Here is a 60,948-nt window from a genome sequence, read left to right on the forward strand (position 1 = left end):
TTGCTTATCCATGTTCTCCAGAGATGCTGCCTGACCCGCTGAGTCACTCCAGCATTTTGTGTTCTTTTGTGTAAACCAGCATTTGCAGTTCCTTGTTTCTGCATTCTACCTCTTAGGGTTCTGGACATCTCACCCAGCAGAAGCATCAATCCTGCAGCTACGATTTCAACCCTTGTGAATACGTTAGATGTTTCAATGAGATTAACTCTTATCCTTCCTAACTCCTGATAGGACCTCATCCCAGGAGACTTTAGACCTTAGACTTAAGAGACACATTGCAGAAACAGGCCCTTCTGCCCACCACGTCTGCACCGACCAGCGATCCCCGTACACAAGCACTATCCTAAACACTAGGGACAATTTACAATTTTACCAAAGCCAATAAAACTACAAACCTATACATCTTTGGCTCACCAGCACTCTAAGTAATTAGAGCTATCAAATCCTGTACCCTTCCTAATTGCTGCTGAAGCTACATGGTCATTTTCAGTGATTCGTCGCTAAGGAATCCTAGGTTTTCCTGAGCAACAACATTTTTCTACCCAAGTTTATGACCTCACATTGCTTTGCGTTATATCCTAGATGCAGTAATGCTCTTTGTTAATATGTCTATTGCTTTCCAATGTTCATTGAAATCAATTGTTTTGTAGATTCTGCTCAAGGTCTAACCTGCACAGGATCCGAGGGATGGTTCCTATTTTAATCAGTAAATCTCAGTAAGAAGTTCAACTTTATATCACCTACAGTCCAGGCCAATATTTTTATTTAATGATGCAATTTAAAAAAATGTGTTTTCCATTATTCATTTTGGTCTACATCATCTCAGTTCAATTTTTCTTTTCCTTTTTAAAAATTTCCTTGTCCATTCGCTACTGAGTTCATAAGCGATTTTTAAGAGTTAAGGCAATTTACAGTTGCTTTTCCTGCCTTTGATTCCAGCTCCTCTTTAAAGGGAACTGCTCTCTTTGCATATGCAGGTAAAATATTACATGGACTGGAGATTGATGATTGATTGAAAGATGCATCATGGAAACAGGCCCTTCACTCTGACCATCGATCACCATTCACACCATAGATGCTGCCTCACCTGCTGAGTTTCTCCAGTAATTTTGTCTACCTTTGATTTTCCAGCATTCTTCCATGCAGTTCCTTCTTAACCATTCACACAAGTTCTCTTATCCCATTTTTCATATTCACCCCTTTTACACATTGGGGCAATTTGCAGTAGCCAATTAACCTACAAACTTTCATGTCTTTCGGATGGATGTGGGACGAACCACTTAGTCTCAGGGAGAATGTAGAAATTCCACACAAACAGCACCCGAGTTCAGGATCGAACCGGTTCTCTGGCGTTATAAGCTAACAGCTCGACTAGCTTTGCCACTGTGCTGCCAATATGGAAGACAAATAAATATTGGGAATTCTTAGTTGATCAGACAGCATTCGTGAAGAGATAAACAGTGATCCCAAGCCTGTCTGTACAGATGATTTCTGAACTATTTCTTCATTCTCTTGTTGGCTGACAGGAGGTTACTGTGCAAATGTTTATCATAAGTCACAAAGATGCATCAACAAGAAATTAATGCAATTGAAGATTAGATAAGATTATGTTCATCCCTGGGTCAGAAAAACTAGACACAGCAAGTTACCCACCCAAATAAAAATTACATGTGGCCTTTTGCCAACATCGTTGGTGATTGGAATTGTTCTTTAGTCTTCATTATTTACTTTAACAGAACAGTGAGGGACATACAAGAAATTAAGCAAAGCTGCACTTAGCTGGTTTGTGTTCGATATTGGTCACCCAACTATAGAAAATATGGCATTAAGCTACAAAGAGTGCAGAAAATATTTACAAGGAAATTGCCAGAATTTAAGAGATTGTGTTACTGGAAGATATTTTAGTCCTTTTTTCCAGGGGTTGGGGAATCAAGAGCGAGAGGGCATATGTTTAGGGTGACAGGGAAATATTTAACGTGCACCTGAGGGACAACTCTTCCACGGTGGTATACGAAACAAGCTGAAAAGGAAGTGTTTGAGGCAGGTACAATTATCTGCCATCATATCATATTAAAAGGCATTTGGACAGATATATGGATAGGAAAGGTTTAATGGGATTAAGACTAATGGCATTGGGCAAATGCAGGCAAACTGATGATATAGGCAACTTGGTTGGCATGTAATAGTTGGACCAAAGAGCCCGCATCCATACCGTATGATTGAGCCAAGCTTGGTCCAATTAAGGTATATCGATATACATATGGAATATAAAATAAAAATAGAATCATACGTAGACTAGATAATTTTGGATCTCAAGTCAATTTAATCTCCCATGATGAACGTCATGTGGACAGTTGTTAAATGAGAAGTTTTGCTCCACATGTTGTATTTGAAGTCAGTGGGGAAAACTATAACAAAACGATAATTTAACATAAATCAAGTTTATATGTCGCCAAACATTATTTCTAGAGGTCACATTGCAAAAAATATTGGATTCCTTAATTTAACATACTCGTTCTATGTGATGCACATAAGTTGCACACAAAGCCATTTATAGTCATAGAGACATACAGCTCAGAAACAGGCCCCTCAGCCCAACTTGTCCATGCTTACCAACATGCTCCATCCAAACCCATCCCATTTGCCCGTGCCTAGTCCATGTCCCTCAAAACATTAGGTAGAGAAAACTGTTGGAGAAACTCAGTGGGTGCAGCAGCATCTATGGAGCGAAGGAAATAGGCAACGTTTCAGGCAGAAACCCTTCTTCAAACAGGATTCAGACAATCCCTCAAAACATTTATTGTTCCTTTACCTATTTAATGGTATTTTAAATGTACCTACCCCAACTAATTTAGGATACTGATCTTAGATGATCAGCCATGATCATATTGAATGACAGTGCTGGCTCGAAGGGCCGAATGGCCTAATCCTGTACCTATTTTTTCATCTTTCTATGTTTCCTCTGATTGCTCTTACCGTATCGCCCCCACCTTTTTCTAGGTGGGAAAAGTTGCCCCTCAGTTCAGTTTCTTATTAAATCATTCCCCTCTCGCCTTAAACTTCAAGTTATCCTTTGGCTTCTGGTCAGGGTTTGTTCGAGATGCTGGTGCACGAAAATAAAACCGAACGTGTGAACTTTAATTTCCTACATGGGGTAGAGGGGGCGAAAGTCAGAAAGGCAGCGGATTGGCCGGTGGGCTGGGGATAATCACACCCTTGCGCGCTTTATCAAGCCTCTGACTCGCATGCCGACAAGACACAGGCGGCGAGAGTCACCGCAGCGCCGAGGAGAAGCTCTCGACCGACCTAGCTCCTGGTCGCAAGAAGCCCCTTCCAAGCCGGAGCCAGCGAGACTGAAGTCACTTTCACACAGTGACTTCACTGCAGAGGGAAGTGGGCAACTCTGGACTGGCCACTCGGCATACACTGTCAAATAAGGTATTCGAGTTTTCTTTGAAAGCAGCAATTTTACAATCAAAGGGTTTTTTTTAAAGTTGCTTTAACGTATATGAATGTTATATAAAAGTGCAGCTTGACATGTTAGCATTATTCGCGGGCATGGGTGAGTGATGTTAATCGATGGTTGTTTATGTTTTTGTTTTGCATCCAGAAGTTACTGTGTGAGCGCCGGGAACAATGGGTGCATTGGACAGCCTGAGAGAGTTTAGTTTCTTGCGCTGGTTGAGGGAGGGCCGGCAGTCTCGGAAACTGATCCTTCTCATCGTCTTCATCGCGCTGATGTTGGACAACATGCTGTTGACCGTGGTGGGTAAGTCGAGGGCACCGGTGGCCAAACGGCAGGGCGCGGAGTGTCCCTGGGATACAGGAGAGCCCGGAGCTTATCAGGACCATATCGGCCCCTACCCTCATCCCCACTCTGACAGAGGCTGCGGAAGACACGTTCTCCCTCGAATTTTTGGAAGCTGATGTTGAAATCACTCCCTTCTATTTTGTTTGTCACCAACAAAACTGCTCTGTAGAGTAACACACGATATGATTTCGTCTAATCTAGTGACGGATAACTTTTAAATCGTGTTTAATGCAAAACAATAATTAAGATGAACGATTACGAACACGGTTGTGTTAGACGGGAAAATACCAAGGACCGCAATTTCCGACCATTTGTCCCCTTTGCATCTATGTAGCTTCGTAACTGTAGCTGGGGTCGTTGGAAAGTATTTTGCACCGGACTCTGTAATATCACACTCACTGCTAAAAAATAAAGCCAGAGGGTTTCCGCCTCATTCACTGACTGTTTATCTTCTTCAGGCAGAAATAGGTCTGGGTTTAATTTATCAGGTGAATGGCACTTTGGGTTTCTGAATTGAAACGACCTTGCCATCACTAGGTGCGCCCTACATTATTAGCGAATGCCAGTGTTAATGGGAGCCACAATGAAGGACTTCAATGGTACCCGGCAATGAGGCAGCGTAGATCTCGACACTATCACTGAACCTCGAACATTTCTACTGCAAACAAGTTTATAGATTTATTCTATTGTGTTTCGTTTGGGAAAGACTGCGGATTTTTGTTTGATTCAGATTCAAACATTGTAATTGGTCTGTGATATGAATCGGACTAAATCAAGTGTAATTTCACTGGGATTGTATACACCAAGGGATTGTAATTATGGATTGTGGGCACTGCAAATACTAATTATTACCGGATAAAGACTGTATAAACTCACATGTTCCGATTGGCTGTAGTGTGTGGACCGGAATTCGTTTTCGGATGACAGAAAATATTGGAGTTATAATGAATGTAGTCGGAATATTACAATTCCGAATGAAAGTCTTTGAAACTGTTCTGTTTGCCTCTTTGAAATATGTCCAAGTAGTTCTGAAGCCTTTACCCTCCTCCCCCACTCTATTTCTCTGCAAGTCACATTTATCAGCTATTTCATTACTTTGAATATTGTTGAAGTTCGCATGGAATCGATTTTTGCCCAGCACTCCATCAGAAAGTGCGTTCCGGATCACAGTGGGAAACAATCACGTTTTATTTTGCAGTTTCGCCGATGACTTTTAAACCAAGAGAATGTTGTGATAATCTTCGAGAGAGGAAACGGAAAGTTGAATGGGATTGCATCAGAGTGGAGGGGGGATTTAATGTAATTGTAATTGTTCCCCTTGGATCAGAGTAGAACAGAGATAAACGTAGCAGGTGTGTTCAAAATTATATGGGATGTTAAATCAAGCAAGTCAGCATTGATATCTCTTTACCCAACACCATATGTGTTGTTGAAAACTGCTATTGGGGTTCTTTCTGATCTACTCAGTTCTAAAGGGGGCAATTCCAATCTCTTCAAGTCCCCTTCTCATCCCTGGAGTAATTTATCTTTCTTTTCAGAGGGTATCAACCTTCTGAATGACTATTTTCACAATGTCAACACTGCAATGGCCATCACCTGTTCTAAATTGTCACCAACTTATGAAGTGCAATTTGTTGCTGTCAACAGACACAGTAGTCAATGATTATAAACCATATTGCTGTGTAAAGTAGACACTGTAAGAAGAGTAAGTTGTTGCGCATATTGCGACTGCAACTCAGTAATTGATACAGCATGAAAAGTGTCTTTCATTACAAAACATTGTAAGAAATAACCTATATCTGAATGTTGACTTGGTATGGAGTATAATATATTGCTGGTCATAGACTCCGCGACATGTCCATTTTAGATGCTGAATGGTAGCACGGACTGAGAAACATAACCAGATACAGATTACGTGTAGGAAGGAGCTGCAGATGCTGGTTTACTCTGAAGATAGATACAAATTGCTGAAGTAAACTAGCGGGTCAGGCAGCATCTCTGGAGAAAAGGAATCGGTGACATTTCAGGTCGAGGCCCTTCTTCAGACCGTCTCATCCTGAAACGTCACCTGTTCCTTTTCTCCAGAGATGCTGCCTGACCTGCTGAGTTACTCCAGCATTTTGTGTCTATCTTCAGATACAGATTTTATGCATCAAAAGAGACCTAATATTGCTGTCAGTAACAATAACATCAAATACAAGGACTCTACCTGTTTCTGATTCTAGTAACTGATGGTGCTGGAAATTGTAGATGACTATGGATATTGTTGGGATGGTAGCTCAATTTAGGCATGTAGAAACTGTAGCTGGAAATCCATGCAATTCTATAATCTGAGTATAGACATTTTAATAATTGTAGCAATGCTAATTATAGAAACTGAACCATGATGTTGATTAATATTTCTTGGGATCATGGTGCTAATTATGGTCACTTCGATCATTGTAATGTAAAACGTAAGCAATAAATGATTGATTAGATGCTGCAGCAATTCTAACGTAACATTCTAACTTTTGCCACAGAAGGTGGTGGAGGCCAAGTCAGTAGGTATATTTAAGGCAGAGATAGATAGATTTTTGATTAGTATGGGTGTCCGAGGTTATAGGGACAAAGCAGGAGAATAGGGTTAGGAGGGAGAGATAGATCAGCCATGATTGAATGGTGGGGTAGACTTGATGGGCCGAATGGCCTAATTCTACTCCTATCACATGATTTTATGAATAATTTTAGTTAATACAGGGATTGATATCAAAACAAACTGCAGAATCTTTGCATTGATGATTATTTCAACTATTGCTACTCACTGAAGTTGATTGTAGAGATCTGTTGCCGTGTTGCATGGGGAAACTTACTTGTTGCTGATTTTAGACACCGCAGGAATGACGGTGTGGATTACAAAACTCTTGCAGGAAACAAGTTAATCTAAGACATGTAACTTGTCAAATAAACTGTCGGAACCGTAAATTATTTTTCCACACAGACATTCTCAGAATTGCAACTTATGATTGTAGAAACTGCAGGAAAATTAATAAATTATAACATTTGTAAGAACAAACTTTAATTGTAGACAATGTAAGGACCATTATTCATTTCTGATTATAGATACCCAAGAAACTGATTGTTATTTATATGCACAGTGCCTTGTCGACATTATAGATACTATAAGTATGTGACGTTGCTGATTATACACCCTGTAGCAACTGTCATTTATACAGGAGTCCATTAGAAACATAGAAAATAGGTGCAGGAGTAGGCCATTCGGCCCTTCAAGCCTGCACCGCCATTCAATATGATCATGGCTGATCATCCAACTCAGTATCCTGTACCTGCCTTCTCCCCATACCCCCTGATCCCTTTAGCCACAAGGGCCACATCTAACTCCCTCTTAAATATAGCCAATGAACTGGCCTCAACTACCTTCTGTGGCGGAGAATTCCAGAGATTCACCACTCTCTGTGTGAAAAATGTTTTTTTCATCTCGGTCCTAAAAGATTTCCCCCTTATCCTTAAACTGTGACCCCTTGTTCTGGACTTCCCCAACATCGGGAACAATCTTCCTGCATCTAGCCTGTCCAACCCCTTAAGAATTTTGTAAGTTTCTATAAGATCTCCCCCCCCCCTCAATCTTCTAAATTCTAGTGAGTACAAGCCAAGTCTATCCAGTCTTTCTTCATATGAAAGTCCTGACATCCCAGGAATCAGTCTGGTGAACCTTCTCTGTACTCCTTCTATGGCAAGAATGTCTTTCCTCAGATTAGGAGACCAAAACTGTACGCAATACTCCAGGTGTGGTCTCACCAAGACCCTGTACAACTGCAATAGAACCTCCCTGCTCCTATACTCAAATCCTTTTGCTATGAATGCTAACATACCATTTGCTTTCTTCACTGCCTGCTGCACCTGCATGCCTACTTTCAATGACTGGTGTACCATGGCACCCAGGTCTCGTTGCATCTCCCCTTTTCCTAATCAGCCACCATTCAGGTAATAGTCTACTTTCCTGTTTTTGCCACCAAAGTGGATAGCCTCACATTTATCCACATTATACCGCATTTGCCCATTCACCCAGGCTATCCAAGTCACCTTGCAGCCTCCTAGCATCCTCCTCACAGCTAATACTGTCCCCCAGGTTCGTGTCATCCGCAAACTTGGAGATGTTGCATTGAATTCCCTCGTCCAAATCATTAATATATATTGTAAATAGCTGGGGTCCCAGCACTGAGCCTTGCGGTACCCCACTAGTCACTGCCTGCCATTGTGAAAAGTACCCGTTTACTCCTACTCTTTGCTTCCTGTTTGCCAGCCAGTTCTCTATCCACATCAATACTGAACCCCCAATACCGTGTGCTTTAAGTTTGTATACTAATCTCTTATGTGGGACCTTGTTGAAAGCCTTCTGGAAGTCCAGATATAACACATCCACTGGTTCTCCCTTATCCACTCGAGTATCCCTAGTTACATCCTCAAAATTCTATAAGATTCGTCGGACATGATTTACCTTTCATAATTCCATGCTGACTTTGCCCAATGATTTCACCACTTTCCAAATGTGCTACTACCCATCTTTAATGACCGACTAGCATTTTCCCCACTACAGATGTTAAACTAACTGGTCTGTAATTCCCTGTTTTCTCTCTCCCTCCCTTTTTAAAAAGTGGGGTTACATTAGCTACCCTCCAATCCTAAGGAACTACTCCAGAATCTAAAGAGTTTTGAAAAATTATCACTAATGTATCCACTATTTCTGGGGCTACTTCCTTAAGCACTCTGGGTTGCAGTCTATCTGCCCCAGGGGATTTATCGGCCTTTAATCCATTCAATTTACCTAACACCACTTCCCGACTAACCTGGATTTCACTCAGCTCCTCCATCTCATTTGACCACCGGTCCCCTGCTATTTCAGGCAAATTATTTATGTCCTCCTTAGTGAAGACAGAACCAAAGTAGTTATTCAATTGGTCTGCCATGTCTTTGTTCCCCATGATCAATTCACCTGTTTCTGACTGCAAGGGACCTACATTTGTTTTAACTCATCTTTTTCTCTTCACATATCTATAAAAAACTTTTGCAGTCAGTTTTTATGTTCCCTGCCAGTTTTCTTTCATAATCTATTTTCCTTTTCCTAATTAAGCCTTTGTCCTCCTCTGCTGGACTGAATTTCTCCCAGTCCTCTGGTAGGCTGCTTTTCTGGCTAATTTGTATGCTTCATCTTTTGTTTTGATACTATCCCTGATTTCCCTTGTTATCCACAGATGCCCTACCTTCCCTGATTTATTATTTTGCCAAACTGGGATGAACAATTGTTGTAGTTCATCCATGCAGTCTTTACGTGCCTTCCATTGCATATCTACCGTCAACCCTTTAAGAATCAATTGCCAGTCTATCTTGGCCAATTCACGTCTCATACACTCAAAGTTACCTTTCTTTAAGTTCAGGACCCTTGTTTCTGAATTAACAATGTCACTCTCCATCCTAATGAAGAACTCAACCATATTATGGCCAATCTTGCCCAAGGGGCCACGCACAACAAGACTGCTAACTAACCCTTCCTCATTACTCAATACCCAGTCTAGAATAGCCTGCTCTCTCGTTGGTTCCTCTACATGTTGGTTTAGATGTCGCGTATACATTCCAAGAAATCCTCTTCCTCAGCACCCTTGCCAATTTGATCCACCAAATCTATATGTAGATTGAAATCACCCATTATAACTGTTTTACCTTTGTTGCACGCATTTCTAATTTCCCGTTTGATGCCATCCCCAACTCCACTACTACTGTTAGGTGGCCTGTACACAACTCCCACTAGCGTTTTCTGCCTACACAGTAAGATCTTCCGATGCATTGTAGCTTAACAGATTCTGTAGAAACTGTAAACTGCAACAGATTAAAGGCACCATAGGAATATTTACTAATCATTGATTTATAGGAATAGTATTTTTTTTTTTGGCAACTATACACTATAAATTGTGGAATTCTTTGCCACAGAAGCATGTGGAGGCCAAGTCAGTGGATATATTTAAGGCAGAGATGATTAGTACAGGTGTCAGAGGTTATGGGGATAATCTGTATGGAGTTTGTATATTCTCCCTGTGACCATGTGGGTTTTCTTTGAGATCTTCGGTTTCCTCCCACACTCAAAAATCTTTTGTAGATTAATTGGCTTGGTAACTGTAAATTAAAAAATTCTTCCTAATGTGTGTAGGATAGTGTTAATATGCAGGGATTGCTGGTCGGTACGGACCCAGTGAGCCGAAGGGCCTGTTTCCACACACACTGTATTTCTAAAGTAAACTAAAAGGCAGGAGAATGAGGTTAGCAGGGAGAGATAGATCAGCCATGATTGAATGGCAGAGTAGACTTGATAGGCTGAATGGCCTAATATCGCTCCTATCATTTATGATCTTATGTTAAGATTTGTACATTGTTGCCAATTTAAGTAATTGATGAGAACATGCTTGGGGTATTGTGTGTTGTTCTAGTTGCCCAGTTACTGGAAGGATGTCTTTAAGCTGGAAAGGATGCAGAAGAGATTCACCAGTACATTATCTGGGCTTGCGGTCTTGACTTCTAGGGAAAGGTTGGAGACACTGGGACTTCTCTCTTCGGAACATAGGAGGTTAAAGTTTTAGATTTTTTAATTTTAGAGATGCAACGTGGAAACAGGTCCTTCGATCCACTGAGGCCACAACGACCAGTGATTTCCCCGTACACTAGCACTATCCTGCACACTAGGGACAATTTACAGAAGCCAATAACCTGCAAATTTGCACGTCTTTGGAATGTGGGGGGAAACCAGAGCACCCAGAGAAAACCTACGCACTCACGGGGAGAAGGTACAAACTCTGTACAGACAGCACCCATTGTCAGGATAGAACCTAGGTCTCTGGTGCTGTAAGGTAGTAAATCTACCTCTGCACCACTGTGCTGCCCGGAGCTGCAGCATGACTTCATTGATCATGAGGGGAATGGATAAAGTGAATGCTTAGAGTCTTTTTCCCAGGGTAGAGCATTCTAAAACCAGGGGGTATGGGTTTAAGGTGAGAGGAGAGTTTAAGAAGGAGCAGAGGGGTAATGTTTTCACTCTGAGGATGGTCCATATCTGGAATGAGCTGCTAGAGGAGGCCATGGAAGCAGCTACTATTATGACTTTTAAAAGACATATGGACAGATATATGGATCGGAAGAGTTTGGAAGATTATGGCCAAATGCAGGCAAATGGAATCGGCCCAAAACTCTATAACTCTAAGTAAGCTCTATAACTCTAAGTAAGAAGCATGGCTTGCTGGTATCAATGGTGCTTTTATAGTCACATGTGCAAAGTGCAAAGGTACAGTGAAAGTCATTCCTCGCAAACAATCCAGTAGAGTATTGCCATACACATCCCGATTAGCAAATTGTACAGAAGTAGTCTACTGAGTCCCCCATGCAAGAGGCGCCATGTTTTGATGTTATTGTCAAAGTCCAGCTCACGCACTATTCCCCGTCCAATAAGAACTGTAGAATGCTGCTGCGTCAAATAGACAGTAACATCTTGTAGTTTATTCATGCAACAGGAGCAGCAATTTGTTGCTAATTATTAACACCATAGCAACTCTAACTTGAGTCCAATTATGGAAATTATAGCAACTGTAGCATTTTGCCAGGCATAAGCACTACTGGAAATGTAACATTACAGATTATTGACATTTTATGAACTGGAAATTGTTGCCAATTCTACAAGGCATAGCAACTGCACATCTTTGCTAATAATAGGTACTGTATGAAGTAAAACATTAGCTGATTCAAGACTGTAGAACCTGTGGGTGTTTGCCAGTTAATGGCACCATGGGAACTGAACGTATTGCTGCTTGATTGTATAAACCATGCCGATTATAAATTATAAATCTGAAGAAGGGCTTTGGCTCGAAACGTTGCCTTTTTCCTTCGCTCCATAGATGCTGCTGCACCCGCTGAGTTTCTCTAGCTTTTTTGTGTACCTTCGATTTTCCAGCATCTGTAGTTACTTCTTAAACGGATTATAAACCCTATAGTTTGCTGCTGATCTTTGACACAGCAGCCACTATAGGTTTGACAATAGGTTGTTGATTATATACTTTTCATAAACTGTTATCTGTTACTGATTAACTGTAATATTGTCCATAATAGAAATTGCGTTATTATAGACAATGTATGATTTGTAATGTTGCAATAATAGACACATTAACTTGATGCTGATTTTAGCATTTTAACAACTGTAAACCATTGGGAATTATAGACATTATAGAGATAACAAATATTTAACAATTTTAGAGACTATAGGAGATTACAACTGCTGATTATAAAATATGAATTTTAATCTGTTGCCAATTTTGGACACATTTGCAAAAGGAAATTACTGGAAATTATAGGCACAGTAGGAACAATTCTGGGTCTCATATGAGCTGTAACTCGTTGCTGATTATCAACCTTTAGAAACTGTATCTTGTTATTGATTACAGATACATTATGAACTGCGGTGTGGTGCCGGTTAACAACACTGTAGGAAATGTAACTTTGTACAGAGTACTGTATCAACATTGTTTGAACTCTAACTTGTTCCCAATTGCAGAAAATGTAGCAATGTAACTTGTTAGTAATTATAGACATTGTAAGAACAATACTGTTGCTGATAATTAGCAGATGTGAATTTGCTACCAATAATACAATATTTAGCAAAACAAACTTTTTAGAACTAGTCTCTGTGATTTATTGTCGAGTATAGACATTGTAAATTGTTGCAGATTAAACACATTGTAGAAAGAATTACTTGTCATTGATTTATAGGAATAGTCATTTGTTGTCACATATACATATGCAAGGATTTGTACATCATTGCAAATTCAAGCTATTGGGGAGTGTATTTAGAGTACAGCACATAGTCCTGGTCGCCAAGCTATAGAAATAATGTCACTGTTGGAAAGTGTGAAGAAGGTATTTACAAGGGTACTTGAGTTTACAAGCTTGAGTTATAGGGAGCTGTTAGATAGGTTGAGACTATATTACCTTGGAGGATAGGAGACTGAGGGATGGCCTTCTAGGAAGTGGCTTTTTGAAAATGATATGGGTTGTGAAAACCTAATAGTAAATAGACTGCACTATTTGTCTCGTGGCTAATTACTGACACTGTACAAACTGTATATTGTTCTTCTTGAAGAAGATTCAATACAGAGGCAACTTCCTGCTGATTATATGAAGCATAGACTTGCTTGTTTAAGCACCATATGAACTGTTGCCACCAAAGGATACTATAGGAACATCTCTACTGCAGATTAGGGATAAAACAGTAGCTGCAACTTTGATCATTAACACAGTTTCCTATTAGATGAACTATGAAGTTTAACATGCTACTGAATTCTACATAATTAACATTTAGAGGGCTATGGGCCAAATGCAGGCCCTTAGCCCATATAACAAGTATAACTAGCCCAGAATGCTAACATGGCTGGCATGGACAAGGTGGACCAACGGGCCTGTTTCTGGGCTGTATAGCTCAATTACTCCATAACATCTGTAACAAGTGTAAATTATTGGCAATCAAAGACACTGGAGGAGCCATAATACATTACTGAATATATCATTATAGTAGAAACTAATTTGTGATCATCAACACTATAGGAATTGTAACCTGCCACTAATTATAGATAAGTCATAAATTATTGCCGTGTTGGCAAGAACACTTCAGGCTCGATCACGTTGAGCACCGGCTCCCCTCAAGGCTGTGTGCTCAGCCCGCTGTTGTTCACACTGCTCACACATGACTGTGCTGCCAGATTCAGGGACAATAAGATCATAAAATTCGCAGATGACACAACAGTGGTGGGACTCATCAGCAGAGATGATGAATCAATGTACAGGGAGGAAGTGAAACAATTAGTGGACTGGTGCGGCAACAACAATTTAGCATTAAACGTCGACAAAACAAAGGAGATGATTGTCAACTTCAGGAGGTCGCAGCCAAAACACACACCCCTCAACATCAGTGGCACCACGGTGGAGAGAGTGGAGAGCATAAAGTTCCTCGGAGTGCAAATTACAGACAGCCTCACCTGGTCCAGGAACAACACTGGGATTGTCAAACGGGCCCATCAGCGACTGCACTACCCGAGGCAACTCAAACAGGCCTCACTCCCACCAACATCCTCAGGACTTTCTACAGGGGCATGGTGGAGTCTGTACTCACGTACTGCATGAATACGTGGTACTCCAACTGCAACTGCTCAGACAGGAAGTCTCTGCAGAGGGTAGTGAGGGGAGCAGAGAGGATCATTGGTGTCTCCCTACCCTCGGTACAAGAAATGTTCCAGAGCCGCTGTCTGAAAAAAGGTCTGAGAATAGCTAAGGACAAACTGCACCCCCTCCACACACACCTGGATCTCCTGCCATCAGGCAAGAGATACCGTAGCATCAAAGCCCGGACTACCAAACTGCTAAACAGCTTCCTGCCACAGGCTGAGGCTGCTAAACAGTCACTCTACCTGATTCTGCTGCTTTGCACTGACAATTTAATAACTCTGGCACTGGCCACTCAAATCAGCTGCCCTTGACATTTTAATGACTGTTTTTACTGTATTTTATTGTTGCTGTTTTACCTGCTTTTAACTATTTAAGCTGTTTCATCAGGGACTGAATTGTTTTTATTGTTATTATGTGTGAAATGTTTAAGTTTTATGTGCGATGCTCTGGTATTCCCTGGGAAACGTCTTCTCATTTTGCACTGTACAACTGTTGCTTGCAAGATGACAATAAAGGTTGATTGATTATTGCTGACTTTACACACTGTAAGAAATGTAATTTCATGTCATTGTGACATATAATGGACTCCAACTTGCTGATGAAGGACATGGTGGGAAGTGTAACATGTTGCCTACAATCCACACTGTCGGAACATGTTGCTGAATACAGACACTAAGTACTCTGCCATGTTGCTGTTTTCATGTACAGCTGTGTCTGTAAATGATTGATAGCTATCCATTCACAGAATCACATATCACAGAAACAGGCCTTTTGGTCCAGATTGTCCTTGTTCATCATAGTCTGTGTGGGACTCATAGATGCTGTTGGGGCAGTAAGATTTTGCCAATGATCATCAATGCGTGAACTGAAACTTTTGTGTGATCTGAAAGTGTATGCAGTTTATGGACTTTAATTATTGCTGATTATTGACACTGTAGCAATTGTGGCGTTGCAATTATGACTACAGGTCAGCAGTAGCAGTGGATAGAAATAGAAGCAATATTTTTTTTGATCAATGACCTTTCATCAGGATATTAACTCTGTTATTATCCCTACAGATGTTGCCCAATCTGTTGCATATTTCCCACATTATATGTCCTTATCCCAGATTTCCAACACAGTTCGTTCTTCCAATGAAATAGCTACACTTCTAAGAAACTTCATGTGAAAAAAAAAACACAATAAAGCAATTGTTAGGGGAAAGGGGGGTTAGGGGTTTCAAGCTCACCATAAAAGTGTTTCCCTCCGTCAAAACTAAAGATCTTTTCAATAGCTACAATTTAAATCTTGTTACTGCAAGCTAAAACACTGAAGGCTGCATTTTAAAGAAGGAACTGCAGATGCTGGAATATCGAAGGTAGTCAGAAATGCTGGAGAAACTCAGCGGGTGAGGCAGCATCTATGGAGCGAAGGAAATAGGCGGAGTTTCGGGTTGAGACCCTTCTTCAGACTACATGCATAAGGCTGCGTGTTACATTCTTTAATAGAGTATTATTACGAAATGTCAATAAAAGTGATCATTAGCAATTTCAATGACTACCCATAGCTTAGAAGACAAGGGTGTTTGATATTATGGGGACCTTTGTGGTGTTTTATCATTAATGTTTTATTATTATTAATGTTTAGTGTTTTCTGAGTCATTCGTAACTGTCACTGTATGTCATGTTGTTACTTGTGGGCGGATGTGAATACTTGGCCAATAAACGTACTTACTTACTTTACCTTGACTGTTTTTTCCCCAAAGACAGCTTTTTTTCTGCTTGTCAATTTCAAACCAATTGCAATAGAACCAATTTGGCCCACGTAATATAAATGGCATTTGATAATTTATCAATTGTGTTATATCTGTCATTTTATGAAAATGCTTGTTATACAGAACTGCCTTGTATCTCCAATTTTTGTGATCAATTACAGTAAGCACTGTAATTTGTGGCCAATCTGATTATTTATGTTGCAGAAATTAGATTTTGATTCTGATTATAGGCAGAGTATGAATTACTTGTATCATTGTTGACACAATATGATGTGTAAATTATTAGTATTCATACACAATGAGGGAACTGTAACTTGTTGCCAGCTAAACTCTGAAACAAGTGCAACCTTGAGTTAAAAATGCGGTAGGAATTATAACATGTAACTGAATATAGGTACATATAGGGTTAAATAGGTGAATATAAGGCAGGCAAACAAGGGCAAGTGGGACTGGTTGTAGATGGGAAATTTTGGTCGGTGTGAGCAAGTTAGGCAAAGGGTGACTTTCGCACTGTAACTGAATTCCACACTGAATGACTCTGACTATATGAAGTCTCAACTGTGGTAATTACGGGGGACCGTCGTGAGGGGAGAGGGGAGGAACAATGGAGGACCCAGCGTGCGGGGACCGCCGTGAGGGAGGTGGGGGGGGGGGGGGGGGGGGCTATGGACAATGGGGACCCCGGTGTGGGGGAACTGTTGGGGGGGGGGGCCAAAAGGGGGAGCTGCCGTTCTTTGTAACTTTGTCAGTGCTGTAGGTGGCTGCCATTTGTATACATTGTGTATGCAAGCAATGAATCTCATTGAGCCTAGTCACATGTGACAATAAAGTATTCCTATTCCTTCCTTCCTAATATTAGCAACTTTTTTATCCAATTGCAGACACTGTTGAAACTGTGCCATTACCTATTGGAGACATTTATTGCAAATTGGAAATATGTTAGAAATATTAACTTACTCATTGTGTCCACTATAAGGGCTGTACTGATTGTTTTTCGTCATCTGTGACAAGTTGCCAATTAGAGACTAAGAACAGTAACTTGTGGCCTATTATAGACATGCTATGAAGTGGTAAACATACTAAATATGGATGCTTTGTCTGTACTATTCTGCCAACTGTAAACAGTGTAGGAACTGTAACCTGTTAATAATGGATACTGCATGAATGATAATTAGTTCGGATTTAGACAGTGGAGGAACTGGAATATATTGTTGATTGTAGGCACTGTAGCAACTGTAAGATGTTGCCATTTATAGACCTATACAAAATCTAACTTCTTCCCAATTTAGGACCCTATATACAGCGTTTGAAATTATATACAGTGTATAACCTCCATCCTGGCACTGATCAGAGTCACTGCACCAATTCTCCCTTTTTGCCAATGGCAAAAACAGTAGCATAAGTAACTTTTGTTTGTCAATTATGGACAACATAAGAACTGAAATTTGCTCCTTCCCGACAATGAACTGTTACTTTATTTGTTTTGAAATGTAACATTTTGTATTTATGGATACTATGTGAACTATAGCATTTGTGATACTGAGCCTCATGGAAATGTAACAAAAATAGAAAGTTTTGGCAACACCATGCAGCAAGAAACCAGGGTAATACTTCAGGACAATGTCTTTCCTAAGATGCAAAACTACTATCAAAACCATGTAAACTGGAAATAGTCAGTAATTATAGACATCATGTGAATGGTACAGTTGGTGATCATTGACTCTAACTTGTTGGCAATTGGACATCTACATAGCAAAGACTTTCCTGTTGCTGAATATAAACACCCTATGAACTGTAATTGATGACCAACTTTAAACACTATGAACTGCATCTTTGATTATAATTAACATAAATATAATTCACTAGACTAAGTGGGACCCGTTGGGTCCCAGCATCACATGGGAGGGCTGGTCCCCTAACGCAATATTCCACCTCTCCACCAATTCCAATATTGGTGGCCAGTGGGGAGAGGCTTTCTCGAGCGCTAATATGGATATTGTGGGCCGAATGGATTCTTGGGCTGGCGGCTCCGTCACTCAAGCCTGTTGTGCTGGCAGCTCACTCGCTCACGGCTGGTGCGCTGGCAGTTGACTCACGGCTATTCCTTGAAATTCCATTTCAAGCAGGGTACAAGGCCACCAAATTCAAGTGCAGTTTCATACCACTTCAAGCAGGATGCAAGGCCACTAAAGACACCGAGTCGTGACCTCTCCGTCCCCCATCTTGCAGATACTGAGCCACGCCCACACTTCTGGGTTTTATTGTCCCTCCCACCAGAAGGGGTGTGGCCGGCATGGCGTGATTAACAGGAGAGAGAATCTCAACATTATTCAAATGCTAATAACTTTTATTTTTCATCGATGGGAAAAATCCTCAGCATCTGATGAGCGGAGGGGGACTCTGAGTAACATGGCCAAAAATCACAGCCGTACGTGGTCGCGTTTTTTCTAAAATCAATATAAAGCCCAAACAGGAAGTGGTCAAGATTAGACTTTTAATTATATAGAAGGCAAGGCAACTTTAATTGGGCAAGGCAACTTTAATTAGGCAAGGGAACTTTAACTAGGCAACACAGCTTTAGCATTTCCAAACCAAAGGCAACACAGCTTTAGCATTTCCAAACCAAAGGCAACATAGCTTTGGCATTTCCCAAACTATATTTTCAAACCACATTAAGGGTACTGACAGGTCAGTAAAACCACTCACAGTTTAGTAGACATGTGTTCAGTGTTATTCACAGCTCAGACTGAGAGACGTGACCCTCTTGCTACCCCATCTTGCAGAGACTGACTGAGGCACTCAACACTTCTGGGTTTTATAGTCCCTCCGGAAGGAGCGTGCCTCAGTCAGTCTCTGCAAGATGGGGGTAGCAAGGAGAGAGAATCTAAAAAATTTTCAAACATTAATAACTCTTATTTTTCATCGGTGGGAAAAAATGTCTTGTCCTGCGCAGGGGGGGGGGGGGGGGGGGGGGGGGGGGGGACTGAGTAAGATTGCCAAAAATCACGGCCGTAAGTGGCAGCGTTTTTTCTAAAATCATTATACAGAACACCAGGAAGTGGTCAAGATCAGACTTTTAGTAATATAATTAGCAATTATACACATTGGAGAAACTCTAACTTGTTACAGCTTGTGAGAAATAGGAACTGTAAACTTTTTTTGTTATTGCCGGAACTTCTTGGTGATGATAGCCTTTGTGACAACTAACTTGTTGCTGACTGGAGGCACTTTAAAAACTGTTGATAAAAGACGCAAAAATTTGCAACATTGAACTATGTCTCTTGAACTAATGTGCTACAATGCCAAGAACTAGCATATATTCTGCACTCCCCTTTGTTCTGACTATTTTAATTGAGTTTAACTTGAATGCATTTATGTATAGTTTTATCTGATCTGTTTGGATAGCATGCAAAATAAAGCTTTTTACTGTACCTCATTATATGTGACTATAATAAACTTAAACCTACAGACCCAGTAAATACTGCAATTGATTGTTGGTTATAGACAGAGAATGAATTGTTTGCTGATAATAGATACTCTTCTTCATGCGTATGGCGTGCACAGCCTAAAGTTGTAGGTCAACTTGTTCTATTTGATCTTATTTGATTGCGCACACCAGGTTGATTGCATTTGTCGAAACAGGGCTTAATCTATGGACTGTAATAGCCCTGTCCCACGGTATGAGTTCATTCCAAGAGCTCTCCCGAGTTTAAAAAAAATCAAACTCGTGGTAAGCATGGAGAATGAATGTAGTGGGTACATCGGAGCTCGGGGACGTCTCTTAGCGGCTCGTAACGCTAACGGCAGGTACTCGGGAAGACTTGTGAAGATTTTTCAACATGTTGAAAAATGTCCACGAGAGCCCCAAGTACTGACGAGTGGACATTACCGTAAATCTCCAAGTTTGAATCCGAGCAAACTCGTGAGAACTCTTGGAATGAACTCATACCGTGGGACAGGGCTTTTACTTGTTGGCAATTGTACAGACTGCAGGGAATGTATCTATTCCAGACTGTACACACTGATTGTACCAAAGGCTTTGACAATTGTATGACCTGTATGAATTTTTGGCCCTTGAATACTGCAGATTACAGACACCACCTTAATGTTAACTCGGCACTGATTAAAGATAGTGATATATCAGTAACATGTTGCTGATTATAGGTACCCTACTAATTGTCATAGATTATTAACTGTAGATGCATGTAAACTAAAATATTTGTCAATTATCAATACAGTAGGAGCTGTTATGCCAATAATGGTGGACAGTAATGAATGGTAGGTTGCCTTTTAAACAAGTCAACAATAATATATTACATGTATAAAATATGCATATTTTAGAAATGATCACTGATCGTAGATAGCCTATGAATTGATAGATTTTTGACACTGCAGGTACTGCAACTTGCTATTGAATATCGACAACCTGTGATTGTAATATATTGCTGATGTATATTCAATTGTAGTTGTGCTGTGCGATTTTGAATATGTTGCCTTCTATCAATTAAACAAGGGTTTTGGCCCAAAACATTTCCTATTTCCTTCGCTCCATAGATGCTGCCTCACCTGCTGAGTTTCTCCAGCACTTTTGTCTACCTAATATGAACTAATATTCCCAATCTCTGTAGAAGCTGTAACCTGGCTGATTATAAACACTGAGCTGTAACTTGTAACATACTTTAGACAATGATTTGTAATTTTTGCCATGTCTGAATTGTTTTTGTATTAGTAGTGCTTTTATTATTGACGTGTAGCGAGATGCAAGAAACAATTATTTTTTTGTGTGTGCTATTCTGGTAAATAATACTACACAGGAGTACTATCAAACCATACATGAGTACAATAGATAGAGAAAAAAATAATCCAAGTATAGAAGATCATGTTGCAGATGCAGAGAAAGTGCAGATGAAAAAGTGCAAGAACTGCAACAAAGTAGATTGGGTATACATCCTTAGCTTACGAGAGGTCTGTTCAAGTCTGATAACAGCAGGGAGGAAGCTGTGCTTGAATCTGATGACGTGCTTTCAAGCATTTGTATTTTCAGCCCAATAGTGAAAGGGAAATGACCAGTGTGAGTAGCCCTTGATTATGTTGGCTGCTTTCCTAAATTGGCGTTGTGCAGATAGAGTCAAGGGATTGGGAGGGGGCTGAGGAGGAAGGCTGATTTGATGAAGGACTGGGCTGCTTTGAAGGCTTGGGGTCTTGCGCAGCAGAGCTGTTGCAAAGCTATGCTTTGATGAATCCCAATACCCCAGGTGCACAACCTTTTATCCGAAAGCCTTGGGACCAGACACTTCTCGGATTTCGGAATTTTTTGGATTTCGGAATAGAAGATTTTTAGCGTAGATTAGGTAGGTAGCGCGGGCGGCTTGAAAAGTCTGGAGCCCGGGGAATCATTGTAAATCATTGCTTAAATGTTAGTCAGTTAGTTTGGAGGGATTTTATGTGGTGGGGGGGGGGGGGGGGGGGGGGGGGGGGGGGGGGGAAGGGAGAAACTTTAATTCTTAGTCCCCTATCTGGTCGGAGAGGCGGGGAGCGGGCAATGAGCGTGCAGTAAGCTCCGGAGCGCTGTGGCCGCCGGCAAATGCCTTACCAGGTCGCCATGCGAGTAAGCTCCGACCCCCGGCGCTGTGGCCGCCGGCGCTCCAAATCCAGACCCATCGCGGAGCAGCGCTGGGTCTGCGCGGGCAATGCCTTCGTGCGGTAAGCTCCGGAGCGCTGTGGCCGCCGACTCCCAACATCGCGGAGCTGGGTCTGCGGGCGTCCGGTCGCGGGCGGCGCTGGATTTGGAGCGCCGCGCAGCCAGTGGGGGGGGGGGGGGGGGGGTTTTTTTGACTATCGGCAAATTAATTTCCCTCCTGGGATAATTAAAGTTCTATCGTATCATACTCTGTCTTATCATTGTTCGAGATCCTGTTCAATACTGTGGTGGCATCTGGAAACTTGCAAATGGAGTTAGAGCAGGGTATGAACTGCAACCTGAGAGTTCTCAACACTGTTGGAACTGTATCTTGTTGATGAAAACATTGTAGCAACCACACTGTCACAGCCAATTTATGATTGATATTTTTGCGCAATTATTCCAATCACAGAATTATAACACCATTGATTCCAGGCACTGAATGAAAAGTAATTTGTTAGCAGGTATGGATCCAGAAGAACAGTCACGGTTTCACCGGTGGCATGGTGGTGTTGTGATTATCCTAGGAACCCGAGTTCAATCCTGACCTCAAGTACTGTGTGTGTACGGAGTGTGCACATTCTACCTTCGACTGTGGGGTTTCCTGAATTACTCAGGTGTTCTAACACATCCCATAGTTGGCAGGGTAATTGACTGCTGTTATTGCCACCAGTCTAGGTGGGGGGGAGGGGAATTTGAATGGGGATGATGGGCATGTGAAAGGGAACAGGAAATCAATGTGAGAATACACTCTATTAAATTATATGTACTCGATGTGTTGAATGGCCTGCTATATCGTAAGATTTATTCATTGTGACCCATTATGAACAATATGAACAACATTGTGACCCATTATGAACAATATGAATGCACAATGTTGCCAGTTGTAGTTGTTACATGAAGTAGAACATATTACTGATGGCAGGTACGGTAGTTAAGAATAGATACAGTAAAAACTGCAACATATTCCAAATATAAATAAATAAGTTAAAAAAAACACATTACTTGGCGCACTTGCCTGACCAATCAAGATCCTGCTGTATATTTTTGGTAATCATCTTTGTAATCTACAACACCATCCATGCCTAAACATTCTCAGCCAAATCGTTAATATGAACCTCAAACAGCTCCCTGAGGCACACCACTAGTCACAGGCCACCGGTCCAAAAAAACAACCTTCCATCATACCTTCCTTCCATGAAGCCAATAGTTTATCCAGTTGGCTAGCAGTCCCGGAACCCCCTGCAATCTAATTTGGTGGAATCTTGCCAGCAATTTGAGATGCCTTTATAACTATTCCATATCTCTGAATAACACACATTGTGGAAACAGCAGCACTTGACTAGTTATATAGCAATGATAACATTTTGATTATTATTACCATGGCAGGAACTGTAATGGAATTGATTATGAAATTTGTAGGAACAGTAAATTTTGGACATTTATTGGCACAATATTAACTGTAAGGGCACTGTGCGAACCTAGATACTAATATCCATAAATTCATGCTAATTTATTGACACTTCCAATTCGAACTTCTGTACAATTTTTGATGGAAGCTGATTATAGACTTACTAGCACTTATTGTCATCTAGACTAAGTGGGACCCGTTGGGTCCCTGTCACACCGGAGGCCTGGTCCCACAACGTAAACCCATTCCCCCAATGCAAGATTCCACCACTCACCCATAGCCCCCAACTCATTTCCCCTCATCCCCAGCACTCTTTACCCTTCCTCTTCACCCTCCCTCTTTTTTCTCTCTCATCCTCCCCTCCCCAATCCCTCCCTCACCTCTCCCTCCTACCCTCAGTCACTCCCCCTACCCCCTCCTATCCCTCTATCCCCCATCTCCCCCCACTCATCACCTTCCCTATCTCCCCCCAACTATTCCATCACACCTCCCCCACTGCCCTCCTCTTCCTCTATTACCCACTTCCTACCACCCCCCCTCCTCTTCCTGCAGTCCCCCTCCTCCCCTACCACTGCGAGGCCCCACCACCGCTGCAAGGCCACACCGCCGCGGTCTCGATGCCACCTGGATCGCTGTTAGAACCCTGGCCGGGGCTTCACAGGTAAAGCCCGGGTCGGACGAAATGGCTGATGACGCCCGCGGCTGGGCACCACAGAGGCCATGAAGTGGGCTCACTCACTCACCCGCCCGGCACCATGGAGGCATCCGCAGATGCAGCTACAGCCAGTGGCGGAGCATTAGCGATGCTCACTCTGCTCCTTCAGCTTTATATTCTCCTCGCCGAGCGAGGCAGGCGCTGTCCGTGACTGACAGTAGACCCAGCCAATCAGTGCAGCAATGGTGCAGGAAGGGGTGATGACAGGAGAGGAGACCAATCAGCGTGGCGGCGACTGACAGGGGAGGAGACCAATCTGCGCATGTGCAGTTCTTTAAGATTTTTAAACCTTAATAACTTTTAAAATATAGCACTGATCGGAATATAACTTGTTGCCCTTGTAGCACAGGAGAATGGTAAGTAAGGTGGCGAAAACATGTAGCGCTATTGTGTACCATTTTTGCACAAATAGAAAAAAATGCACAACCAGAAGAGCACAAGATCAGGGTTTTAGTTATGTACAGATAGATAGATATATTACCATAGGAACTGGAACATTTCACTGACAATATGCATTGTAGGGACTGTACCTTGTTGAGGACTATGCAACTGCTATGTTACAAATTGTGGATGTATTTAGAACTGCAACCTGCTGATTAGAAATAATGAAGTAACTCTCGGAATTTACTGATTATAGCACCGGAGTAGTATAACAGGTCTCTTGGAGACTAAAGGAAATGTATCTTTGCTGATTACAGACACTTGAGGGAATCTAAAATGATAAACACCAGCAGGCGGTTTTGTATTTGTAAAGGACCGGTCCGGCTCTGTAAACAAATATTGAACAGTGGAATATTTTTGAATATTATTTATACAGACTTTGGGAAGACATTTCTTGTTCTTGATAAGATACTCAAGCCAAATTTTAAAGGCCTGGAACTGTGCAAATTATTGATCCAGTTAAAGTATTGGATGGTGGAAGGAGTAAAAATGTACAATTAAGAGTAAATAAAGTAACATCTATGTTAATTGTATCTGTACTGCTGCTTTTACAACTCAATGCATTTATTAATGAGTAGGAGTCCTCATTCTTTAGGGAACAGGGGTTCCCCTCTTCCATTATAGATGAGGCTCTCATTAGGTTCTCTTCGATATCCTGCGGCTCTGTTGCTCCCCCTCACCCCATTCGTAACAAAGACAGAGGCCCCTTGTCCTCATCTTCCACCCCATCAGCTGTCGCATAGAGCACATAATCCTCCAATAAATTTGCCACTTGCAATGGGATCCCATTACTGGTCCCATCGTCTCATCTCCACCCCTTTCTGCTTTCTGCAGAGAATGTTCTCTCCACAACTCCCTCGTCAACTTGTCCCTTCGCACCCAAACCAACCCCTCCCTAGGTACTTTCCCCTGCAACTGCAGGAGATGCAACACCTGTCCCTATACCTTCCCCCTTGTCTCCATCCAAGGATCCTGATAGCCTTTTCAGGTGAGGTGGAGGTTCACTTGCACCTCCTCCAACCTCATCTACTGTATCCGCTGTTCCAGGTGTGGACTACTGTGTATTGGAAAGACCAAGCGCTGGCTGGGCGATCGTTTGTGTGAACACCTCTGCCTAAGCCGACCTGAATCCCGGTTGCTCAACACTAACTCCCCCTCCCAATCCCACACTGACCTTTCTGGCCTGGATAAGGGAGGATAAAATGATATAAGAATAAAAATCACTTCAGGAGCTTATGTGTATGTAAAAGGAAACAAATTAGTATGGCTGGAATGGACCAGGCTTTAAAACAAGCAATAAGGAAATGGCCTTGGCAATAACATTTTATATTTTCTCTGTAAAAGACAGACAATTTGGGGCAGCACAATGACACCGCAGTAAGAGTTGCTCCCTTTCAGTGCCAGAGACCTGGGTTTGATCCTGATTACGGTTGCTGTCTATACAAAATTTGTACATTCTCCTTGTGACCGCGTGGGTTCTCTCTGGATGCTCTGGTTTCTTCCCACACCCCAAAGACGTACAGGTTTGTAGGTTCATTGGCTTTGGTTTAAAAATAAAAAAAAATGACCCTAGTGTGCAGGATGGTGCTAGTGTGGGCTGAAGGGCCTGTTTCTGCATTGTATCTCCATTCTAAGACCCAGAAGCATACAATAAATATGGAGGAATTAAAGGCCAAATGAGAGTGCAGAATCTGAAATAATGCGTACTGGTATAGAGAAAATACCTGGGGACTAGTGTGACTAAAGCCAAGCCAATTCCCCTGGTTGCCCTCGAAGGACTCTATCCGAAAATTCTCACTTGTGATCATTCAAAAAAACTCTTGTTCTTCTGGAACAATCCAAGCAGACATGAAATAGGCAAACATGATATAATGATTCAAAAAGAGGTGAGTGAAAATAGGAACCTTAGATCAATTAGTCTGTTATTAATAAGGTTGCAGCCTAATGTTGAAATCAATTTGAATGGAAAATGATAGCAAGGTAATTACAAAAACATATTCTATTATTTATCTAAATAACTCTCCGCTGCACACACCAATATAAAAGTACTCCATCAACAGATATAGGGGAGGCACGGTGGCACAGCGGTAGAGTTGCTGCCTTACAGCGCCGGAGACCCGGGTCCGATCCTGACTACTGGTGCTCTCTGTTCAGAGTTTGTACATCCTCCCCGTGACTGCGTGGGTTTTCTTCGAGATCTTCGGTTTCTTCCCACACTCCAAAGACGTACAGATTTGTAGGTTAATTGGCTTGGTGGCTGCATAACTTGTTTCTAGTGTGTGCAGTATAGTGTTAATGAGCGGGATGATTGCTGGTCGGCATGGACTCTGTGGGCCGAAGGGCATGTTTCTGCGCTGTATCTCCATATTGTACCATTGGGTTAATAGTTGGGGCTCAACACCCTCCCTGTGTGCCTGGGTCCTGGACTTTCTCACCGCCAGGCCCCAGGTAGTCAAGATGGGAGGGAATACATCGAAGTCCCTCACCCTGAGCACAGGATCGCCCCAGGGTTGCCTCCTCAGCCCCCTATTGTACTCCCTGTACACACATGACTGTGTGGCTAGGTTCAGCTCCAATTCAATAATTAAGTTTGCTGATGACACTGTGGTGGTGGGCCTGATCTCAGACAATGATGAGAAGGCCTACCGGGAGGAGGTGGCTGATCTAGCACTCTGGTGCCAGGAGAACAGCCTCCTCTTGAACATCAAAAAAACAAAGGAGCTGATCATGGACTTTAGGAGGGCACATCATCCGAGGACATACACTCCATTGAGTATAAATGGGGATCCTGTGGATAGGGTGAACTGTTTTAAATATCTGGGAGTCCACATCTCTGAGGATATGACATGGTCATCACACGCCTCAGCACGGGTGAGTAAGGCAAGGCAGCGCCTTTACCACCTCAGGCAATTGAGGAAATTCAGAGTGTCTCCGAGGATCCTCCAGTGCTTCTACGCAGCGGCGGTGGAAAGCATCTTGTCCGGGAACATTACCATCTGGTTCGGGAATTGCTCTGCCAAGGACAAGAAGGCTCTGCACTATGGGAACTTCACTCACCGTTCTGCAGGAACTATACAACAGGAGGTGCAACTCCAGAGCAAACAAAATCATGAGAGACCTCTTCCACCCCTGCAACGGACTGTTCCAGCCGCTACGGTCAGGCAAACGCCTCCGTTGCCATGCAGTGAGAACGGAGAGGTTGAGAAGGAGTTTCTTCCCAGAGGCAATTCGGACTGTAAACGCCTTTCTCACCAGGGACTAACTGTACAGAACGTTTTTCCTTCTATTATTTATTATGTAAAATAATATGTGTGTTATGATTGTGTTTATAATTTGTTTGGTTGGTTTGTTGTTCCGCGAGCATTGCCACTTTCATTTCACTGCACATCTCGTATGTGTATGTGACAAATAAACTTGACTTGACTTGACTTGACTTGATAGTTACTCTCGTATAAAGGCCAGAAAAATCCAGTCAAACAAATATATTTTTATTGCAACACATATGGGGTAGCACAATGTAGAGCTACAGCCTCATTGCTCCAGCGACTCCAGTTCAATTCTGATCTCTAGTGTAGTTTGCAGGGTTTACCTGTGCTGGCATTGGTTTCTTCTGAGTACTCCTGCTTCTTCCCACATCGCAAGACATGTGAGTTGTTAGGTTAATTTTCTGTTGTCAATTGCCACAATGTGCAGGTGTGCGTAGAACCTGGGCGGATTTGATGGAACTGTTGGGAGAATAAAATTGTAATTGTGGGATTAGTATACAGTAAGTGATGGCCAACACAGACGTGATGGGAGAAAGGGCCTGTTTCGCTGCTATATTACTCGGACTGTCACAGTTAAGATTCTCAATTCTTTGAAGATATGTCCCACGTTAAAGTTATTTTGATGCATTTGTTTCTGTATATATCATGTCTAAGTACATTAGAGAATTCCTAAGCATCTAATTATTCAGCATAACCTCAATAGACGATTCATTAAATGTGATGATTGAATACAATTTGCCATATATAAAATCATCTATTTAATTTATCAAGTCATGCTGCAATGAATGTTTCTTCAATTAGAAGGCGGAGAAAGCACATGCACTCTCCATCCCACTGCACCGTTCCTCAAAAACACAATCTCCAAGAAAAATTAAAATGGTTAACATAGAAGTAAAATTTAACCTTCATAGTGTGGTCGAGCAGAAATGCCTGGGCTTCCTATTTAAAAACAATAATAATTAATCGTGCTTCTTTACTCCGAAAGATCCGCATGATTGTAAACATTTATTTTTGCTTTTAATGTCCAGGGAGTTGAATGCTACCAATAATAGTCTTTAATGGTCATTGTTTGGAACTGTTGCTGAGGTTTGTGGGTGAATTAGGTGGGATTCATTACATTTACCATTGCAAGAAAAGGCAGTGCTAAATGGAAATGGAATGCAAGATTCATGTGTATTAGGATGTTTATAGCCTGACTGGATTTCAGTAAGAGAGAAATAACATTGAGAATTGAACTTGTGTGTCTTGCAGTGCCCATCATTCCCAGTTACCTGTACGCTCTCCAACATCAATCACCAGCAGAAAACCCAGTGGCAAGTCCTGAAGTTATTTCGGCAACAAGATTTCAAAAGATATATTCCTATTACGACAACTTGACAATGGAAACTGGAAAGGATGGCGAGCGAGGAGGGAATGAAATCAATGCCACTCAGCCTGCTGTCGTCAATTCCACAACTGCACCTGGCTCCAACTCGAGCTGTTTAAAGCACAAAGACCTGCTGAATGAGAATGTAGAAGTTGGTTTGTTGTTTGCTTCCAAAGCCACTGTTCAGCTTGTAACCAATCCTTTCATTGGACCGCTGACAAACAGGTGAGCCAATGCGCACTGAGTCTTGCAATGAAGCTTTAAGAATCCCACTGACATAAGCGAATATCCATTTGAAAAAACAAACCTAAATTATCTTAAAGGGTGGATTGGAAACTGCTATTGGAGCTTAAATTCACACAGGACATGGTAGTACATGGCTGGCAGACCTGGCATATGTGGAGTGAACAACCTAGGTGCCATTTCAAGTATACACAGCCTGTATATTAGATCCTTGTGGAGTTCATTAGATGCATTCAAAAATCAACTAAGGACATACAGTAAGTACAGAAGGAACTAGGAGGACTGGGGCACTCAGCCCCCTAATGCCAATTACACAATTCAATGTGATCAAGGCTGATCTCTCCTACGCCTCAGCTCTTCTCTGTCAATTCCTCATAAGCTTCAATTCCCTTATCTTTCTATAAATTCATGTACTTCATCTTTAAGTAACACAATGAACTAGATAATTTAAAGCTTATCTGAGCATGAACAGAATAGCTGTGTTGGACGATTTGAATGAGCTGAAGATTCCAACAGAATGTAAACAAATGCCATTCTGGTTTAGTCGAATTACCTGTTTCTCTGCAATAAAGACCACAAACTTCTATCGAAGTGACCTCTGATGAAATTCTTACATTGATCAGAAGGCTGGAAGAACACAGTGGGTTAGAGCAGCATCTGTGAAGGAAAACAATGCAGCTCACCATTTTGGATTGAGACCAGCCATGATGAAGGGTCTCAACCAAAAATGTCGACTTGCACCTTTTTCCTCCACAGATGCTGCTTGATCTGCTGGGTTCTGGCATTGTTCAGTTTGTTTTCCAGATTCTAGTTTCTGCATTCTTTTTGTCATTTTACAGTGATTGCATGATTTACTTTTTAATTATGTTTATGATTACTGAAAGTCTCCCCAGTTAATGCAATCTGTCTCCACGTCCTCGCCTTACCCAATCACCATGCAACTTTTATTTTCTTATTATGGGTGGCGCCCGTAATGGCAGCCTCGCCAACGGCCTGTCGTGTCCCTTTTTTCATTATTTTAAGTATGTCTTAAATGTATGTTTCAATGTTTTTTGGTTAGTTTATGAGGGGGTAGGCGGGGAGGGGGGGGGGGGGGGGGGAATAGCGGGAAACTTTCATTCAGTCACCTACCTCGACGGAGATGCGATTTTCTCCGTTTCGCTGGCATGGCGCAGACTTACCATCTCGGAGCGGGCGATCCTTTGCCGAGGGTCACCAGAAGAAGAGCTCCGACTGCAGGGCCTGTGGACTTTAACACCGTGAAGCCCGCGGTCATCAGTAAGAAGTGGCCGACTCGTGGAGTGTTCCAATCTGTCCTGAAGCCGGAGTTTCGATCATCCCAACGAGAGGGCCTGGACATCGGACCATTGGCAACAGCAATTGCGGAGGGTTCAAGGCCCCGACCACGATGAACAAAGAGTGACTGAACTTTATTGCCTTCCATCACAGTGACGAATGTGATGCCACTGTGGTGGATGCTTATGTTAAATTTTATTTTATGTGTGTATTGTGTTTCACTTAGTATGGCTGTATGGTAACTCAAGTTTCACTGTACCTTAGCTAGTTAAGTGACAATAAATGCAAACTTGAACTCAGGAAATCTCATGTCTTAATACATTCAAATGTCGTGAGATTTAAATTAAATTTGTAGCTATAAAATTAACTATCATTGCAACCCATCACTGGGGAAAAAGTGCTTTCAATCAAGAGAATTTTATGAAGCCAACTGAGAAAATGTAAGCGGATAGATTAATCTAAAAACAAATGTTTAAATGAATGAAAGTAATTAACATGGTCGAGTTTTCTTTCCTGCCTTCTGAAAAGTTGAATTTCATATTGTAAAGGTTAAAATGTAAAACACAGAGGATTAGCATCCACATAGACACTTTACAAGTCATCACTGAATTCAAATATGTATCTAAAACGTAAATCTGCAAACCATCATTAATATTATAACACATGATGTTTGGCTTCCTATCATCTAGGTGCGCAAATGTCTTCCGAGTGAAGCAGTATATCGTATGTACTTTTCACAAACCAGTGTTCTGCGTTTGGTGTTCTTAACGTGGTCTCCTCTGCACTGGGTGAACCAAACTCAGATTGGGGTGATGACTTTGCAGAGCATCTGTCTAAAGTGCACAGAAGGCACTCTGGGCTTGGGTTGCCTGCCACTTCACTTCTCTATCCCACTCCTGCTGTGACGGCTCTCTCCGGGGCCTCCTGTACTGTGACAAACTGGCCCAACGCGAGCTTGAGGAACAGGACCTCACCTTCTGTCTGGGCACGTTGCAGCCTTCAGAACTCAGTTTGGAAATCTTTATTTTATGTAACTCGCTCTTTCCTTCTATCTGCGTCAGAATGGACCAATTCTGCCTGTAATCCATCTGTAATTTTGGCTCAGTTTTACTCTCTCTACAGTTTGGCCTGCTGGTCATCTCACACAGTTCTGCATTAGCAACACATACATAGCACAGAAAGTGAAACATAATTTGCTTCTAACTGCTACATTAACTCATTTGGTCTTGTCCTATCATAGATATTCCTGTTGTTCTATCCATCCCTCCCCACCTTCCCTGCCACTGAAAGCTAACCTGTAATTTATCTTTTCCATTACCAGTGAAAGGCCTTGGATCCAAAATATCTATTTTGTTTCTCTTTCCACAGATATTACCTGACCTGCTGGGTATTTCTGTTTTCATTTCAGGTTTTCAGCATCTGTCTTTAATGAATTTCAAAATTAATATTAATCTGTGTGGTTTTGCACAAAATAAGCATTATCATTGTCATATTTGTTTGTGTACATGAATAACTGGGAGGTGGTGTATCTGTTAGAGTGTGAAAGGGTTAGATGGGACAACAAGTACACCTGTATACATGAACATCAGTAACAATGTGAAATGCTGGGACAATTGTATGAAGAGACAATGTGTATATGATTGCATCATTGTAGTGCACTGGCTCATAGCATGTTCTTTCCTGCTTTAACACACGAGTCCTCCAGTTCCAACACTCCCTTGTCACATCCACATCACTCATTCCTTTTCTCCAGAGATGCTGCCTGACCCATTGAGTTGCTCAGCATTTTGTATCTATCTCCCTTGAAACTCACCTGGTTGTTTTCAGCACTCCCTTGAAACTTACCAGGACTTAGTGGTAGAGCTGTTGCCTCACAGTGCAAGAGATTCAATCCTGATCTGGGGCGATGTCTGAGTGGAGGTTGCACATTCTCCCTGTGAACTTGTGGTTTTCCTCGTGACTTTCTGGTTTCCTCTCACATCCCAAAGACTTGCGGGTTTGCAGATTAACAGGCCTCCAAATTGCCCCCAATATATCGGGAGTGGAAGATAAAGTGGGATAACATAAAACTAATGTGAAAGGATAATCGGTCAGCATGGATTCTGTGGGCTGAAGATCCTGGTTCCAGACTGTATCTCTAAACTAAACTAATGTTTGCTTTAAACTTAAGTCACTAGAAAATGTACCATTGTTCTTCTACATTAAATACATGTATTGGAATAGTGATAGCAATATTATCCAACGGTCTGGAATATCTGCTGCATCGACACTTGAGTCCAAGGCCTGCCAGGTTAAGAGTTTACTGTGATACCAAAAAAGAACTTGTAAGATGGGTAGAAATGTATGTATCTATGGCAGCTGCAGAGAGTGTATGTATCTGTAAGAGAGTGGGGATGTGTGATAGCATTATAGAATTAAAATGACATGACAGAAAATGTGTGCAGATATGACAGTAAGGCAGTAAGTAAAGTAACAGCAAATGTATAAGAAGGAACTGCAGATGCTGGAAAATCGAAGGTAGACAAAAGTGCTGGAGAAACTCAGCGGGTGCGGCAGCATCCATGGAGCGAAGGAAATGGGGGGGGGGGGGGGGGGGGGAGAAGCAAATGTATGTGTGCAGATATTAAAGGAAATGTCTGTTTGATAACACAAAATATGTTTCAGAGTATGTATGGATTTGAAGATTGTATAAAAGCAAGAAATAGTGCATTTGCTTACATGTATCAGTTTGCATGACTACATAGGTACTGGTTATATAATTTACTCCAGGGAATGCATGGTATGAATTCGAATAACTGAAACTGGTGAACATTCACCTATAAAGGTAAATTTATGATTTTGATCACTATTATTTTTCTACTATTACACCGAATTCCGATGATTGAAATAACAACAAATACAGAACCATGCAAGCAGTAATGTGCAACTGGCGTAAGACAGAAACAAGCTACATTGCTCCCGAGTAAAACTCAAGGTGCGGGAGGAACTTGGTGGGTCAGGCAGCAGCTGGGGAGGGAATGGACAGGCTTCAGAACTCTGCTTCAGGCGCAGCAGCAAGAATCACCGTGTGGGAGCAGTGATAGAGGAACTCGCAGACCTCCCGATGGAGAGATGAGGAGAACTTTTTCAAAGTAGTCATACTTTGATGCAATTTTTGCAGTGGGAACAGTTAAATGAGGACACAGAGACTGCAGATGCTGGAATCAGAAGCAAAACACAAGGTGCTGGAGGAACATAATGGATCAGACATCATCTGGGGAGGGAATGGGCTACTTTGAAAAAGTTCTCTCTCTGACACGTTGTGTGAGACCCTTTCTCACTGCTCCCCCTCTGTGCTTCCTGCTACACTGTTCATGATATACGGATCATATCAACAAATCACTTAAAATGCTGTCAGCTACAGAGCTTCTTTTATGCATTTTTTCCACCTAGACTGTCATTTGTATTTCGGAAATTATTCTTTACATTGTTTAAATATTAATGTATTGCTTAAATTGAATACTTTATTCTGTTTGCAGGATAGGATATCAGCTCCCAATGTTTGCAGGGTTTATCATCATGTTTATTTCAACAGTTAGTAAGTACCTAAAGTTTTTCTGAACTATCAAACTTAACGAGATGTGATGTTAGATTGGCGGGATAGTGTCCTTCTAAAATAGCCGCTCAATTGATTTGAACTTTATTTCTGAAAATGATATACAGATTAATTGAAAATACTTTAAACTGTCCTTTGTTTTTTCTTCTCTCTCTCCACAGTGTTTGCTTTCTCAAATACGTATGTGCTACTCTTCATTGCCCGAGCTCTGCAAGGTGTAGGGTCTTCTTGCTCTTCTGTGGCAGGTAGGGGCAAGTGCTAGAGTGCCAGTAAAATACCAGCAAAAATTAGCACATCATTTTGTCAGAAATCCCCACCTAAAAATGATCTGTAATTAAATATTGATTATACATTCAATATTCAATTACAGGTCATTTTAAGTGGTGATTTCTGACAAAACAGTGTGCTTTTTGAAAAAATGCAATAGGCATTATATTTTTCCAGTCCAGCACAGATAATATTCCATTAAAGTATATTGTACTTTTGTAGTGCAAGAAACTCCCAATTTTTTTCCTGGAATTTGTCTTCTCATTATTTAAGAACAGAGAAGCATCTGGATGTACAGAGTAATGCCGACTGTATGTATATGATTCAAATGAGATGTTTTATTCCATACAGAAATCATGTTGTACTTCATGTCTGTCTAAATATTAATGTTCAGCACCATGCAATGCTTTGACAATGTTGCTTTGTTTTTCTAGGAATGGGGATGCTGGCTAGCGTTTATACTGATGACGAAGAAAGGGGTAATGCTATGGGCATCGCTTTAGGAGGCATGGCTTTGGGTGTTTTGGGTCAGTGTCCTTTATAAAGTGGTCACATTTGTAGTCAATGATACATTAGAAACTTTAGGATAGCTTATTGGCTAGATTTCAGAATGCCTTTCTCACACTGTAAGCATTTCTAGAAGCCATTCTAAAGAAAAAATATGTTGATTACATCTTGAAATACACACATTATTAGTTGGTGATTAAAACTTTAAAACTTTTGAGATTACACTCTAGGCTTCGTTTAGTAAGGAAAAACAGAAAATGCTGGAAATACTCCATAGGTCAGTCGGCAGTGGGAAGAATTATATTTAGCTTTTTATATTAAAATGAATTCAGGATCTATAATACTTTGGAAATGCACAAAATGCTGGAGTAACTTTGTGGGTCAGGCAGCATCTCTGGAGAACATGGATGTGTGATATTTTCAGGTCAGGACCATTCAAGAGTAATTTCAAAAGAGTTTTTTAAAAGCAATTGGTTAAACCAAATATTCAAAAGGATAAAGCCTGGAGTCCTTTTGCTAAACAATTCAATCTTCATGTTTATTTCCTAAACATTGTGATTTGCATTTGTTTGCAAGAACCATCAAAGTCCCTTTTATACCGTACCTTTATGCCCATTTATTTTTCTTTGTACACAATGAGTGGTAATTTGGTGATATACAAACATATGGAAGAAAATCAAAGATTGACTGATATCATGGGTGCTACTTTGTACCCACATCTCTCGCCCCATTACTGCTTTGCTATGGATTCCCCTCATTACAATTATTACTGGTGGGATGTGTTGGACTAACAAATTTTGGAATATTGTATCAACTCCTATCAAATAAAGAAACATTTGTTTATATGTATATTGGAGTTAGTTTCGAAGATTATAATGTTTTTAGTGAAATGCTGATTGCATGTGGGTGATTCCAGTATCTCAAATGCACGTGGGGGGAAATTACATGCTATGAGTTCAATTAATACTTAATGATTTTTAATTATGCCTTTCAATGTCATAAGTGCTTTATAAGATTCCAATAGTCAATAAATGTAAATGAGCAACACCATGTATCTACTTAAAAAAATGATTCTATGCTCATCAAGGTAGGGAATATCACAAACATGAAATGAAAATGTTACAATTTGAGGATGTAATATTAGCATTTAGCAATAGCAAAATTAGTATAACTCTAAGAAAGAAATCAAATTAAGACCAAATTTGGGGATATTGGTTTTATATAAAACCCTTGTGACATTAGTCATACAGCATGGAAACAAGCCCTTCAGCCCAACTTGCCTGCACCAACATGTCCCATCTACACTAGTCCCACCTGCGCATGTTTGGTCCATAGCCCTCTCAACCTGTCCTATCCATGTAGTTACCTAAATGTTTCTTAAACATTGCGATAGTACCTGCTTCAACTACCTCCACTGGAAGCTCGTTCCATACACTGTTATCTTCTTAAATGGGGTTGTTCCATGACAGATCATCACAAATTTTAATTTCTGTCATAAAAGTTAATAGTGTTTTAAATTATTAATAATTATTTTATATTAAATATATTTAGAATGAAATCCTTAATTTGAAAGTTTTTTTTCGTTTACGGCTAGCTTACATGATACTTTAATAACCTTTTAATTTTTATTTTAACTATTATTTTGTATTGAATTACACTATATAAATATATATTTTTTAAAGCCCCTTTTCATACAGTAGACTCAAAACTTTTAAGCAATGTGGACTAAGCATGATATTCACCTCCAGAAAAAAAAGTAGGAAGTATTGGCCGGGGGTCCAAGAGGCTGTCTAGGCCCTCAGCAAGGTCCAGGGGGAAACATCCCCTGAAGCTCCTGCATTTTCAATAAATTGAAAGCGATTCTCAAGCTTTTTGCTGGTAGTTTACCTGACAGATGCTTAGAATGTTTCTAACACATAAGCAGTAAAATAACCCCCAAAAGAAATATATTTCATGAAATAGACAATAGGTGCAGGAGTAGGCCATTCGGCCCTTCGAGCCAGCACCCCCATTCACTGTGATAATGGCTGATCATCCACAATCAGTACCCCATTCCTGCCTTCTCCCCATATCCCTTGACTCTGTTATCTCTAAGAGCTCTATCTATCTCTCTCTTGAAAGCCTCCTTTCAGTCTGAACGAAATTATGTTGCCTGCAGTCATACACAGAACCAATAAAAACAAATCTTACACTGTAAACCTGGTTCTGGACTCTCCAGCATTAGTGATGTTCCTGCCTCTAGCGTGTCCAAACACTAATGATCTTGGATGTTCCAAAGCCTCATATAGCTAAAAAGATCGCTTCAAAAAAATATGTTACCTCCCTCTCTCTTTGCTAGATTAGATTCGATTAGATTTCCCGGAGATTCCGACCTCCAGTCTGAAGCGAAATTCCGTTGGTGCAGTGTACACAGAACGCCGAAAAACAAAACATACCGTAAACTCCAAAACAGCATCCACCACAGTGAGGTTCACCAAGCCCATCCTCACTGTGATCCCGCAGTCTCAAAGTCTTAGCCACCGCCCCTCCTTGTTCTCCCTCGGGTCCCACAGTCGATCCGCTGGAGGGCCACCGCTCCAGTCCCTCCGGGTCCCGTGGTGATGTCGCCGCCGCTGGAAAGCCACCGCCCCCGCTCCGGCCCGCCACAGCATCAGCTCCGGGCCACCGCCCCAGCTCCGGGTCCCACAGTCTCCGCTCCGGGCCACCGCCCCAGCTCCGGGTCCCGCAGTCTCTGCTCTGGGCCACCGCCCCAGCTCCGGGTCCCACAGTCTCCGCTCCGGGCCACCGCCCCAGCTCCGGGTCCCGCAGTCGCTGCTCTGGGCCACCGCCCCACCTCCGGGTCCCACAGTCTTCGCTCCAGGCCGCTGCCCCAGCTCCGGGTCCCGCAGTCTCAGCTCCGAGCCCCGCTGCATCAGCTCCAGGCCACCGCCGAAAGCCAGAACGCCGCACCAGCAAGTCGGGCCACCACTGCCAGCCTCTCGTTGGTGAGTCCTGGCTGGCTCTGCCTCCGGAGCCTCAGGGTCAGTCGCAGGCAGGAGGCCGCCAGCTCCGCCATTAGGCCTCAGCGCAGACGGAGGCAGAGAAGGGGGATACGACACGAAAAAGTCGCATTCCCCCGAAGGACGAGACAGAGAACATGTTTCACCCCCCCCCCCCCCCCCCCCCCCCCCCCCCAACACAACCCAACAAACTAAAACTTAACCAAACCACAAAAAACAACAGAAAAAAGTAAAGACAGACGGACTGCAGGCGAGCCACAGCTGTTAACAGCGCCGCCACTTCCTAGCACTGAGATGAGAGAAAACTTTTTCACACAGAGTTGTGAATTTGTGGAATTCTCTGCCACAGAAGGCAGTGGTCTTGTCTCCTTCAGCAGCACCTCGGTCTCCCTTCCTGAGCTCAGACACCCACTTCTTCTTACCTCACCTACGCTCACTTCCCCTCACTTACACACCTACACCTCGACTAAACCCTCGCTTCGACGATACCTCACTACCAAACTTCCCCTCACACCTAAACCTCACCTCGACTAAACCGTACCTGACTAAACCTCGCCCCTCAAATAAACCTCACACCTTAACCCTACCTCAATTTAACTAAACCTCGTGCCTCGACGAATCTCCTGCTCCTGCTATTTATAGCCCCCCCGGCCGTTGGCGGCGCCTCACGTGAGCGGAACGGCTACAACCAGGGGGGGGCGGGGCCGAGCGTGGAGAACAGCGCAGGTGCACCGCCCGAGAGAGCCAGTGAGAGGGGAGGGGAGGGGCACGTGCGCTGACGTTGACGTCGAGCCCGAGCCCCCCACCCCCCCCCTGCTGCCCGCCCGCAGCGGCTGCAGCCCCTCCCCATGGGAGAGGGAGAGAGGCGGCGATTAGTCGAGACGGGGATTATGTGTGAGATTATGTTTAGTCGAGGAGAGGATTAGTGAGTCGATGTTTAAGTGTGAGGTGAAGTTTAGTCGAGGTGAAAAATGAGATTAATTTCTAGGAAAACAAAAACATCGGAAATTCGAATTTAAATCGGAAGAATATCTGGACTAAAGTTGCTTCTGGGGCCCCTCCGGATTAGGGGCCCTGAAGTTTATACTTCATTAATTTCTTAGTGGATCCGCCCCTGTCCGGGACCAACATGCCGAGTCACCACCCTTGGCAATAATCTCTATTATGTTCAATAATCTCAGATAGAATTGCTGTAAGATGGCTGCTACTGTGGTGAGGAGTTGGGGGCAAGACCACGAGGTCACAGCAAATCACTCAACAGCACCTCATATTCCACTAGGGCAGTTTACAACCCAAGTAACTCATGCATTCCTTCTCTTCCCCTCCCACATTCTGGTCATCCTACCTGTTCCACTGGCCACATCCTTGTATCCCTCCTGTCATAACACCTTTCCCAGCCAACAATGGGCCATTATGGGCTCCATCCTTCCTGAAGCCGTATGTTACCGCCCCTGAATTTTTTTAACCTTTTCTCGCCTCCAGATTTATATCCCATCCCCCCCCCCCCCCCCTAAAGTTGCTTCTGGGGCCCCTCAGGATTAGGGGCCCTGAAGCCTATACCTCTTTCAGTCCGCCCCTGAAGGGCTTCCACCTGAAACACCATCTACTCCTTTTCACCAGAGATACTGCCTGAGCTGCTGAGTTACTCATTTTGTGTTTATCTTAAGACTGGCTTTTGCTGGGGGTGAGTGTTGTGGGGCCAATCTGGGTTCAAGTGTGCTAACAACAGCAGACACAATATCCTGGCAACCCTGAAGGCCAGGATTTGCAATATTATTTTACTGCCCCTTAACAGGATAATGAAGCCAGCCAGTAGGATCATTGGTGCTCCACTCCCTTTCCTGTTGGAGATCTATCAGAAGCGTAGCATCCGCAGAGCCATCTCCATTATTAAGGACCCCCTATAATCCATCACACCACTTCTTCTCTATTCTACCATCTGGGAAGAGGTACAGGAGCATCAGCTGCAAAACCAGCAGGATGCTCCACAGCTTCTTTCCACAGGCAATACGACTGGTTAACGGACTGTGTCCCCTCCCCATACATCATACACCGACACATCTAACCTCGCCCATACTTTGACAGCAAAGCCATACCTGTCAAAGCAAAGCCACTGTTCGGTCTGAATGGTTGTTTTTATTTCAAATATTAGGCCTATTTTAGATATTTGTTGTATTTATTCTGTTTTTTTATTAACTGCACTGACAGGAACTGATTGAGAAACAATTTTACGTTTCTTCTGCGTATGTAGGTACTCAGTTAAAATGACATTAAAGTAAATACTGAATACTGATTCAGGGAAAAGGTGTGTGAGCAGCGGCAGATTTATAAATGTACCAGCTGCTAATATGAAGCCCCTACTATTTCAATTAACGGGCCTCATTTAAACCCCTGCTGGCTCAGTAAACACCCATGGACAGTGAACAACTTGTTGGGAGAAGCGAGCACTTTGTTCTTGGTGAGGTCACCTAAGCACCTATGACATTGTGGGCATTGGACATTGTTTCGAACATAGTTGCACTACAATGCCAAGAAACTTATTCTGCACTTTTCCTTCACTTTACCTACTGTACGAGTTCGGCTGGATTGTATTTGACTATAGTTTTATCTGCTTTGATTGGATGGCAGTAAAACAAACCTTTTCACTGTACCTCAGTACACATGACAATAATAAAACCTAAAGTCAATACATTAAGCTGACTTTTTATTGATGTGCAACTCTTTCTCTCTACTAAGGCTGACTGACCTACTGGCTATTTCCAGCACTTTCTGTTTTTATTAGAAAATTTAGAAGAAAAAACTGCTCTGATTCATAGATTAAAAGAACATTTTTACTGAATTGGCTCTTTAGAGCACTGCCTCATGCAGAAAAGAAAATAATACCAGACATTCTGAAAAAAATCTGAAGATATCTGAATAGATATTAGAAACATGAAATAAAACTAGAACATGCTAATTTAAAACAGTTTAAAGGGGATGTGTGGGGAAGTTTGCCAGGGTTGGTGGTGGTGGTGGAGGTTGGTATGATAGTGGTGTTTAAGAGGCTTTTAGATCGCCACTTGGATACGCTGTGAATGGAAGGATGTGGATCATGTACAGGCAGATGAGATTAGTTGATCTTGGCATTTTGCTTGCAACAGACATTGTGGGCCAAAGAGTCCATTCCTGCGCTGTCCTTTTTCCATGTTCTATGCTGAAAACCCCTAGCAGGTCAGACAGTATGTGAAAAGAGAAACGTGTAATATTTCAGGTGGAAGATGATGGAGGGTGTTTTTTCTGAAATGTTAACTTTGTTTTCCTTTCCATTGACACTGCCTGACTTGCACAATAATTCTTTGTGTCGGTGTGGTGATTGATTCCTCTGTAGGTGTAAGTAATTCACATCAATGTTTCAATTTGCACCTTTACAGTGGGCCCACCATTTGGCAGTGTGATGTTCGAATTTGTGGGGAAAACAACACCATTTCTTTTCCTGGCAGCACTAGCATTGCTGGATGGAGGTAGGTGAAGGAAAAGAACGAATTAATGTTCCACTGTTTAACATGGATTTGTGCAGATTTTTCATTTTGTTCTTCTTTAGCATTACAGCTGTTTGTCCTCCAGCCTACTAAACCACAACCAGAAGTAAGCGTTATCAGGAAAAAAATGAATTCAGATTTTGTTTCTTAATTCAAACATAATAATATTTTTCTCTTTGATTTTTTTTTTCCAGAGTCAAAAGGGGAGCTCACTGTTTACACTTTTACGTGACCCTTACATATTGGTCGCTGCAGGTATTTCCAGAATAACTACAGACATGTTCTCCATCTTCTGCACCTTCTTCCCAATTATAGCAAATGAGATGAGAGCATAGACATGGTGGCGAAGGCCTTTGCAGTTAACGGCTGCCTTCTTGAGGCAGCACTTCCTACAGATCCCATCAATGGTGGGAAGGTTGATACTCGTGATGGGCCAGGCAATGGCCACCACTTTCTGCAGCCTCTTTCATTCTTGCGCATTCAAATTACTGATTCAGGCCATGATGCAAGTATTCTTTCCAATGTACGCTGATAAGACTATTTAGCATTATACCGAATCTCTTCAAACGTCTGAGGAAGTGGAAGTGTTGGTGAGCTTTCTTTGTGATTGTGTCAGTTTGCAGGGCTCAGGACAGATCATCAGGGATGTGCAAGCCCTGGAACTTGAAGGTGTTGACTCTCTATAAGGTGCATATACCCTTGTCTTTCCCTTTCTGAAGTCATCAATCGGCTCTTTTGTCTTGTTAGCGTTGAAAGACCAATTGTTGTTCAGGCACCAATCAACCAGATTCTGTACTCATCATTTCCCATTATTTCTCCAACAGTGGTGTTGTTGACAGATTTATAGGTGTTCGTGCTGTTTCTAACAACACAGCCTTGGGTATAGAGAAGAGCAAGGGACCTCAGAGGCAGTCTTGTGGACCTCTGTGCTGATGGCCAGTGAAGAAGAGATGTTGTTGCCAATTCATACTGATTGAGTTCTGCTAATGAGGCAGCCGAGGATCCAGTTGCCTAGAGATGAGCAGTGATCTAGTTCCCCGAGTTTGCCAATAGGTTTAGAAGGGATGATGGTGTTGAACACAAAGCGTAGTCAATGAACAACAGTATATGTTCCTGTTGTCCAAATGGTTCTGAGCAGTGGAGAGCCAGCATCTAATGTCAACTTGTTGTGGCGGTGGCACATTTAAGTGGGTCAGATCCTTATTATGGCAGAAGGTGAAATGCGTTATAAACAACCTCAACATTTTATAAAGTTAATTTGCTCAGGCTAGGATGACCTAAGACTAGATGTTCTCATAATTCCAAGTGATATCAGCGTACAAAAATAAATTTAAGTTTTGCATCAAAGGTTAGTAAAGCTGCCGCAAGTAAGGATTTCCTTGTTCCGGTTCATAGCCTGTACATATGATCAGTGCTTCTTTTGTGATGGTACATGGGTTACAAAGGCAGACAGGCACCTCCAAAACTTTAAACATCACAATTTCATTTTCCGGCAGCGTGACACGTATTAATGGTTCATACCAGCACCTGTTCGTCCACAAAAAAATCATTACATATGACAAATAAATTCTCTTGACTCTGCATCTCTCATCCTGCTTCATGCAAGAATTGATTACATTTTGGTAAATAGTGATGCAAGTATTGAAATGTTTGGTTTTTAATTAAACTTGTTGAAAATTGACCAGGTTTATTTGCTTAAGTGGTTTGACCTTTTAATAATAAATACTAAATGCACAAAAATAGAAACATTTTGTGTAATTGCTGTCATTGCTGGGATTCAACATCCTGACATTTCCTTTATTGGAATGGGTTACGATAAAGGGTATATTTCTCTCATGAGTCCTGTTGTATTAAATTAATATAGCATATATTACCTTCTCCTGGCCTTGTTTGAGAATTAATGATGTAGGAATTATTAATAACGATTCTGTTTTTAATAAGGAGCCATCTGCTTTGCAAACATGGGCATTGCCATGATGGAACCAGCATTGCCTATTTGGATGATGGAGACCATGTGTTCGCCAAAATGGCAACTGGGTAAATAGAAATTCATAACACTTACTGTTTTGAAACTATCGGTAATCATCAGGGAAAAAAAATAAAAATTGCTCTCGTCATCATGTGAATACATCGCTATTGCTTCTCTACTATTGGCTATTACCTGGACATTATGACTATATTCCAAAAGTTGCTTTCTAGTTGCACAATTACTCATTGGAGGAACTCTTCCTAACATACTTTCCACACTTTCACATCAAACATCCAGGGCAAATGTTTTCTAATATTGCATCTACATCTAGTATAGAGATACAACATAGAAACTGGCCCTTCAGCCCACTGAATCCATGGTGCCCATCGATCACCTGTTCACACTAGTTCCATGTTTTCACACTTTGTCACTCACTCCCTACATTATATGGACAATTAACTGACAAACCCGCATGTCTTTGGGATGTGGGAGGAAACCGGAGCAACCGGAGGAAACCCATAGTCGCAGGAAGAATGTGCAAACTTCACACACAGCAGCACAAGTTAGGATCCAACCTGGGTCTCTGGCACTGTGAGGCAGCAGCTCTACCAGCTGTACCACTGTGCTGGCAGCCCAAACCACAGAACTGTGCTTCTTATATATTGTATTGTTTACTTTTAAATATCTAAGTTAGCTTTGAGTGAATTAAACAAGAGAAACAAGTTAGTCAGGATTAGGATTAATTCTGAATTCAGTCTGAAGAAGGGTCTCGACCTGAACATCACCCATTCTCCAGAAATGCTGCCTGTCCCGCAGAGTTACTCCATCATTTTGTGTCTATTTTAGGATTAATTCTGTTCAGAACACAGCACAATTCTAAATTACTTATACCCAAAAAAAAACACCAGTTTAAAGATAGAGACTACATAGAACATAGAAAAGTACAGCAAAGGAACAACATTTATCGCTGTGGTGGAAGGCACAAAGTTCAGTCAGTCCTCCTCCATTGTTCACCCATGGTCGGGATTATGTGCAGGCAGATGAGATCAGTTTATTTAGCCCACAATATCTGTGCCAAACATGATGCCAAAATAAACGGATCTCATCAGCCCGCACATGATCCCAACCACGAGTGAACAATGGAGGAGGACTGACTGAACTTTGTGCCTTCCACCACAGTGCAGAATGCTGTGGTGGATGTTTTTGTTAAATCTTATTGTGTATTGTGTGTTCATTTTAATTGTACCGCTGCTGGCAAATTCATTTCACTGCACTTATATGTGTATGTGACGAATAAAACTGACTACTGACTATCATTGACCTCCATTCCCTGAAAAATCCATGTGTCTATCCCAAAACCCTCTTACTGTGAATGCCACTGTTGTCTGTTACATGTTCCAGGTGTAAAAAATATTGGCCTGCACATCTACTAAACATTGCCCCTCTCACCTTAAAGCTCTGCCCTCTAGTCTTTGAAAGGTTCTGACTGTCTATGCCTCTCATTATTATTATGTACTTGTACCAGGTCTCTCGTCAACCTCTGTCATCCAACAGAAAACTCAGGCGATACAGATATTATTCATTCCCTTTTGTTATTCTAGTTCAGCCTTCAACAGGAAATGAGAACTGCTCGGTCATATGGCAGCATTTCATTACCTTTTTCCGTTATCGATACATGCTTCTTGCAGTCTGTGATCTCATTACATTTGATTGACATTAACACTGATAAGCTTTGTTTTGCTTTGCAGGCGTTGCATTTGTTCCAGCAAGTGTCTCATATCTAATTGGAACTTACATCTTTGGTATCCTTGCACATAAAATAGGCAGGTAGGAAATTATCTTGTGAACCATTTATCAAGTACGGCCCTCAAAATCTATGCAATGGATTACGATGACTTTAATAATTAAAAAAAAAACCCAGATTGCTTGATACCCAGTGGTTCTTCAACTATATTTAATAAACTGGATGCCTGCTTGCTCAGGAAATGAACTCATGTGGGCTTATTTTATAAAATAAAATTGATAGGCTTGGCAGCCAGACAAAAAAAGTCCTTTAACTCAATATAGTCTGTGAATCCTGCACTGACTAGTTCTAATTTCATTCTCAGGTGGTTGTGCTCTCTGCTGGGAATGATCATCGTTGGAATAAGCTTTATTTTTGTAAGTTTACCAATAATAATGGGATCACCTTGAAGCTAAGTAGCCTGATTTAAGATTTATTTCAATCATTCTACACTAAAATTTGACATATTACGTTTCCTAAAATTTATGAATACTTTAGAAATAAACTAAGCTTCTAAAATCGATAATAGATATGTTAAGTACTTACTTGCGATAGTGGTTCATGATCTAAAAATATATTCAAACAACTAAGGCATAATTGTATTGTTTTAACTGACAAATGGATCTGATGTTGACTGTTTTGCCTGTATTTCCTAATTTCACATGCTTCATACAACATTGGAGGCCATTTGGCCCATTGTGTCACTTCCAGCAGCTCTCAGTTCAACCTTGTCAATATTATTACCTCAATTATTTCTCTGTAACCTACTCTCTCTCACATGTTCATTAACTCTATCCGAGTGATAATTTACAGTGCCTAATTAATTTACCAACCAGCATGTCTTTGGGAAGTGTGAGGAAAGCAAAGCAACTAGGGAAATACATGCAGTCACATGGTGAACATGCAAAACCCACACAGACAACATCAGAGGTCAGGATCGAACCTGGATCAATGGAGCTATGAAGAACAACATTAAATGCTGAACCATTATGCTGCCCGCTTGACAATATTTTCAATATAAATTTATATTCCTGACTAGAAAATAATGAATAGCTCATGTGTTCAATATGGACAATGCTTATTTTTGGGACATTCATAAATCTATTTTTTTAAGTATAAAATTACTGTTGCCATCATTGATGAACTAAACTCTTGTGTTCACCAAGCTTTCTTTGCCCTTTATCTCAACACCATATGTAACTTATTGGTGGACGAGCAGACAAAGGGATGTTAATCAAAAACACCCATCTGCAAACATTGGCAAGTCTTTTCTAACATTTTATGTGCTCGTTGTTTTCCAATCAAAAAATGAAAAATAAGCTGTTGGGTTTATACATAGATTCTATGCTCACTGTATGAATTAGTGAAATGTTCATACAGATATTGCAGAAAAGGCATAAAATAGCACAAAATGCTAAGGGTATTACATGTAGCTGGTATAACAAAGAATGGATGGTTACAATTCTAAAATTGATTTAAAGCTGAATGGAAGCATTTTCAAAAGAAATTGCAAATGAAGAGAAAATAATGTTTACAATATAATTAATACCTGTCTCATTAATACCAGGTGCCGTTTGCCAAAAATATTTACGGACTTATTGTACCAAACTTTGGAGTTGGTTTTGCCATAGGTGAGGAAAAGGTTATTTGCAAAGCAATGACTTCTTAACTGAAGGGAAACATATGAAACTCCATTTTGAGAGAGGTTAATGTCTACTGTTAAATTCACTCAATTTTGATTAATTCTGCGTAAATTAGATAAGGACTCATACTTTCTCTCTGGGTATAGTTCTACCCAGATGTGTGTACTGATGTGATGTCGTTTTGTGTATACATCAAACAAAATTAATGGTAAAATGCAAATATTTAATAATCAATCAAAAAACCTTGTTAATTACCAATAATAATTTAAGAAACTGGAAAGCTTGGTTAATCTATTAGCAAATTGAAAAATGGCTTTTGTCATTCTTAAAAATATAGTCCCAGCATATTGACATTATATTATGTATTTTTATGACATAAAACATTGAGGAAACAAACTCATGATGTGTTAAAAAAAAACTAGTCATGAAGTTTGTCTCATTAATCTGGATGGATGGAAACCAAGTTGCAAAAGTGTCTCAACTTTCCACCTTACCTTAAACCCGTTACACCATACTTTCTGTTCAGTGTTTGTCTCCCTTAGATTTGTGGGATTGACAAAAAAAATGTGCATTGTAACGGAACTTTAAACATATGCAATTAGATAATTGTTATGAATTATGTTAAAACACACGGCTTCAATTATTTGGAATTAACTCACAATAGCTTCAATCTTTCACCGAGTACATTTCAAAATTCTAATTGCAATTTTAATGGTTTCATTTGTAATCACCTGAATATTAATACATCTGAAGTGATAATTCATTGTTATAACTAAATTTATTTAAAACTTAAATTAAGAGGGAAATAAAGGAATTAAATATTCATATGATCAGATACAAATTGAGTAGGGAAAATACCCCAGATAAATCGTGGAGTTGTACAGAAGAGAAATGGGCCCTTTTGGCCCACATCCTCCATGCCAACCACTATGCTTTTCCTCACTATTTACATTTGCTTGCACGAGGCACCTTATCCCTCTAAACTTTTTTTAATCTATGGACCTATCAGAATGCCTTTTTTGACATTGTATCCACCTCTGCCAAATCAATTGGCAGCTAATTCCAGATATTCATCATACTCTGCATAAAAAAAACTCACCCCACTTGATCTTCTTTAAAGTTCTCCCCACTCACACTAAACCTGCTTTCCTCCAGTTCTAGAATCTCTCCCTTTGTAAAAAGACTATCCTGCCTTGGTCCCTCATACTTTTATAAACCTCTAAGATTATCCTTCACGTTCTAAAAGTTAAAGTTTAAAATTGTTGGCCTAATGTTAAATGTGTTTTTATTTCTGGATCATCGACAAAGCCACATCAGTGCCTATTGCTTGTTATGAAATGTTTCAGCACATTAATGTCAATAGATTAATAATATTTAGAATATGTTTGCATTTTTATGCAAGTACATTTAATCATACACGTTTAGAGTTTTTAAGGGTAACTTGCTCTTCCTGACCGTCACCCCTAAGTAAATATATTATTTCTTTCAGGAATGGTGGATTCCTCATTGATGCCAATTATGGGCTATCTAGTGGATCTACGGCATGTCTCTGTATATGGAAATGTTTATGCAATAGCAGATGTGGCATTTTGTATGGGCTTTGCTTTAGGTACGTTTACATCGCAGACTGCCGCAAATCAACAGATTTGATGGATTAAAACTTGTTGGGAAGACTTTTTTTAGAAATACAGCATGGAAATAGACCCTTTGGCCCATCGAGTCTACGCCAAACAGCGATCACCCCATACACTAGCACTATCCTACACACTAGGGACAATTTACAATTTACAGAAGCCATTGACTAACAAACCTGTACATCTTTGGAGGGCCGGAGGAAACCCACATGGTCACAGGCAGAATGTACAAACCGTACAGACAGCACCCATAGTCAGGATCGAACCTGAGTCACTGGCACTGTAAGGCAGCAACTCGACCACCGGGTCACTGTGCTGCCTCAGTTGATGGGTTAAAACCTGTTTGGAAGAAAGAGCTAGCAGTCATTTCACATCCCTATTGAAATACATCAGCCCAGGTTTGGTGGTATCACCATTTATTATGAATGGTAACATCATAGCAAGAATTGAGCTGGGTAATAAAATTAAAGGATTCTCCCAGAAGGCAAAGCGCAAAGTAAAAAGCATGGATTTTAATTCCCATTAGTCATTTTAATGAAAGCAAAATAAAAATTGGGACATACATATGAGATTAACTTTTAAAAACCTGTTAACAGAAAAATAGATTAGTAAAAAAAATCTTGCCCTTAAATGTTATTCTGAGGAAACCTGATTCTACACTTGTACAATTCACTTTGCGGGACTTAAGGGGACTTAAGAAATTACATCTTCCTACATAGTTAAAGATCCAGTTAATCCTGATCAAACAATGCTTAACATATTGTAATGAGTAAAATGTTGAAGTGTACTTCAAATCACTGATTATATGTGTGAAGACTACATTTGCAGGAATTTGATAGCAATGATAGGAACCTGTAGGTTGCATGTGTAACTGACCAAATGCAGATGGCAAAATCTGCTGTTAATTTAACATCAGAACAATGAAAGTAAGTACAACTGCAAATTCTGTGCACCGTTAATTGAACACCAAAGGGTTTCTGATGAAAGCAATTATCTTCTACCATCTTCAAATATTAAATGTCATATTTTAATAGATTCTACACATGATGTTCAATCATTATAGGGGAGTAATTAACAAAATAAACAATGCCATATCAGTAAAATGCAAGTCTGGGGTTAATGAGCTGTCATGTATAGTTTTTAGACAGGTGCCTGAATGCTGCATTCTGTCTTGATGTTTGATGATAAAGAAATCAATCACTGACCTAGAAACTATGAGGAGATGGCCAATGAAGCCGATTGCTATTAATGGATGACTCATTTCAGAGAAATGCTGAACTGAAGTCTAAATTTTCAGACAGGAAAGGATTTGAACACAAGAAGAATCAAGGGGTTAATGTTGACCAATAATGAAGCCACATTTGTAGGAAATGGTGAAGTGGTGACAAAAAGTGCAGAGCAAATTTGGGACTGATTGTAAGAAAGACCCAGAAACAGTGGCAGTCACCTCAGCTCCACCCATTGTTTATGCTCCACTTTCCTCCACTTCCACTCCTGGTTCTGGTTGATTACTGCGCAAACACCTCATCAGTGGTTATCTTGCGCAGGTCGGAGTGAGTAGAGTAGTGATTAAATTTTGAAGTGGGCCTTTTTGACCAAGTTCATGAGATCTAGTTGCTCAATCCCCTTTTTAAATAACTTAACATCGGGAGAAGCACGTGTGTTGGGTGATAACATATTGCAATCCCTTATCATCCTTGGGTAAAGGGAATATTGGTAGCGAAGTTTATTGAAATTTAGCGAGTTGATGATGTAGGGACCAATATTTTGTCTTGTTTCATGGCAGTTGGTGCTCTGGGATGACGGGAGATTTGATGGCTTGATTTTGTGAATCACCTTGTAAATTGCAAAAATCTGGGCCTGATTCTGCGGAGCTCTTGGGTATCCCATCCAAGAGAAGTCAGCATATTATTCACGCTTGATTTGTGCTTGTAATCATTACATACAAAGCGGGCTGCTCGGCGTTGTACTTTCTCCAGGGTGATCTTGTTGTTGTTGTTGAAAGGATCTCATACGGCTCCACAATACTCTAATTTGGGCCTGACCAAGGACTTGTAGGCATTCTCTTTGACGGATGTACTACATGCGTAAACATTTCTTTTGAGTAGGCCGAGAGTTCTATTTGCCTTGTTAGACACTTGATTAATATGTGTCGCCCATCCTGTGCTCAGATGTGTTTGATGATACCTGGCCTGGGAAATTGCAGTGATAACAGCAGATTCTCACTCTGGCTGATTTAGCACCACTTGTGGACATTTCAGACACAACTAGTAGCAGATGACAGAAACATGCCCCAATTTTACCTGGAAGTGGAGTAATTTTCTGCCATTTTTCTAGTTTGGTTTGGAAAGTACAGCATCGATCTGTTAGCAGACCAAATATCTTAGGATTATAGTCTTAAAAGAGTAATATTCCACCACTCACCTTCTTGAAAGAATATGATGAATTATGTTTGAAAACAGGATGTGATTTCACTTCTGATTACTCAAAATATAATTTTAATAATATCATATATATCTGGCACAAACAATATACACCAATGCCAAACACATTTCCTGTCAAACTGAGGGAACCATCTTCTTTTCAACCAACAATTCAAAATATTCTAAAAGCATCTCACAGACATACCTAACTTTGAGTCATTTTTTACAATTACATTTTAAGTCACATTTATACATCTAAAGAGACAAGCAACCCTATTTCATACAATTATATTAGAAGGAAATTCTGTTGAAGATCCCAAAAGCTGTTGGTGGATCACATGTCCAATTTAAGTGTCATAGACATTGAAGAGGAACTGTCCATTGTTAGGCAATGGAGATACAGCTTCTGAAGACTGGTGGTGCTATTTCAGATATGGGGCAAAGACTAGAAATGGTTTGCATGAATAAATGCAGTGCAAGCAGGTACAACTGGAAGCGCCAGCTTTCAGAGTGCACCTGGCATTAGGTTCAATTTGGAGAACTAACTGGTGCAATTTTGACAAATATGGGTGGTATAGTGACACATGAGGGAGGGGAAGAGTGCACAATTGGTAGTGCCACTGGCTCACAGTGCCAGAGATCTGGGTTCAAACATGATGCTGTCTATGGGGTGTTTTCATGTTCTCCCTGTGCGAGTTTTCTCTCGGTGCTCCAGTTTCCTCCCACATTCCAAAGACTTGTGGGTTTGTAGGTTAATTTGTCTCTGTACATTCCCCTGGTGTGTAGGAAGTGGATGTGAAGGTGAGATAACATTAAACTATTGCAAACAGGTGATCGATGGCCAGCGTAGACTTGGAAGGTCGAAGGGCTTGTTTCTGTGCTGTAACTCTAAAGTAAACTAAACTAATTGTGACTCTCGCATTTAATTGCAGACCAACTTCATTTTCCAACAAGGCAGCAATGACTTTCTCAAAAAGTCAATGCTTCCTTTAATTGTGGTTTATTTATCAGTGTTGTAATCAATAGTGGAACATTATGAAATTTCCCCTCAATAATATTTAAAATCGCACAGGCAATCAGGGTTTCTGGTAAACAAAAGCTGACTGAACGCTTGTGCAAACATCACAGGTTATAAGACAGGCATTTAGCTATCAATCTCGGCCTCAGTGTTGAGGTTTGAAGATCAAACAGTATCGACTGCTCCACAGGGAAGGAAAGGAAGTAATTACTCTGAAAATGTCTGCTGCTGTTTGCTATCTTCGCTTGGCCTGGTAAACAGAAAATAAGCAAAACACTGACTGAAAAACACCTTTGTATAAAATCCTCATTTGCAGTAAATGAGCTCCAATGCGTAGCTTAGAATTTAAGGAAGAAATTAAAAGCTGACAAGTTATATGTGATCTCCATACTGTGTGCACAATGTTAGCAGCCAATTACATTCATGTGACTTAAAACTCTGATCTAGAATACAGGAGTAACTCTGGAGTAAGATACATGCAATCAAGCATGTAAGTAGCGGAACATAAATAAGTGCAGCTTGGACAGTTTTAGCGGGAAAATGTCAGCCTGTGTCTAGCTTCTGAGATTTACGTACTAATATATATGTATTTTCATGCCACATAAGAATAATAGCTACACAACATGGTTTTCCACATATTTATATCTTCAATTGACTATGCTAGCGAGAAATAAATGTTAACATATGTGAACATATGAATTATGAGGAGGTGCCTGTGCAGCCTCTCGAGCCTGCTACACCATTTAATATGACCATAACTGATCTGATTGTAATCTTTACATTGCATTCCAGTCCATTCCACTCTAAATCTTCACACTAAACCTTGTAACTCTACACTTCTGCCAAAATCTACCCAACGGCTCTGCTTTCATCGACCTTTGAGGTAAAGAGTTCCAAATACTCGTGGCCCTCTTGGAAAAAAATATTTCACCTCATCTCTGTCCTCAATGTGCCCCTTTATTTCTAATCCTGCTTCTGAAATCTAGCAATAAAAAGGAAATATCTTCTGTTCATGTAGATTGTGTAGACTTCTCAGGATCTCAAATGCATCAATTGGGCCACTTCCCAGTCTTCTAAATAGCAGTGAATAGAAGTCTAGCCCGACCAGTATTTCCTCATGGGACAAGGTGTTCATTCCACATATTAGTCAAGTCAACATCTCTAGAACGGCTTCTTTCCAAGATGGCCGCTCCGTTGTATCTGGCTGCCCATTGTTGCCCGTCTGAACGTCTGTATGATCCACAGGCAGTCTTAGCCTATGGACACCAGGCTCTCCTGAAGATCAGAGCCTCAGTCGTCAACTTCTTAGTCCGAGCCTCTGGACAAAACTTCCTCCAGCGATCGCCCCTCGCTCAACACATGGTAGGTGTGCGGGCCCGGCCTTACAGTTATCGCCGTACGAACCAAGCCAGGAGACGGAGTAAACGGGCGGGCGCCCTGGAAAAGCTGAACAATCTCACCCATGCTCGCTAAAAATCAGCCAACCTCGCCCAGCACTGCAAAGTTGGACCTGGTCGGCCCTACCTCTCCATCCACCGGTGGTCCCTTGTGCTCAGGTATGCCTCTCTCCGGTCGATTATTCCGATCCCCGGTCTGTCGGCCCGCGGGCTCCCAGCTAGGCCAGCTGTGAAGCGCAGCGGCGTGGTCTCCCTGAACCTCTGCCCGCTGGCATGGGAGCCGTTAACGGACCACAACTCACCTGCTGTCCCTGCTAAAGTTGCCTTGATCAATGCAAGATCCTTATTGAACAAAACCTTCATCCTCAATGACTTCTTCACCGCCCGTGTATTGGACTTGTTATTGGTCACAGAAACCTGGCTTAATCCTGGTGAGCTTGCTCCACTCGTGGAACTCTGTCCTGATAACTAACTTTTTCAGCTCGCCCAGGCTCTCCGGACGGGGTGGGAACTTAGCCACTGTGTTTAAGAAACATTTCAACTGCCGCCTCCTGAACGCTGATCACTTCTCCAGTTTCGAAGTGCAACTAACTGGTCGATCTAATCTATCCCCTCTTAATTGTTCTTGTGTATCGCCCACCAAAAATGCGTAAGGACTTTATCACCCAATTTGCTGATCTTATCTCTAGCCTTTTGCCCAAATTTGACCGAGTCTTGATTCTTGGTGATTTTAACATTCACGTCTGCTGTCCTACTAAGCGTCTGGTGAGTGAATTTATGCACCTGGTCGAGTCTTTCAATCTGACTCTATTCACCACTTGACCCACTCACTAGCTAGGCCATACACTGGAGCTGGTGCTATCGTCCGGTCTCCCAATTTGTAATATAGAAATTATTGATGCTTGTCTGTCAGATCATAGTGTAATTGTATTGGATGCATCACTACCTTTCTCTCCCTCAAAATCTCATCTCCCTTTTCGCTTCTCACGCTACATAAACTCATTGATTGCCAATAAGTTCTCTGAAGCTCTCATAGCTGCTCCTGACATCTTCACCATCGAGGCTTCTCCCCCTCCCCATCTCAGCACTGACGATCTCATTCTTTTATTCAATACCACTTGCTCTTCCATCCTGGATTCTGTTGCTCCATTTAAAATGAAAAAGCCTAAGCCTAAAGGCTGGCCTTGGCTCAATGACACTTCCAGAGCCCTAAGAAGAGAGTGCAGAAAATCAGAACGGAAGTATAAATGTGATAACCTTCAAATTTCCTTCGAACTTCTGAGAAACAATCTCAAATACCAGGAAGCAGTAAAGTCTGCGAGATCACAATACTTCTCCGACCTTATTTCCAAAAACGCTCAAAATTCCAAGGTCCTATTTAGTACTATTACCTCTGTCATATGTCCCGCCCCCAGCACCAGCTTAGCTGGGTCCCCTGGCCAAGTGCGAAGAATTCTCTACTTTTTTCGCCGGTAAAGTTGAGAACATCAGAACGAATATTTCCACTCCCACCCGTGACCTAGCTGTCTCTTTGGTCTGTTCTTCTAAATTAGACTGCTTCCAACCCGTTACTCTATCCTCCCTTGTCAACTTGTCTCCACTATGAAACCTGCAACCTGCCCCCTTGATATTGTTCCCACTGCCCTTCTGAAGGATGTCTTTGCAACAGTCGGTCTCAGTATCCTCTCTATCATCAGCAGTTCTCTGGCCACTGGCACTGTTCCAACCTGTTTCAAGCACACGGAGGTCCAGCCACTCCTGAAAAAACCTAACCTAGACCCCACCTTGCCTAGTAACTACAGACCTATTTCCAAACTGCCTTTCCTCTCAAAAGTCCTTGAAAAGGTAATTCTCGACCAACTAATGCCTTGTGTACACCAAAATTCCATCCTGGAAAGTTTCCATTCAGGTTTCTGGGCCCACCACAGCACAGAGTCTGCCTTGTTGAAGGTACACAACAACCTCCCTCTCGCCATCGACTCCGGCGACTGTGCTATCCTGCTCCTTCTCGACCTCAGTGCAGCGTTTGATACAGTGGACCATACCATCCTAATTGACCGTCTCCGGTACGGGGTTGGTGTTGATGGCATTGCCCTGAGCTGGTTCGTTTCCTACCTAAAAAAAATCAGGATTTTCTCTACCAACATAGGCAATTCTTTCTCTTCCCCAGCTAGCCTTTTCTACAGGGTTCCACAAGGCTCCATTCTAGGCCCTATTCTCTTCTCTCTCTACATGCTCCCCCTTGGCCAAGTAGTTCAAAGGCATGGCATTTCTTTCCACTGCTGTGCAGATGATACACAGCTTTATCTCCCCCTGAAACCCAACAACCGGTCTAAATTAAACACTCATGCAATGTCTTGATGATTTAAAATGCTGGATGGCTCAGAACTTCCTCCAACTTAACGAGAGCAAGTCTAAAGTCATCCTACTCGGTCCCTCCGACCCCATCAAAACGTTACGGCAGCCTTGGAAGCCTAACCTCCTTAGTCAAACCGCACGTCAAAAACCATGCCGTGATATTTGACTCCGCATTAAAGTTTGACAAGCAAGTCAACACTGTGGTAAAAGCTGGTTTCTTACAGCTTTGTACAATAGCTAAAATCAAATAATTCCTCAAATTCGACGACCTTGAAAAAAATCATCCACGCATTCATCTTTTCCCACCTTGACTACTGCAACTCCCTATACACTGGCATCAGTCAATCATCCCGTAACGGGCTTGCCCCCCCCCTATCAAAAATCTTCTAACCCACCATTCTACCTCCAAGTCCCTCAGATCAGCCGACTTGGGGCTACTGACTATCCCGCGGTCTAGGTTTAAGCTCAGGGGTGACCGCGAATAGCATCCCGTTCATCAGAGCTGCCCCCACCATTGACTCCTTTTAGTCACGACTCAAAACCTATTTCTACTCCCATGCGTTTTTGAGCCCCTCTGATAGGGCACTGTAAACAGTTTATGTAGGTATATTATGTGGGTCTGTCTACCGTTGTATGTATCAAATTAGTACCTGCACTGATGTGAAGCACTTTGTTCAACGTGAGTTGTTTTTAAACATGCTATGCAAATACATTATTATTATTATTATTATTATTATTGTTTTGGCAACTCATCTTAAATAGACCAGTGCTATGCATGGTCCTCTTGATGAGATCTTATACTTTTGAATTCAGTTCCCCAAGCAATAGACAATATTATATTAGTTATACCAATTACATGCTGAACCTGGATGTTACCCATTGGTGAATTCATGCACTAGAACATTCAGATCCTTTTGCATCTCACCCCTTTTAAATAATGTATTTCAGATTTTCCCACATTATAATCCATTTACAGATCTCCAGCCACTAACCCAAGCTATCAATAAATTCCTTCCTAGCCTTCTTACCTATTTACAATCCAACCTCAGACTTTTCTAATTAGACATTTCACCAACTGCTGTACCCAGTAACAGTGATATAAATGACATCTGGCTGTTGCTTTGGAACCAAGAATGTTCATATGTTTTCAAATGTTGACCATTTAGGATTCTGATGTTAACAACATCTCAGCTGGACATTTACTAATGGAATTATGAGAATTTTTGTACTTGTCAACATGGATATCAGTTTTGGGGAAACCAACCATTTCAGAAACCCTGTAGTATTTTGATTTCAGAAAACCAATACGATCGAGTAATAATATTTAGATCTCGTTAGCAGCAGGGTGAATATATCCTCAGTGCACATTAAATATTCTGCTTGTTATTTAAAATGTTAATTGTTTCCATGGCGATTCTTTAGTTTAGTTTAGTATTGTCATATGTACTGAGGTACAGTGATACTTTTTTTTAATAGGCTATACATGATTACAGTCCAGCTGCTCACAGTGTAGAGATAAAGGATAACGGGAATAATGTTTAGTGCAAGATAAAGTTCAGTAAAGTCCAAATAAAGTGAGTCCAAAGGTCTCCAATGATGTATAAGTCAGGATCACTCTCTAGATGGTGATAGGATGTTGCAGGTCAGTTGCCTGCTAACAGATGGGAAGAAACTGTTTATGTTTAGCCATCTCAATATCTTCAGGGTTGCTGGAAGACAAGACTCCTGGTGTACTGGTGCTGGATAGGAGCAGGCATTGGGAAAATGGGAATCTGCTGTCCATTCATTGTTCTGGCCAAAATAGATAGATTGATTGATTGATTGATTGACTGATTGAAAGACACAGCATGGAAACGGGCCCTTTGGCCCACCAAATCTGTGCAGAACATTAATCGTGCATTCACACTAGTTATCTCATTTCTACTTCCAGTCTCTGTACATTAGGGGGAACGTACAGAGGCTAATTAACCTACAAACGTGCTCATATTTGGGCTGTGGGAGGAAACCAGAATACTCAGAGGAAACCTATACAGTCACAGGGAAGACTTACAGACACCACATAGACAGCACCAAGGTCAAGATTGAACCTAGGTCTCTTGCGCTGTAAGACAGCAGCTTCACCAGGCATGCCATTGTGCCAACCATTAACGATTTGTGCATAATTTGATTCTAGTACACTTTATTCAGTTTAGTTACCGGGTTTTTGCAAATGATCTGTTTCAACAGAAAATCTTTTGGGCAATGGTAGTTAATGTAAATAAAAAGGTGACAATTACAGAAAGTAACTAACTGGGTCTGTTTAGCAAACAAAAAAGCCATCTCAATGTTTATTTAAAAAAATTACAATTTGAAGTTTAAGTCATTGGAGATACAACATGCATCAATTCCATCATTGCATTTAATCAAATATTTAAAAATACTGCAGCGTTTCTTATATTTGACGCAAAGTGAAAGGAGAAGTAATTTGATAAAGACGGATTACATCTGTAAGATTTGAACAATGCCTGCAGAGGTGAAAGACTGGTAGCTTCTAACCTAATCCTCCTGATGTTTCCTACATTTTGAAAAGGCAAAAATAGAAATCAATACAATAAACACTAGGTGAAAAACTGTACTTGATTTTCTGACCGGTTGATATTTGGAGCTATAATTGAAAGATGGAACATTGAAATGTAGGGAACACATTTCAAAGCAGAAATCTCTTCAGTGTGTTCAGGAAAGATGAAGTGTGGGTGAAGTATGCGCAAAATATTGGGGTCAAATAAACACACCCCCACCTGTAAAAAAAAAATTAGCTTCAAATTCACTCTTTTTACATTAGGAAGGATTCTGTTCACAAAATGATATTACCTGTGTTCACCACAAGATAACCAACTGACTGTGATGTCATCAGTATGATTAATGAAGAACGACAGATTAAAATGAGCAATTTGTGCTTATAAAGTTTTGCAACAATTCTAAATGAAAGCCGTGTTTAATAATTTACATCCCAATACGATAATTAAAACATTATGGATTTTTAATAGATGTTAGAATGGGTGAACAAAAGATTAATTAAAAAGCAAACACAATGCCAATTTAATGATGTACCCACAATATACATTTCTTGCTAATTTTCATCTTCTTGACAATTGGTCGGCTAAATTAATTGGAATTTGAAGTTAAGAAATTCTCTGGCTAAAGGCATTCCAGGCAATAATTAAATTGGGTTATTCAAACTCACTACAAAGCCTTTGAAATGATAAATCACTTGCTATGTTTTTGGCTGTTATAATTTTGGTGCTGATGACATTTGAGGCAATACTCCATTAATAACATCTCAGACAGTTCAATGTAATAATTCCTACCACGTTCATAGTGACCGATCTAAGCTAATTACCATGCTTGTCAGACACTTGATTTTAAACTAGCACCAACATTTATTAAACACTGATGGAAAAGTTGGTTAGCTTTCAGAATCTCATCTGATTCTTAATACATAATTTATCTCCACTGATGTTGTTTAGTTTCGTTTAGAGATGCAGCATGGAAACAGACCATTCAGCCCGATAGTCCACAGGGACCATTGACCACCCCTTCACTTTGGTTTTAAACTATATAAATGTTAATATTACTTAGATGCTTACCTTGCTCATGCTGACAAGTGTTAGCTAATTAGCATAATTGGCAATTTAAAAGTTAAACCAGCATCAAAATGTATTACACACTGATGAAGTATTTTAAATTTATAATAATTTAAACATTAAAATACTTTAAATTTAAATAACACAAAGTTAACAGCATTGTTGATATTGTGTTGTTTTCCCTTATTTATGAATTTTTTCCAGGCCCTTCAACTGGTGGAGCCATTGCTGAAACAATAGGATTTCCTTGGTTGATGGCAATTATTGGAATCATTGACATACTATATGCTCCACTGTGCTTTTTTCTTCGAAGCCCTCCTGCCAAGGAAGAAAAGATGGTAAGGGAAAACAATTAATTTATCAATACCTACCACTGTTTGCTGAACTGCACACAGTAATACTTGAATTTATTTTATTTTAGGCTATTTTGATGAATCAAAATTGCCCTGTTAAAACCAAAATGTACACAACTCAAGACTACTTTCATAAAGCCCCAATGATTGATGATGAGGAAGAATCTAGGAGTGATGAATGATTGGAGCCATGCCATTTTCTTTGCACTATTATCTTAATGTATATTCAAGTGTTATGTGATCTGTCCCATAAATTAATATCTAAATTGTTTAATTATTCTACCATGAAAGCATACCAAAGTTGCAACCTTATTTATCCAGATTTAGAATTATTTAGAAATGCAACTAAATGGAGCTTGGGCTAGGGTAAAAAAAAGGTTGAATTAAATTACCAGCAGCCTAATAAAATCGTGATATTTATTTAATTGAAGACAATATATTTTATAATCTTGCATTTATTAATGAAGATGGCCTTTGTCTGCTCAGTTTTTCCCAATATGTGTTCATTGTTCTAAATGTTTTCTTTGAATAAAACAGATATGCGATTATAGGTCTGCAAATTAGTTGCCAAAAGTAAAGTTCACCAGTTAAGTGACAAATGAATGAAACAATTCCTTCTGCAAAGTTTACAGCTTTAATTTAGTTAAGATATGCATCATGGAAACGGGCTTTTTGGTCCATCAAGTCCACGATGACCATTGATTACCCATTGACCTAGTTCTACAGTGCCCTCCAAAATGTTTGGGACAAAAACCCATTGTTTATTTGCCTCTGTACTCCACAATTTGAAATTTGTAATTAAAAAAAAAATCACATGTGGTTAAAGTGCACATTGTCAGATTTTAATAAAGGCCATTTTTATACATTTTGGTTTCACCATGTAAAAATTACAGCAGTGTTTTATACGTCCCCGTTCCCCCCCCCCCCCCCCCCCCCCCCCCCCCATTTCAGGGCACCATAATGTTTAGGACACAGCAATGTCTGTAAATGAAAGTAGTTATGTTTAGTATTTTGTTGCATGTCCTTTGCATGCAATGACTGCTTGACGTCTGCGATTCATGGACATCACCAGTTGCTGGATGTCTTCCCTGGTGATGCTCTGCCAGGCAGTTTTGAGGCATTTGTTTGAACTTGAGCAGATAGGATGTGTCTATACACTTCAGAATTCATTATGCTACTACCATTAGCAGTTGTATCATCACTGAAGATAATTGAGCCAGTACCTTAGCAGCCATACATGCCCAGGCCATAACACCCACACCACCGTGTTTCACAGATGAGGTGGTATGCTTTGGTTCTTGGGCAGTTCCTTCTCTCCTCCATACTTTGCTCTTGCCATCACTCTGATATAAGTTAATCTTCGTCTCATCTGTCCACAAGATCTTTTTCCAGAACTGTGGTTGCTCTTTTAAGTACTTCTTGGCAAACTGTAGCCTGGCCACCCTATTTTGCAGCTAACCAGTGATTTGCATCTTGCAGTGTAGCCTCTGTATTTCTGACAAATCCACACCTGACTCCTGAAGCGTATTTCTGATCTGTCAGACAGGTGTTTAGGGGTTTTGCTTTATTATAGAGAGAATTCTTCTGTTGTCAGCTATGGAGGTCTTCTTGGGGCTGCCTGTTCCTTTGCG

At 41.1% G+C, this 60,948-nt stretch overlaps 1 protein-coding gene across 1 annotated transcript; it reads left to right on the forward strand.

The window, feature by feature from the left end:
* Positions 1 to 3,175: 3,175 nt before the first annotated feature.
* slc18a2 (solute carrier family 18 member 2) lies at positions 3,176 to 60,108 on the forward strand. Its single transcript, XM_055646929.1, has 16 exons — positions 3,176 to 3,438; positions 3,611 to 3,769; positions 28,577 to 28,916; positions 33,749 to 33,807; positions 33,987 to 34,070; positions 34,527 to 34,619; positions 41,009 to 41,098; positions 41,179 to 41,222; positions 41,311 to 41,371; positions 43,058 to 43,153; positions 44,834 to 44,912; positions 45,194 to 45,245; positions 46,436 to 46,499; positions 48,001 to 48,120; positions 59,169 to 59,302; positions 59,386 to 60,108. The coding sequence occupies exons 2-16, from the start codon at positions 3,637 to 3,639 to the stop codon at positions 59,497 to 59,499; spliced, it is 1,563 nt and encodes a 520-aa protein (XP_055502904.1). The 5' UTR covers positions 3,176 to 3,438; positions 3,611 to 3,636; the 3' UTR covers positions 59,500 to 60,108.
* Positions 60,109 to 60,948: the final 840 nt, after the last annotated feature.

Source organism: Leucoraja erinacea, chromosome 15 (genome assembly GCF_028641065.1).
Source record: "Leucoraja erinacea ecotype New England chromosome 15, Leri_hhj_1, whole genome shotgun sequence".
Taxonomy (NCBI): Eukaryota; Metazoa; Chordata; class Chondrichthyes; order Rajiformes; family Rajidae; genus Leucoraja; species Leucoraja erinaceus.

Bases quoted from the DNA above. Each gene is read 5' to 3' on its own strand.
- slc18a2 (XM_055646929.1), top strand. From the start codon at position 3,637: ATGGGTGCATTGGACAGCCTGAGAGAGTTTAGTTTCTTGCGCTGGTTG. The intron at 3,770-28,576 runs GTAAGTCGAGGG...TGTGTCTTGCAG, and splicing joins CATGCTGTTGACCGTGGTGG to TGCCCATCATTCCCAGTTAC. The intron at 33,808-33,986 runs GTAAGTACCTAA...CTCTCTCCACAG, and splicing joins CATGTTTATTTCAACAGTTA to TGTTTGCTTTCTCAAATACG.